This window comes from Helianthus annuus, chromosome 6 (assembly GCF_002127325.2).
Source record: "Helianthus annuus cultivar XRQ/B chromosome 6, HanXRQr2.0-SUNRISE, whole genome shotgun sequence".
Taxonomy (NCBI): domain Eukaryota; kingdom Viridiplantae; phylum Streptophyta; class Magnoliopsida; order Asterales; family Asteraceae; genus Helianthus; species Helianthus annuus.
The window spans coordinates 41,800,072-41,872,160 of record NC_035438.2 but is presented as its reverse complement, the minus strand read 5'-3'; the positions used below and the strand labels follow the sequence as shown (position 1 = coordinate 41,872,160).

At 38.2% G+C, this 72,089-nt stretch overlaps 4 protein-coding genes and 2 non-coding genes across 8 annotated transcripts; 1 reads left to right on the top strand and 5 right to left on the bottom strand.

The window, feature by feature from the left end:
- The first annotated feature begins 2,220 nt into the window (after positions 1 to 2,220).
- LOC110890242 lies at positions 2,221 to 3,915 on the top strand. The gene is made up of 3 exons (XM_022137835.2): positions 2,221 to 2,399; positions 2,622 to 3,119; positions 3,206 to 3,915. Exons 1-3 carry the CDS (start codon positions 2,312 to 2,314, stop codon positions 3,721 to 3,723), a joined length of 1,104 nt encoding a protein of 367 aa, XP_021993527.1. The 5' UTR covers positions 2,221 to 2,311; the 3' UTR covers positions 3,724 to 3,915.
- Positions 3,916 to 5,981: 2,066 nt separating this feature from the next.
- LOC110890243 lies at positions 5,982 to 7,238 on the bottom strand. Of its 2 annotated transcripts, none has more exons than XM_022137837.2 (2): positions 7,117 to 7,238; positions 5,982 to 6,456 (listed from the first exon to the last, which is right to left on the bottom strand). In XM_022137837.2, exon 2 carries the CDS (start codon positions 6,440 to 6,442, stop codon positions 6,200 to 6,202), a length of 243 nt encoding a protein of 80 aa, XP_021993529.1. In that variant the 5' UTR covers positions 6,443 to 6,456; positions 7,117 to 7,238; the 3' UTR covers positions 5,982 to 6,199. The 2 variants fall into 2 exon arrangements, with proteins under 2 accessions (XP_021993529.1, XP_035830442.1); XM_035974549.1 differs by lacking the exon at positions 7,117 to 7,238 and adding an exon at positions 6,945 to 7,002.
- A 7,341-nt stretch (positions 7,239 to 14,579) lies between these two features.
- On the bottom strand, positions 14,580 to 14,686 carry LOC118479997. Its single transcript, XR_004861637.1, has one exon. It is a non-coding gene; the product is annotated as a small nucleolar RNA R71 (small nucleolar RNA).
- A 6,036-nt stretch (positions 14,687 to 20,722) lies between these two features.
- LOC118479996 lies at positions 20,723 to 20,829 on the bottom strand. Its single transcript, XR_004861636.1, has one exon. It is a non-coding gene; the product is annotated as a small nucleolar RNA R71 (small nucleolar RNA).
- Positions 20,830 to 31,369: 10,540 nt separating this feature from the next.
- LOC110922407 (40S ribosomal protein S2-2) lies at positions 31,370 to 38,369 on the bottom strand. 2 transcript variants are annotated; one of them, XM_022166725.2, is made up of 2 exons: positions 37,644 to 38,369; positions 31,370 to 31,699 (listed from the first exon to the last, which is right to left on the bottom strand). In XM_022166725.2, the coding sequence occupies exons 1-2, from the start codon at positions 38,298 to 38,300 to the stop codon at positions 31,535 to 31,537; spliced, it is 822 nt and encodes a 273-aa protein (XP_022022417.1). In that variant the 5' UTR covers positions 38,301 to 38,369; the 3' UTR covers positions 31,370 to 31,534. The 2 variants fall into 2 exon arrangements, with proteins under 2 accessions (XP_022022417.1, XP_022022409.1); XM_022166717.2 differs by lacking the exon at positions 31,370 to 31,699 and adding an exon at positions 36,776 to 37,097.
- Positions 38,370 to 45,869: 7,500 nt separating this feature from the next.
- Positions 45,870 to 52,497, bottom strand: LOC110922397 (polygalacturonase). Its single transcript, XM_022166709.2, has 9 exons — positions 52,241 to 52,497; positions 51,980 to 52,111; positions 51,270 to 51,437; positions 51,144 to 51,164; positions 50,858 to 51,065; positions 49,218 to 49,299; positions 48,837 to 48,945; positions 46,482 to 46,598; positions 45,870 to 46,207 (listed from the first exon to the last, which is right to left on the bottom strand). The coding sequence occupies exons 1-9, from the start codon at positions 52,391 to 52,393 to the stop codon at positions 45,908 to 45,910; spliced, it is 1,290 nt and encodes a 429-aa protein (XP_022022401.1). The 5' UTR covers positions 52,394 to 52,497; the 3' UTR covers positions 45,870 to 45,907.
- Positions 52,498 to 72,089: the final 19,592 nt, after the last annotated feature.

Sequence of the window (72,089 nt, the reverse complement as noted above, 5' to 3'; positions counted from 1 at the left end):
AAGTATAGGGATGAGATTGGTACACTACTCGTATCTGTACCCGTACCGGTTTCGAAAATACTGGTACTGAATTTCAACAAAACTGGGTACGGTACCCGCTTTGGTACCACTTTGTTTTTATTTTAGTTTTTAAGCACTTGTACAGGTACTAAAGAGGTAAAATTATCACGAGTACCAATATGATACGGTACCAAATAGGTAAAAAATACGAGTACGATAAATATCATAATATGAAATAAAACATAATATAATAAACTTTTAAAGTTCTATATAAAATTCGGCTACCAGTACTCTTTTTTACTCGTACTCGTACCCATACCAATACCGAAAATACCGAATACCAGAATTAATAAAATTGGATAACAATGCTTGTATCGAGTACCTAAAATCGGTACGGGTATTTGGGAAAGAATGCCCATCCCTACCCGCGTACATCGATTCCTATCTTTATTCAATTAATAATACTTCTTTAATTATTTATTAGTATATTATTCAACGCTCACAAAAAAATATGTGAGATAAATATATGGAGTAAATAGTAATTTCATTTACGGATTCACTATTCAACCCATATATTTCCCTGTTTTTTTTTTTTTTTTTTTTTTAAATTCAGATGGAATGTAAAAATTGAGGAAAACAATCACTTTTTCCTTAAATTATATGGTTTGTGACGGTACAGAGATTCAAATGTGAATGTGTGGATAACTATTTTTCAGAATGGTAAAAAACTAAAAATGTGGCTAAAAAAATCACATCAAACAACCATACATATACATAATTACTACTAACGAAAGTTGTAAACTATTTGTAACATATTAATGATGGGTAAATTGTAGTAGCTACAGTTAAAAGAGTAAAAACAACAAATTACAAAATCCTAACACCTATGCAAAAACCTATATGCTACTGTTTAAATTACTCTTAAAATATATTACTCTTAAATCCATGGATGTTTAGGATTATTACAATTACACTTTTTTTATCACTTATTGTATTTAAATTGCTTAAATTAGTATGTTTCATTTATTCGTATTGCTTAAATTAGTATGTTTCATGTTTCATTTATTCGTATTGCTTAAATTAGTATGTTTCATTTATTCGTATATTAACAAGTAGACAGTGGCGGAGCTTGACCAAAAGTTTCGAGGGGACGGAAAGTCATGTGACCCAATTTATATATTGTATCAATATTTAGGCAAAATAATTGGGGGACAATCCTATATAATTTTAAAATTTTCGGACGAAAAATAGAAAATTTTACACTTCTAACTGAAACATTCAGGGGAGCGGGTGCCCCCCCCCCTACCCTATACACTAAGCTTCGCCATTACAAGTAGAACAACTAATGAATTATTTAGTTAATTACCAATTTATAAATATAATAATAGGTTTAAGCCTAAAATTGTAAGCCCAAGATATTATCTTTTAATCTTTAAAAAAATTAACTTTCACTTAATTCTTGATATTATACATATACATGCTTAGGGGAAGATTAACATACAATAGCCTCTTAACGTGCAACGGTGCGTGAGTGAATTACTCATGTTCATTTTAAAAAAACACACGTTATGATACATAATTACGCACGTTATTTGTATAATTACGTATGGGTTAGGTTTTACGTACAATATTTGTATAATTACACATGGGGTTGGGTTAACTCTAATTACGAAACACACATTACTTTTTCACTCGTGCACCGTCGCACAGGCCGAGTTGTATTTAAAACTTTCACTACATACTTGTATGTATTATTATATTGCATTGTATTATACCGGCTAATTCATCCTGTCCTCTATGCCGACAATAGATATTAAAAACTCTTAATCTAGAATTTTGCTTTACACCCTGAAATAGGTTGGAAGGTCCCATTATAGTTAATAATATACACTCAAAAGCATATTTTATGTGTCTAGTTATATTTATGGCAGATCCAATTATCATCACGTGAAATAAACATAAAAGTAATGCAAATTTTGAAACTTGCAAAGTGATCCCCGTTTTTCAATCATCAAGAAGATTAAAATTAAAATATAAAAATAGTAAGGGTCGTGAATACACAAGGAATCTAATAAACTTGAGTGAGAGCAAATCACGGTCGCCAATGCCCTTTGTGGGTCCAAAAGCATACAATCCAACACATTCATCGCCTGATTTGGTGCTCTTTTAACATGGTATCCCTTCCTTGATGTTTCCTATAATGTTGCATAAATACCCTTCATGATACCTATGTACTTGTGTGTCCCGTAGGATTCAAAACCTACAAATTCGCCTATCGCAATCTACTCACCATAGCGGATCGTCTAAAAAGATGGCACATCTCCTCTTTCTTTGTGTTCTCTTCTCTACATTGTTATATTCGCAAGCCGCAGCTCCTGCTAGACCTGCGTATTTTGACGGTAAAGTGGTCTAATGTGTATTTGAGTTGGTTTTAACATCTTAGATCTATCTTATCGTGGGCCCACACTCTTTTAACAATCATGTATACTATAGTGCTATAAAAACTAAATACCATGATCCAAAAAAAAAAAAAAAAAAAAAAAAAAAAAAAAAACCTTTTAGGTACCAAACATGATTTCTAGTTTATCTTTCTTACATTGTTTCAAATTTTTGTGTAATAGGGTTGCTCGCGAATGGCAACTTCGAAGAAGGGCCAAAACCTTCAAACCTCAAGAAAACTGTAATCATAGGAAAGTACTCGTTACCTAAATGGGTAATATCTGGCATGGTAGAGTACGTTTCTGGTGGGCCCCAACCAGATGGGTTCTACTTTGCGATCCCACGTGGGGCCCATGCAGCAAGACTTGGCAATGAAGCCACCATATCCCAAGCTATTAACTTGAAGCCAGGTAAGGTGTACTCCCTCACATTTGCCGCCACACGGACTTGTGCTCAAGATGAAGTCCTAAGGGTCTCGGCCGCTAATCGCTCAAGTGACCTTCCCATTCAAACTTTGTATAGTAGTGATGGAGGGGACACTTATGCTTTTGCTTTTGTGGCTACTTCAAGGAAGACAGTGGTCACTTTTCATAACCCGGGGGTTCAAGAGGACCCCGCTTGCGGACCTCTCTTGGATGCCATTGCAATCAAGGAGATGCCTCCTCTAAGATACGCCGCAGGTAAAACACCATTACAATATATAAACAAGATACGATTGATTGTTATCTATGAGTTTCTTGATGAATTGGTTGATTCTAACATGTAGGAAACTTGGTGAAAAATGGCGGTTTTGAGATCGGTCCTCATGTGTTCAAGAACTACTCAACTGGAGTCCTACTGTTGCCCAAAATACATGACATAATATCCCCACTCCCTGGATGGATCGTCGAATCACTCAAACCAGCAAAATACGTAGACTCCAAACACTTCTCGGTGCCAACAGGCCTCGCAGCTATTGAGTTAGTAGGAGGGAGAGAAACCGCAATTGCGCAAATCATCCGGACTGTGCCCAACAAGGCCTATAGCCTATCTTTCACCATTGGAGATGGGAAGAACGACTGCCACGGGTCGATGATGGTGGAGGCTTTTGCAGCAAAAGAAACAGTGAAAGTAAAGCATGAATCTACAGGAAAGGGCGCGTTTACGCCAGCAAACCTCAAGTTCATTGCTACATCCACGAGGACAAGACTCACATTTTACAGTGCCTTTTACCACACTAAGTTAAATGACTACGGTCATTTTTGTGGTCCGGTTTTGGACGATGTCAAGGTTTGGCATGTCTAGAAGCACATGATGAACGCAACTAATAGATTAAAACGACCCGGATTGGATCTTGTATACGGTTTTTATATGATATTTTATTAGAGTGTAACAATCGGATCCAGCCGTAAGATAGTCATTTATGTATTATTAAGGGTCATTAATTAAGAAGATTGTTGTGTATCATAATGAATAAAATGTGTGATTTTAGTGTTACAAACTGTTTACTGTAACTGGATTTACAAAATGAGAACATCAAGAGTTTATCTTAAGTTAAACAGGGTGTAAAGTATATGCTTGGATAAATTAAACCGGATCTCATACCCTGTATATGACACAGATATGAAATATAACTTACTGAAATCTGACTAATCAGCTTTGGCATTTTACACCAAGTCAGTTTTTAAGTTTAATCTATGATTGGTAAACTTATAGCTTTGGTGAAAGCTGACCGCTATAAATGGCAACAGTTATGTATAGATTACTGTAGGCTCTAATCTCCTTTAGCACTAACTATACTTGGAAAAACATGCTGGCCAGGGTAACGGGTCAGAACGAATTATCAAAAAATGGTCATTTAAGTTTGGGTCAGAATGGGTTTTGAAAGAAGTAGATACGGATCCAACAGGTCGTTGTAAATAATTAGTCAAGATTTATCTCGTGACCCCTCCACCTTCTTCTAAGGCCTTGAGGTATACTTTAAGTTTAACGCTCCTCAACTCCCCCTAAGTGTCGTCATATCACCCACTTTTCCCCATTTCACTTCAAAATAGTTTAATCCCATTAACCTCACCTAACCTTATTTTTTAAGTAGTTTTTGGTGGCAGATGACAACTATGTTTAATCTGGTTACAAGTAATTTGTTTATTTATACGGTTGACATGCAACAACTATGAATAAATGATCATATAGGCGTTCTTCACATAGGAACTTCATCAAACAACTGAAGGCATGAATAAAACTTGCACACTAGATCTTCCAATATAATAAACCTAATTGTGTATAAGATACCAGCAAGCAGAGCGAATGACAAGTGATGAGTTGTTCTTTGGAGTTGTAGGGCAAAAATAGACGAAATCCACTTTGACCCGCCACCATTTTTAATTGCCCAAACTGACGTCCTGACCCGGTCTCTTAATTTCAGTTTACCCATTTACACCTCTTAAGAATAATACTTAACTTAAATCCTTATATTTAAAGTCCATAAGAACCCAAACTTGAGTGTTTGGACAAAGATTGCAACGCCTAGCACTGTTCAACTTAAGATTGTTTACTAAGGTAGCTATTGAAATGATCAGTGGAGAATCAATATGACATTCCAAAACTAACCTTTCAAGGCGATGACCCTATCAATGCTAATGAATTAAGCTTTAACAAAAACAGTTATTTGAAAACCACTGTTCATATAATGGGCATGAACGACAGTCAGTATAACTGCTTTTCCAACAGTTAAAATTTGTTGTATTTCATATGGTAAAATCATAGTTGTTAAAATCGCCGCTTACGCGGTTACGCCTAGGCCCGTTTCCCAGGTGAGGCAAGGCAATTGCACTTTAAACTTAAACAATTGCACTTTAAATCTCCAGGTGATGGTTCAAGCGCACGTTCTGGCGAGATTCCTAGATTCCAAAGAGTTTTCAGCCAAATTCTTTAAATTCCGGCAAGATTCCATACAAATTTCTACTTTTATCCAAGTAAAAGTACTTTTATACACTAATATTTTAGAACTTTTGGTACTAAATAGATTATATTAAATGTTATATATTAGCTTTTGTTTATTCTAATTGAACAGGTAGTATCATTTCTCTAACACATAATACGTTTTTAATTTTTTTTTCATCGTGCGCTTTTTTTTCTCAGGCCTTGCTTCTTTTTTTTTTTTTTGTGCTCTGCGTCTAGGCCCTAGGCAAGACCTATGCACCTTGAGTGAGCCTAGCGCCTTTAATAACTATGAGTGAAACTAAAGAAATCAACACCACCATGGGCAACAAGCAAGTACCATACATGAATCACAAGGATCCAGAACTGATAACCATTCTTGCAGGAACATTGTCCCCACTAGAAAGGTGAGTTAAGAGCCTTGGATGTCAAGCACAACTTGCCATCAAAAACTGCATTCATGCCAACAGATTTAAGGTATTTCAAGTACTCCCTATTCTTTCGAGACCGCAAGATAGAAGTATGTTAAGTGATTAAAACATATTAGAAAACACGAATCATGGTTGATGGCCAACAATCATTATGTTGATTATTGCAAAACGAAAGCACAGAAACCATAACAATTTTCCACATCAAAACCCAACATTTTCAAAAATTAAACACGCAACAGAAGACGAAATGTTCGATAGAAACAAGAGCAAAATAACAAACCAGCAGCATAAGGTCGAGTCTACAAAACAGTCATCCATGAAAGTTACGGAAACATAAACAAAACGACAACCTTCACCTGAGGCTTAAAGTTGGATTATTAGAAACAGGGTTGCAGACTTACAGTGTTTGTCTAGGATTCAGCTTTGGACTTGACAATGAAATTCTGGCGACTGATGGGATTCATGACAACTGGAGGACCAGCGGTGCGAGGCCACGCCTGAAACTTCTTGTCAGTCTCTTCCCACCACTCCTTGTTGGAAACTGTAGAGGGGGTTGTGCCTCCAAAAATCTTCTTGTCTGCAATAACATAATCGCAGGCGAAGGCTAGTGCAAATGATCCGGCTAAAGCACCAACAATCTTGGCTCCTGTCATTTGTTTAAACTGATCTGCAAGCAAGAGAAATCAACTGGTGTCAGTTGCACAACTTGTAACAGTGGTAAGTTTGACAAAATATATATATTTTGTTGTATGAATATTGAATACACATGTAGTCAACTACATTTTACTATGATACCTTAAGCACGGATTAGGTTTAATAATCAAACTAACTACTATTATTATACAGAATAAAGTGGAAATCCAACAAGATAAGCAAAGAACATAACATGCACTTTCAGGATTAATGTCTATGTGTGTGTGTGTGTGTGACTGCACATATTCACAGTTGCTTCAACAATATCTGGATTTACAATCCATAATACTACTCCCTGTATCCAGATTTAGTAGCTTCCAACTTTGAAATCAGATATGAATTTGAACAACTTTTTTTTATTTTATCTTTTGCAAAATTGATAAGGATAACTAATTTCTAGAAATACAAAGGAAGATGGAGATGAGTAATCAACATAACATTTTAATTCGCAAAAGTGAAGACCTAATTTCAATAGGTAAACTATTAGCAAACAAGTTAGGGCTTGTATAGCTAGGTTTTCTCAATCAAACTTGGAATCTGAGACCTAATTTAATGAAAATTAATGTAGGCGAAAATATGAGAGGTTGTAGGATGAAAGAAATCGATCTCTGAAATAATTACTAGGAGGGTATACCTGTGGATACGCTACTTGACTGACGACGTTAACCGAGAGGATGAAAGACCACCGATACAAAGTATGGTTTTAAATAGTGGGTTGTGTGTATATTTGAGGGGACGACCTCTATAATTTTTTAATATTAAAAGTGGCTGTGAGTGGAGAAAGGTAATGATAAAACTATAAAAAACATTATTTAATTGAAAAGGAAAGAGAAACTTTAGTGTTTTTTAATGTAATTTATGATGAAAATATGATGGAATGGATGTGAATGCTCTAAACACCAAATGCAAAAGTTTTTTTTTTTTTTATGGATTATAGCAAACTAATGTAATTTAGGATGAAAATATGATGGAATGGATATGAATGCTCTAAACACCAAATGCAAAAGTTTTTTTTTATGGATTATGGCAAACAATTACTTTTAAGAGCACTCACATCCATCCCATCAATTTATGTGCGTAGAGTTTTTATAATATAAGGGTGTACGGGGCACTAGCGGGGAGGGGTATCGGTGACCCCATTCCCCGATCGGGAACACCGCCGCCATCACCGCAGGGACCCAAATCGGGGAGGGGAATCGGGGTTGGTTCACCGCTTGAATGTGCACATGGATCGAGGAACGGTCATCTTTCAAACGGTCAAATTTAAAAAAAAAAATCAATTTTTAAACAAATATAAATAACCAACTTCACTAATTTTTTACAACACCTACCACTCTCAAACTTTTACCACACCCACCACTCTCAAACTTTTATACTCTCAAACCGAGCAATGGAGAACCAACCCCGCGAAGCCAAGAAAAAAACTAAGGGACGGGGCTCGCAATCGTCTCGTGGTGGTTCGAGCGGTGCAAGTGCACAACCACAACCACAACCCCCTTTCGGATATACTTCACAACCCCTTTTTTTTCCAACAACCTTCACACCCCTCCTTTTACAACACCCAACCACCCAACCTTCAACCCAATTTCGGCTATTTTCAAAATTTGTTATCAATGGATCCTCCTCAATCCCGCGCCTTCGACCCGTATGGTTTTCGTTCCCCACAAGTTCCATCTACACGAGGAAATGTTGAACGTCCTCTACCTATTTACGACGACGAGGACGAGAAGGTGGTGCCCGAAACTCAAAATTTGGGCGACTATGAAGATGACACCGGCGACGATGAATATAATGTGGATGAAGACGCCGGCAACGAAGAAGATGACGCTCGGGATAAAAAGGGAAAAATGGAGAGCCAAAAATGGACAAAGGTCCAAGAAGAGGCGTTGGCGAAGGCATGGGTACATTGCTCTACCAACAAAAAGAAGGGCAATCAACAAAACCGCGATAGTTTTTGGCGTAAGATTTTAGATCATTTTAACGCCACCGTTGGTGGAAGTAACCGGACCGTGCATCAAGTACGGTCTAAATGGGGCCCGATGATGACGAAAATAAACTTTTTCAACGGCCTATACCAACAAGCGGTAAAAATTATATTTTTTAACGTTGTATATTTTTTAATTTTGTTTACTAAGTTCATATTTTTTTAACACTTATTATTTTATAATATGTAGGATCGCACACGAGGAAGCGGATGTAGCAATCTCAACGTGATGAAAGTCGCTTTAAAGGAATTTAAAGAGAGATATCCGAACGGTTTTCAACATGTTGAGGCATGGGAGGTCGTTCGAAAACACGACAAATGGGCCCAAGTCCCATTGTTGGGTGAGGAAAGGGAAGGTTCGGCACAAAAAAGAAAGCTCGTTGGCGTGGACCCTTCCATACCCGATATGAACGAAGACCCCTCGCCACAAAGAACACAATGGCAAGACAAGCGTCAAGCGACATCGTCCGAGGGCTTGGCCGAGTTGGCAGCACAATTCAAAGAGTACACCGCCATGAAAGAAGCGAAGCACGCGATGGAATTGGAGGCGATTGAATTGAGGAAGAAAAGAGAGTCGGAGGCTCGCGAACTTATATCGGAACAACGCGAGACGATGAAAAACTACAATTACGATCGAGATATGAAAACATTCCTCAAGCCGCACGACGATGCTCCGCCGGAAATGTTGTCGTTCATCCTCCCCCGAAAGCGCGACATCGCTAACAAGTACGGGTGGCCGTGCAATTTCTAAAATTTTTATTTTCTAGTTTTAATGTAATTTTTATTTTCTAGTTTGAATGTACTTTTAATTTTCTAGTTTGAATTTAATTTTTATTTTTATTTTCTACTTTGAAATGTCTTTTGTTAAATTTTATTTAATTTTTATTAATATTTTTTTATTTTATAAACATGCATAATTACAACAAATAAAAAAAAACAAAAAAAAATATAAAAGCAAGTCCCCTAAGAGAGGAGTGCCGCCATCAAATTAGGGTGTGAGGGGAGTTTAAGAGGGGAGTTGACGTGGCATAACCTAATTGGGTGTGCGTAAGAGAGGGGACTCCCCTACGAGGGGAGTGCCCCTCTCACCCTAAAGAGTATAAAAAGTGGTTGTGAGTGGAGGAGAGAGAAAATGTTAGTGTTCATCTGTATATTTGGGGGGACACTGATCACCCCCTATAATCTTTTAATATATTTTGAAAATGGTTGTGAGTGGAGGAGAGATAAAATGTAATGATAAAGGTATAAAAAATATTATTTAATTGAAAAGGGGAGAGAAAATGTAGTGTTTTTTAATGTAATTTGGGGTGAAAATATGACGGAATGGATGTGAATGCTCTAAGAGTAACTCTTCTATTTATAAATATACAAACAAACGAATATTGAAATCATGCCATCTATTCCAATTTAAATCATGAAATTTAGACCTCGTCCTTAGCCAAAGAAACGATGATTCTTTAACCTTTTCTACCGTTCTAAAAAAGACAAGTTTTTATTATGAAATACCTTGTCGTTTCTCGCCTTCTAAAATTCCCAAAAGGTGGTGAGGCACACCACCCCAAGCGTTTTTTTCCAATGCTTCGAATTGTTTAAGCTTCAACTAACAGACTTACCGGAACGACTGAAAGTGAAGGTTGAAGATTGATGAAATGGTCTAGCATGCCTTTGACCGAGGATACCGAACCTAGATATAGCATTTTAAGCCAAACAAAGACATTCCACCATATAGAACGGCCGATAATGCATGTAATGATAAGATGATCCCCGTCTTCGTCCACCATCCCACAGCTAACACAAGACGTATGCGGAATCTGAACACCCCGAGAAGCAAGAGCCTTCAAAGTGGGAGACTTATTCAGAGAAGTTGTCCACCCAAAGTAAATAACTTTAGTCGGCGCCTTATTATTCCAATAAATACGACTTTCAGCATTAATCTTTAATCCGGAACTCAAAGAGAAGCATCTAAGAATATGGTTGAGAGTTTTAATATTGGAATCCGACCATTCCACCATGAAAATTACATCATCCGCATAACAAAGATGAGACAAAGAGGGACCATTCCTCAGGAGGTTGATCTCCTTGAAAAGACTTTTCTTCGCTATAGACATAACCACCCCTTTAGTGCTGGCTTGTGACGCCTTGGATTTTGGCCCACCCATGTTCCGACTCTATAACTCTTGGCTTGATAAACCCGACCTTTGGAAAGTTATAGCTTATGTATTCTTCTTAGAGTCAAGAGTAACCTCCTTCCGGTAGACATTTCTACCTAACTTGTGTGGTATTATCTCACATGGTGTTGTGATATATAAATGGAAGTGTAAGGGTGTATTTGGTTTGCGTAACTCAACAGAATTTTTTTAGAATTGAAATATGGTTTTCATTTTCAACGTGTTTGAAATACGAAGGCTAGCTTCGTTTAAGTAATGGTAAGAGTCCCTTCATATTTTAATCAAAAGTTTGTTTATGATTGTGAATTTTTTTACTAGTCGATCGAGTACACGTCCTTTTATAGGTTACTAAAATTGACACAATTACGGATGCGATCAAATGGCTCAAAAACTATATGATTAATTAAAAGCTTCAAATTGAACCTAGTGGTTAAAAGAGACCTATAAGGTGTCTTTTATACTATATGAAAACCAAAGCTCTAATACCAATTGATGCAGTTATGGAAGCGATCATGTTGTCTAGTGTAGAGGACAAACACGGCAATTGGGGTTTTGAATTGTATTTAGTTCATCAAGAAATTAGGGTTACAAGAATGGTGATTATATAGGACACCACTTTACATACTAGCCCCTACACTATCTATTATTCTCATTTCTGACACTCCCCCTCAAGTTGAGTAGTGGGGTCACCAATACTCAACTTGCTCAAACAGCTACTAAACGCGTTTCCGTTGACTGCCTTTGTGAGTATATCTGCGAGTTGATCTTTTGACGAAACAAGAGGGAGTTCTATGATTCTTGCTTCCAACTTTTCTTTGATGAAATGTCGATCTACCTCCACGTGTTTTGTTCGATCATGTTGAACTGGATTTTCTGAGATTTGTATTGCAGCTGTATTGTCACACATGACTTTACTAGGAGCCTTTTGGGAAAAACCAATGTCTTCTAGCAGCTTCCTGATCCACAGAACTTCGCTTAACCCTCGAGCTATACCTCTAAATTCCGCTTCTGCGCTCGATAGAGCAACTACTTTCTGTTTCTTACTCCTCCAGGTAACGAGGTTCCCACCAACCAAGGAAAAATATCCTGATGTCGATCTTCGGTTTCCCTTATCCCCTGCCCAGTCTGCGTCAGTGTAGAGTTCAACATTTAAATGTCCATTTGTTTTGAACAACACTCCATGGCCTGCCGTTCCCTTGAGATATCTTAAAATTCTCTGAGCAGCTTCCATGTGGGCAACTTGAGGTTGATGCATGAACTGACTCACCACTCCAACAGCATAAGCTATGTCAGGGCGAGTGTGAGAGAGATAAATTAACTTGCCCACAAGCCGTTGATACCTTTCTTTGTCTGCAAATTTGATGTGTGTAAAATGCAACATATAAAACACATCAATTAAGGCATAAAACTAACCCTTTTTAAGTACTAATGTTGGAAACAGAGTGTTTTTGTCTTCCTTTTGTATTTTCAGGATGAAATGAGCTCAAAATCACAAAAGAAGCAAAAAGACCACTAATTCTACCATAAATACGAGAAAAGGAACAAAAGTAGACTGCCCGGACCCTCAACGGCACCTCCCAAAGCAAAAAGGAAGAAACAGAGTCTGAACACGCCCCGTGTCCAGCGAACACGGGGGCGTGCCCAGGAAGCAGCAGAAAAGACAAACCAGTAGAAGCTTCCATTGCCCACCACGGGGCCGTGTCCAGCGAGCACGGGGGCGTGGTGAAAGTACAGCAGGCGCATTAATTGTAATTCGCAATTACAATTAATGAGGAGAGAGAGTGTCAGGCGGGCACGGGGCCGTGTCCAGCGGACACGGGGCCGTGTCCAGCCTTCTGTTCAGCCTATAAATAGAGGAGCTTGGCTTCATTCTCTCTCATCCCTTGGCACACCACCTCTCTCACACTTCATCCACCACCCACCACCACCATAACACCATCATCCACCACCATCATCCATTGTCCATCATAGAGTGTGTGAGTCGTCTCGGGATCCAAGATTGATCGTAAGAGTTCTTGACAATCAAGGCCATGTTTGCCTAAGTCTCTTACATCACTTGGTGAAGACAAGTGTTTAGTATAATACTTTTTATTTTTAATCTTTTGCACTTTTTATTTGGTTTTGTATTAATGACTTTAATAACTAGTTACTTATGTTGAAGGTGATCTTTCCTTATCGTTTGTCCGTGGTGTCTTGGCGTTATTTTACTGTCTATATAAAATAAAAGATTTTCACCATTCATATCTCCACGGTCTATATGGAGGTATGTTGGCTACCTGGTCGGGGGTTAAGGGAACGGTTTGGTAAGGGTCTTGCCCTTGTTCAGCGTTTAGAGGTCCTGCTTGGGACCTGGGTCAAATTTAGTAGGATCTCCTTCAATGCCCATAGGTATTGGATGGCGGGGATCCAAACTCTTTGATCCCCTCATAAGTTAACTACTATTAATACTATAACCCGGCTATTTAGGACTGTATCCCTGCTGACTCAGACTACTTAGCCGAGGGTAACGTCACCGCCAGAAGCGGGGCCTACCATAATTTGCATTAATAACTTAATTCATTATCTTTCAATAATCCGACCCTTTAGGATTGTATCCTTGCTGACTCAAACTACTGGGTTGAGGGTAACGTCGCCTTCAAAAGAGGGGTCTACTACAATAACTAAGATAATCTCTTAAACAAGTGCAAAAGTGCGAAAATAATCAAAGGTTATACTAATACACGTGTCGGAACCAAGTGATTCATCTTGTCTATCTGTTTTTATTTTATTTTTATTTTCAGCATTTTAATTAGTTTTTATTTTTCTTAGTTTAAAACATTTTTCTAACTTTTTGATTTGATTAGACGTTGAGGATAAACCGGTATTAAAAGCTCTTGTGTCCTTGGACGACCTCGGTATCTTACCAACACTATACTACGTCCACGATGGGTGCACTTGCCCATATGTGTGTTTAGTGTTAGTGAATATCGTGTTTTATAAATTTAAAACTTGGCTAAAAGTGTAAAAAGGGCTTAAATACTCATCAAAATAATATTACACTACACACGCATCAAGTTTTTGGCGCCGCTGCCGGGGACACAAGGATTTTAAGAAAGTTAGGAATCAACGGCCTAATCATATTTTTATTTTTCTTTAATTTTTTAGGATTTTTTTTTATTTTTTTAGCTTCTGCAGAGCTCAGCACGGGGCCGTGCCTGGTCGGACACGGGCCGTGCTCAGCAAAGTTACTGGTAGTTTTTGTTTTTCAAGTTACAAAAGGCTGACCACGGGGCCGTGCCGGTGCAACACGGGGCCGTGTCCAACCTCCAGTAACTGGGATCTGGAAAACAATCACTGTATTTCCGACCACGGGGCCGTGTTCGCTCAACACGGGGCCGTGGTGAACCTTCTGACCGACATTCCTTTTTGTTTTTATTGCAGGACTTGGAACCCGACACCATCCTCACATAGTGTATGAGCTCCAGTTCCAATAAAGACATAAAAGAACCGCTAGAAGAACCCGAACGCTTTCTCAGAAAAAGGTTAAAAGCCAAAAACCAAGAGAAGGTTTCGGGTGATCCACCCCCAATGGCGGACCAACGTACCCTTATGGATTATCTACGGCCCACCGTAGGTAATCTAGGCGCCGCTATCAATGCTCCGAATGTCGAAGCCAATAACTTCGAGCTCCGACCGCATTTGATACAAATGCTCCAAAACTCCGCAACCTTCCACGGGCTTGCGGACGAGGATCCTCATCTACATATAACTAATTTCTTAGAAATATGTGATACCTTTCGGATCAATGGAGCATCAAACGACGCCATACGCCTCCGTATGTTTCCGTTCTCACTAAAAGACCGAGCGAAAGCTTAGCTCAACACCCTCCCAGCTGGATCGGTAAACACCTGGGATGAACTAGCCCAAAAGTTTCTATATAAGTATTTCCCTCCTTCTAAAACTGCTAAATTAATGGCTGAAATTAATACATACTCACAAGAGGACGGGGAATCCTTATATGAAACATGGGAAAGGTTCAAGGAGCTATTACGCAAGTGTCCCTATCATGGCCTCGCAATATGGCAACAAGTATCCACTTTCTACAATGGATTGTTGCCACACACTAGGCAGACACTTGATTCTAGCTCCGGGGGACTTTTAGGTAATCGACGCCCACACGAAATATATTATCAAATTGAGGAAATTGCTCAAACCAATTTTCAATGGCACACTCCCCGGGGAAATAAGTCTATCGCCCCGGGCGCCCATAAGGTCGACGAAAGCACCTCTTTACAAGCCCAAATCGAGGCCCTTTCTTCAAAAATAAAAAAACTAGAAATGACAAAAACAGTCTCGGTTATGGCTTGTGAAGGGTGTGGTGGGTCACATGAAAATTGGAGTTGCATGAAAGAAACGGACGATCAACAAGAAATGGTAAACTACATTGATAATAGACCTAGGCCGTCGGGTCCTCCAACGGGAACTTACAACCAAGGATGGCGAAACCACCCAAACCTTGGTTGGAGGGAAACCGGCAATAGTAGTAACCAACAAACCCAACGAACAAACTTTCAGCAATCAAGAAATGAGTCACAAAATTTCACTCAACAACAAGGTGGACGAGAAAGGCTCGAAGATACTATATCTCGCCTCGTCTCCGACACTGATAAGAAAAACTCGGAAAGATTTCTACAATTAGAATCTAATTTTAGGAATCAACAAGCTAGCATTCAAAACATAGAAAAACAAATAAATCAACTAGCACAAAATTTTTCCGAGAGACCGCAAGGCGCATTACCTAGCAATACCGAAACAAACCCAAAGGCGCAAGTTCACCTCATCACACTACGAAACCGCACCGTAGGGCCTGCAGAAGTACCTCAACCAACGGAAGAAACAATGCCAACACATCTGCAGGAAAAGAACTCTCCCCCATCACCAGAACCTACCAAGGCTCCTCGAGTTCCATACCCCGGTAGGTTAATTCGTCAAAAAACCAATGAGCAATTCGCAAAATTCGAAAGTTTGTTAAAACAATTGCATGTCAATATTCCTTTTATCGAAGTCCTAACCCAAATGCCCAAATACTCTAAATTTATGAGGGACTTCCTTACACATAAAAAGAAAATTGAAAATTTGCAATTAGTTAATTTAGGCGAAGACTGCTCTGCCCTCGTACTCAATAAACTACCCCAAAAGAAAATCGATCCCGGAAGTTTCACGATTCCATGTTCAATAGGGGAATCACCCGTTCGCAATGCCTTGGCCGACTTAGGGGCTAGCATTAACCTCATGCCCTCATCAATGTTCAAAAGGCTTGGCTTGGGAACCACGAGCCCTACAAAAATAAGCATACAACTCGCTGATCGATCTGTCAAATTCCCACAAGGTGTCATCAAAAATGTCTTGGTAAGGGTAAGCAAATTCGTTTATCCCGTTGACTTTGTCATACTCGACATGGAGGAAGACACCGAGGTCCCCCTTATCCTAGGGAGACCCTTCCTTGCCACAGCACAAGCAGTGGTAGACATGAATGAAAGGACACTGACTTTGAGGTATGGGGACGATGAGGTGAAGTTCGGAGTTGGGAAGAAAATAGAGGACGACGACCCAGTCAATTACATGAAGGTTATTGATTCAAGCTTGGATGCCGCTCTCCGACGGTGTAACTTGGGAAGCAAGGCACTCCACTCAGAAGAGATATAACCAGAAATCGGGTCTAGCCAAGGACCCTTATAAACGTGGCGCACCACGGAGGCATTCCGCGGATCTATCCTTAGTTTAGTTTAGTTTAATCTTTTAATTTTTGCAGAATAAAACACACTCATGGTGGTAATGGATGAAAAAGGGAACGAGAAAAAATGGAACCATGCATGAAGAACAGAGCAACCCGACAAAAATCTCCATCACAGGAGGCTCAACACGGGCCGTGCCCAACCAACACGGCCCCGTGCTGAGCCCCTGCAGAAAAATCACCCAGTTCAGGTAACTGGACACGGGCCGTGTTCAGCGGACACGCCCCCGTGTCCAGGCTTCTGTTTCAATTCTGAAATTTTTGTTACTGGCACTTGACCACGGGGCCGTGCCCGGTGAACACGGGGCCGTGTCCAGAGTGCCAGTAACATAAATATTTGCATTTTAACACACTTTTATACATTTTAATCAACCAAAAATATTGTTTTTGGACACATTGAGGACAATGTGTAATTTAAGTGTGGGGGGGATGCTAAAACCTTGAAATTTTGCAAAATCCTAAACACAAGCCTTACACAAAACTCTATTGGAACCGCTAAACACCCCAAATTTTTTCAAAAACTTTTTCATTTTTTATTTACTTGTCTTAGTTTAAGTTGGGAAGAACAAGTTCTAAAAAGGTTATATTTTTACAAGTTTACAACCGATAGCGTCGTGATAAAAAAGGAACCAACATAAGAAAATTATGAAACGGCATAACAAGTCTAGTTTAAAATTCGATTATATATGCTTGGTCACATTTAAAAACCCATTCCCACAAAAGTGAGTTTTGAGCCTTTATTGAGCATAAAAATACACATATTTAGATTAAATGCTCATTTTTCGTTTCTTGTGTGAATAGCCGCTCGGTCCTTACAACTCTAGAACTTGCCACGACGATACATTCCCGGTCCTTACCAACTTAAACCCAAGTAAGTAAATGATGGAGGCATTAGGACTAACCATTTTTCTTTTAAAACCATTATTTTTCATTTTTTTTACCTACCCAAAATCCCCTAGAAAACCCCTTTTGAGCCTAAACCTTTCATTTCATTACCCCAAAAAACCATTTTTACCCACCAAAAACTTTTTTCATTTTTTCACCCTTTATTTTAGTAACAAGCTCGGTTTTTCGTCAACTTGCCCTTTCATGTGACATCAAAAAAAAAAAAAAACAAAAATAATGATGATGAAGTCAAAAAAAAAAAAAAAAAACAAAAAAAAAACAAACAAAAGCTATAAAAAGCTTGTTTGGAGAAATACTTCAAAAATAATAAGTCACTAAAAACATGGTATTTTACGAAAACCGACGCTTGCTACGATTTTCGCCTTTTTACTAACCACTAACCAACCACCCACCTTTAAACCCAAGCCTTCACCCAAAAAGTCCTCTTGATATTTACAAAGGTAAAAAGTTAAAAAGGAGGAGGATTGATTGCTTGGCAAGCCTATGGAAATACGTAAGTTCCGTGCCGCTCTCGAGTGATTCACTAAAATATACACCTTCGGCCGAGTGTTGAGTGATCTCCTGTGAGGTATGTGAACTTGTATATAAATGGAATTTTAATAAAGCATGTTATGCCCAACTAAGTAGTTTATCTTATGAAAAGTTCAAAATAAATCATAACGAATAGGATTGTAAATAAATAAAAATAAAGCCTATAAAAACCTTGGATTCCCGATACTCTAGGACAAACTAAAAACTTCTCTTCTACCTATTCCATTTGGGAGTGTAAGCCACATTTAAAGAGTTTTGCTTGAGGACAAGCAAAAGTTCAAGTGTGGGGGTATTTGATGTGTGTAAAATGCAACATATAAAACACATCAATTAAGGCATAAAACTAACCCTTTTTAAGTAATAATGTTGGAAAAAGAGTGTTTTTGTCTTCCTTTTGTATTTTCAGGATGAAATGAGCTCAAAATCACAAAAGAAGCAAAAAGACCACTAATTCTACCATAAATACAAGAAAAGGAACAAAAGTAGACTGCCCGGACCCTCAACGGCACCTCCCAAAGCAAAAAGGAAGAAACAGAGTCTGAACACGCCCCGTGTCCAGCGAACACGGGGGGCGTGCCCAGGAAGCAGCAGAAAAGACAAACCAGTAGAAGCTTCCATTGCCCACCACGGGGCCGTGTCCAGCGAGCACGGGGGCGTGGTGAAAGTACAGCAGGCGCATTAATTGTAATTCGCAATTACAATTAATGAGGAGAGAGAGTGTCAGGCGGGCACGGGGCCGTGTCCAGCGGACACGGGGCCGTGTCCAGCCTTCTGTTCAGCCTATAAATAGAGGAGCTTGGCTTCATTCTCTCTCATCCCTTGGCACACCACCTCTCTCACACTTCATCCACCACCCACCACCACCATAACACCATCATCCACCACCATCATCCATTGTCCATCATAGAGTGTGTGAGTCGTCTCGGGATCCAAGATTGATCGTAAGAGTTCTTGACAATCAAGGCCATGTTTGCCTAAGTCTCTTACATCACTTGGTGAAGACAAGTGTTTAGTATAATACTTTTTATTTTTAATCTTTTGCACTTTTTATTTGGTTTTGTATTAATGACTTTAATAACTAGTTACTTATGTTGAAGGTGATCTTTCCTTATCGTTTGTCCGTGGTGTCTTGGCGTTATTTTACTGTCTATATAAAATAAAAGATTTTCACCATTCATATCTCCACGGTCTATATGGAGGTATGTTGGCTACCTGGTCGGGGGTTAAGGGAACGGTTTGGTAAGGGTCTTGCCCTTGTTCAGCGTTTAGAGGTCCTGCTTGGGACCTGGGTCAAATTTAGTAGGATCTCCTTCAATGCCCATAGGTATTATGGCGGGGATCCAAACTCTTTGATCCCCTCATAAGTTAACTACTATTAATACTATAACCCGGCTATTTAGGACTGTATCCCTGCTGACTCAGACTACTTAGCCGAGGGTAACGTCACCGCCAGAAGCGGGGCCTACCATAATTTGCATTAATAACTTAATTCATTATCTTTCAATAATCCGACCCTTTAGGATTGTATCCTTGCTGACTCAAACTACTGGGTTGAGGGTAACGTCGCCTTCAAAAGAGGGGTCTACTACAATAACTAAGATAATCTCTTAAACAAGTGCAAAAGTGCGAAAATAATCAAAGGTTATACTAATACACGTGTCGGAACCAAGTGATTCATCTTGTCTATCTGTTTTTATTTTATTTTTATTTTCAGCATTTTAATTAGTTTTTATTTTTCTTAGTTTAAAACATTTTTCTAACTTTTTGATTTGATTAGACGTTGAGGATAAACCGGTATTAAAAGCTCTTGTGTCCTTGGACGACCTCGGTATCTTACCAACACTATACTACGTCCACGATGGGTGCACTTGCCCATATGTGTGTTTAGTGTTAGTGAATATCGTGTTTTATAAATTTAAAACTTGGCTAAAAGTGTAAAAAGGGCTTAAATACTCATCAAAATAATATTACACTACACACGCATCAAGTTTTTGGCGCCGCTGCCGGGGACACAAGGATTTTAAGAAAGTTAGGAATCAACGGCCTAATCATATTTTTATTTTTCTTTAATTTTTTAGGATTTTTTTTTATTTTTTAGCTTCTGCAGAGCTCAGCACGGGGCCGTGCCTGGTCGGACACGGGCCGTGCTCAGCAAAGTTACTGGTAGTTTTTGTTTTTCAAGTTACAAAAGGCTGACCACGGGGCCGTGCCGGTGCAACACGGGGCCGTGTCCAACCTCCAGTAACTGGGATCTGGAAAACAATCACTGTATTTCCGACCACGGGGCCGTGTTCGCTCAACACGGGGCCGTGGTGAACCTTCTGACCGACATTCCTTTTTGTTTTTATTGCAGGACTTGGAACCCGACACCATCCTCACATAGTGTATGAGCTCCAGTTCCAATAAAGACATAAAAGAACCGCTAGAAGAACCCGAACGCTTTCTCAGAAAAAGGTTAAAAGCCAAAAACCAAGAGAAGGTTTCGGGTGATCCACCCCCAATGGCGGACCAACGTACCCTTATGGATTATCTACGGCCCACCGTAGGTAATCTAGGCGCCGCTATCAATGCTCCGAATGTCGAAGCCAATAACTTCGAGCTCCGACCGCATTTGATACAAATGCTCCAAAACTCCGCAACCTTCCACGGGCTTGCGGACGAGGATCCTCATCTACATATAACTAATTTCTTAGAAATATGTGATACCTTTCGGATCAATGGAGCATCAAACGACGCCATACGCCTCCGTATGTTTCCGTTCTCACTAAAAGACCGAGCGAAAGCTTAGCTCAACACCCTCCCAGCTGGATCGGTAAACACCTGGGATGAACTAGCCCAAAAGTTTCTATATAAGTATTTCCCTCCTTCTAAAACTGCTAAATTAATGGCTGAAATTAATACATACTCACAAGAGGACGGGGAATCCTTATATGAAACATGGGAAAGGTTCAAGGAGCTATTACGCAAGTGTCCCTATCATGGCCTCGCAATATGGCAACAAGTATCCACTTTCTACAATGGATTGTTGCCACACACTAGGCAGACACTTGATTCTAGCTCCGGGGGACTTTTAGGTAATCGACGCCCACACGAAATATATTATCAAATTGAGGAAATTGCTCAAACCAATTTTCAATGGCACACTCCCCGGGGAAATAAGTCTATCGCCCCGGGCGCCCATAAGGTCGACGAAAGCACCTCTTTACAAGCCCAAATCGAGGCCCTTTCTTCAAAAATAAAAAAACTAGAAATGACAAAAACAGTCTCGGTTATGGCTTGTGAAGGGTGTGGTGGGTCACATGAAAATTGGAGTTGCATGAAAGAAACGGACGATCAACAAGAAATGGTAAACTACATTGATAATAGACCTAGGCCGTCGGGTCCTCCAACGGGAACTTACAACCAAGGATGGCGAAACCACCCAAACCTTGGTTGGAGGGAAACCGGCAATAGTAGTAACCAACAAACCCAACGAACAAACTTTCAGCAATCAAGAAATGAGTCACAAAATTTCACTCAACAACAAGGTGGACGAGAAAGGCTCGAAGATACTATATCTCGCCTCGTCTCCGACACTGATAAGAAAAACTCGGAAAGATTTCTACAATTAGAATCTAATTTTAGGAATCAACAAGCTAGCATTCAAAACATAGAAAAACAAATAAATCAACTAGCACAAAATTTTTCCGAGAGACCGCAAGGCGCATTACCTAGCAATACCGAAACAAACCCAAAGGCGCAAGTTCACCTCATCACACTACGAAACCGCACCGTAGGGCCTGCAGAAGTACCTCAACCAACGGAAGAAACAATGCCAACACATCTGCAGGAAAAGAACTCTCCCCCATCACCAGAACCTACCAAGGCTCCTCGAGTTCCATACCCCGGTAGGTTAATTCGTCAAAAAACCAATGAGCAATTCGCAAAATTCGAAAGTTTGTTAAAACAATTGCATGTCAATATTCCTTTTATCGAAGTCCTAACCCAAATGCCCAAATACTCTAAATTTATGAGGGACTTCCTTACACATAAAAAGAAAATTGAAAATTTGCAATTAGTTAATTTAGGCGAAGACTGCTCTGCCCTCGTACTCAATAAACTACCCCAAAAGAAAATCGATCCCGGAAGTTTCACGATTCCATGTTCAATAGGGGAATCACCCGTTCGCAATGCCTTGGCCGACTTAGGGGCTAGCATTAACCTCATGCCCTCATCAATGTTCAAAAGGCTTGGCTTGGGAACCACGAGCCCTACAAAAATAAGCATACAACTCGCTGATCGATCTGTCAAATTCCCACAAGGTGTCATCAAAAATGTCTTGGTAAGGGTAAGCAAATTCGTTTATCCCGTTGACTTTGTCATACTCGACATGGAGGAAGACACCGAGGTCCCCCTTATCCTAGGGAGACCCTTCCTTGCCACAGCACAAGCAGTGGTAGACATGAATGAAAGGACACTGACTTTGAGGTATGGGGACGATGAGGTGAAGTTCGGAGTTGGGAAGAAAATAGAGGACGACGACCCAGTCAATTACATGAAGGTTATTGATTCAAGCTTGGATGCCGCTCTCCGACGGTGTAACTTGGGAAGCAAGGCACTCCACTCAGAAGAGATATAACCAGAAATCGGGTCTAGCCAAGGACCCTTATAAACGTGGCGCACCACGGAGGCATTCCGCGGATCTATCCTTAGTTTAGTTTAGTTTAATCTTTTAATTTTTGCAGAATAAAACACACTCATGGTGGTAATGGATGAAAAAGGGAACGAGAAAAAATGGAACCATGCATGAAGAACAGAGCAACCCGACAAAAATCTCCATCACAGGAGGCTCAACACGGGCCGTGCCCAACCAACACGGCCCCGTGCTGAGCCCCTGCAGAAAAATCACCCAGTTCAGGTAACTGGACACGGGCCGTGTTCAGCGGACACGCCCCCGTGTCCAGGCTTCTGTTTCAATTCTGAAATTTTTGTTACTGGCACTTGACCACGGGGCCGTGCCCGGTGAACACGGGGCCGTGTCCAGAGTGCCAGTAACATAAATATTTGCATTTTAACACACTTTTATACATTTTAATCAACCAAAAATATTGTTTTTGGACACATTGAGGACAATGTGTAATTTAAGTGTGGGGGGGATGCTAAAACCTTGAAATTTTGCAAAATCCTAAACACAAGCCTTACACAAAACTCTATTGGAACCGCTAAACACCCCAAATTTTTTCAAAAACTTTTTCATTTTTTATTTACTTGTCTTAGTTTAAGTTGGGAAGAACAAGTTCTAAAAAGGTTATATTTTTACAAGTTTACAACCGATAGCGTCGTGATAAAAAAGGAACCAACATAAGAAAATTATGAAACGGCATAACAAGTCTAGTTTAAAATTCGATTATATATGCTTGGTCACATTTAAAAACCCATTCCCACAAAAGTGAGTTTTGAGCCTTTATTGAGCATAAAAATACACATATTTAGATTAAATGCTCATTTTTCGTTTCTTGTGTGAATAGCCGCTCGGTCCTTACAACTCTAGAACTTGCCACGACGATACATTCCCGGTCCTTACCAACTTAAACCCAAGTAAGTAAATGATGGAGGCATTAGGACTAACCATTTTTCTTTTAAAACCATTATTTTTCATTTTTTTTACCTACCCAAAATCCCCTAGAAAACCCCTTTTGAGCCTAAACCTTTCATTTCATTACCCCAAAAAACCATTTTTACCCACCAAAAACTTTTTTCATTTTTTCACCCTTTATTTTAGTAACAAGCTCGGTTTTTCGTCAACTTGCCCTTTCATGTGACATCAAAAAAAAAAAAAAACAAAAATAATGATGATGAAGTCAAAAAAAAAAAAAAAAAAACAAAAAAAAAACAAACAAAAGCTATAAAAAGCTTGTTTGGAGAAATACTTCAAAAATAATAAGTCACTAAAAACAAGGTATTTTACGAAAACCGACGCTTGCTACGATTTTCGCCTTTTTACTAACCACTAACCAACCACCCACCTTTAAACCCAAGCCTTCACCCAAAAAGTCCTCTTGATATTTACAAAGGTAAAAAGTTAAAAAGGAGGAGGATTGATTGCTTGGCAAGCCTATGGAAATACGTAAGTTCCGTGCCGCTCTCGAGTGATTCACTAAAATATACACCTTCGGCCGAGTGTTGAGTGATCTCCTGTGAGGTATGTGAACTTGTATATAAATGGAATTTTAATAAAGCATGTTATGCCCAACTAAGTAGTTTATCTTATGAAAAGTTCAAAATAAATCATAACGAATAGGATTGTAAATAAATAAAAATAAAGCCTATAAAAACCTTGGATTCCCGATACTCTAGGACAAACTAAAAACTTCTCTTCTACCTATTCCATTTGGGAGTGTAAGCCACATTTAAAGAGTTTTGCTTGAGGACAAGCAAAAGTTCAAGTGTGGGGGTATTTGATGTGTGTAAAATGCAACATATAAAACACATCAATTAAGGCATAAAACTAACCCTTTTTAAGTAATAATGTTGGAAAAAGAGTGTTTTTGTCTTCCTTTTGTATTTTCAGGATGAAATGAGCTCAAAATCACAAAAGAAACAAAAAGACCACTAATTCTACCATAAATACAAGAAAAGGAACAAAAGTAGACTGCCCGGACCCTCAACGGCACCTCCCAAAGCAAAAAGGAAGAAACAGAGTCTGAACACGCCCCGTGTCCAGCGAACACGGGGGCGTGCCCAGGAAGCAGCAGAAAAGACAAACCAGTAGAAGCTTCCATTGCCCACCACGGGGCCGTGTCCAGCGAGCACGGGGGCGTGGTGAAAGTACAGCAGGCGCATTAATTGTAATTCGCAATTACAATTAATGAGGAGAGAGAGTGTCAGGCGGGCACGGGGCCGTGTCCAGCGGACACGGGGCCGTGTCCAGCCTTCTGTTCAGCCTATAAATAGAGGAGCTTGGCTTCATTCTCTCTCATCCCTTGGCACACCACCTCTCTCACACTTCATCCACCACCCACCACCACCATAACACCATCATCCACCACCATCATCCATTGTCCATCATAGAGTGTGTGAGTCGTCTCGGGATCCAAGATTGATCGTAAGAGTTCTTGACAATCAAGGCCATGTTTGCCTAAGTCTCTTACATCACTTGGTGAAGACAAGTGTTTAGTATAATACTTTTTATTTTTAATCTTTTGCACTTTTTATTTGGTTTTGTATTAATGACTTTAATAACTAGTTACTTATGTTGAAGGTGATCTTTCCTTATCGTTTGTCCGTGGTGTCTTGGCGTTATTTTACTGTCTATATAAAATAAAAGATTTTCACCATTCATATCTCCACGGTCTATATGGAGGTATGTTGGCTACCTGGTCGGGGGTTAAGGGAACGGTTTGGTAAGGGTCTTGCCCTTGTTCAGCGTTTAGAGGTCCTGCTTGGGACCTGGGTCAAATTTAGTAGGATCTCCTTCAATGCCCATAGGTATTGGATGGCGGGGATCCAAACTCTTTGATCCCCTCATAAGTTAACTACTATTAATACTATAACCCGGCTATTTATGACTGTATCCCTGCTGACTCAGACTACTTAGCCGAGGGTAACGTCACCGCCAGAAGCGGGGCCTACCATAATTTGCATTAATAACTTAATTCATTATCTTTCAATAATCTGACCCTTTAGGATTGTATCCTTGCTGACTCAAACTACTGGGTTGAGGGTAACGTCGCCTTCAAAAGAGGGGCCTACTACAATAACTAAGATAATCTCTTAAACAAGTGCAAAAGTGCGAAAATAATCAAAGGTTATACTAATACACGTGTCGGAACCAAGTGATTCATCTTGTCTATCTGTTTTTATTTTATTTTTATTTTCAGCATTTTAGTTAGTTTTTATTTTTCTTAGTTTAAAACATTTTTCTAACTTTTTGATTTGATTAGACGTTGAGGATAAACCGGTATTAAAAGCTCTTGTGTCCTTGGACGACCTCGGTATCTTACCAATACTATACTACGTCCACGATGGGTGCACTTGCCCATATGTGTGTTTAGTGTTAGTGAATATCGTGTTTTATAAATTTAAAACTTGGCTAAAAGTGTAAAAAGGGCTTAAATACTCATCAAAATAATATTACACTACACACGCATGAAAATTCTCCATTGAGTTCCATGTGAAGATTGTGATTCACTACCATTGGAGTATTTGCTGGTTTACAATCAATCAACCCAGTTTCTGCTAGGAGATCAAGGACATACTTCTTTTGGCAGATGAAAATCCCCTGTTTAGACCTGAGAACTTCTATTCCGAGGAAATACTTAAGATTCCCAAGGTCTTTCATTTCAAACTTTGAAAACAGATTCCTTTTCAGCCGTGCTATTTCTTCTGTATCATCTCCGGTAATAATCATGTCGTCTACATATATGATCAAGCAAGTTACAAGGCCGTTTCTTCTCTTGAGGAACAAAGTATGATCAGCGTTACTTTGGTTATACCCATACTCTTTCATGGCCAACGTGAACTTCCCAAACCATGCCCGAGGAGACTGTTTTAGCCCATAAAGAGATTTTTTCAACCGACAAACTTCCCCTTCTTTAAAACCCCCTGAAAAACCTGGAGGTGCTTCCATGTAGACTTCTTCTGTTAGGTCTCCATGGAGAAAGGCGTTTGTAACATCAAACTGGTGGAGAGGCCACTCCTTATTGGCTGCTACGGAGAAGAGAACTCTAATGGTATCCATTTTTGCAACCGGAGAAAAAGTCTCAGAGTAATCGATCCCATACGTCTGAGTGTAACCCTTGGCTACAAGCCGAGCTTTGTATCGCCCAATGGAACCATCTGGTTTATATTTAATCGAATACACCCACCTGCATCCAACTGTTTTCTTTCCTTTAGGAAGAATGCACTTCTCCCATGTGTTGTTTTTCATGAGAGCACATATCTCCACTTCCATTGCTTCTTCCCAGTTCTTCTTACCTTGAGCTTCCTTTACGGAATTAGGTATTTGTTCAGTGTATAGGGAAGTAACAAACGCTTTCACACTGTTAGATAAGTTCCCGTTGACCATATTAGCTACAGGATATCTTGAATTTCTGGTCTCCCTCTCTGGGGAGTACCGTTTTGGAGGAACCCCTCTATTGGCTCTAGGCGGAAGAGAGTATCTTCCGGTTGTCTCTGATGCACCTGGTGGTTCAACATGTTCAACCACTACTGACTCATTTTCAACCTGATTTTCAACCTGCTCAACATTTAGGTCAACATGTTCTGTATTTATCGGTTCTATGTTTTCCCCTGTTGTCTCATAGTTATAAGACGTAGGACTTTCAGGGTTCTCAGTATTTCTTACCTCAGGCATCATGTTGGATGGACTTTCTTCAGTGGTACTGTGCTCCGCGGATTGTGTGTCTGTGTTTGAAGGACTCGCAGTACTGTGATAGTTTTCTGTTGTGACTTCTTCAGATGAGGGAATTTGGATTAACCAGCTCAGAGTGTCTATACTGTCACTCTCCCCCTGACCACTGAGTTGGGTGTTATAAAAGTATTTTGTTTCAAGGAAGTCAACATTCATTGTGGTGAACATTTGACGAGTTGTTAGATTATAACATCGGTAACCTATTTGATCGATCCCATAGCCGACAAATACACATTTTTCAGCACATGGGCCAAGTTTGTTTCGATTGGTTTTGGGTATATGAACAAAAGCAGTACACCCGAAGATTCGAGGTTCGAGTGTAAGAGGATGAGGAATACTGGCAGACTTAGACAGACAATCTAAGGGAGTCTTAAATTTAAGAGCTTTTGTGGGAAGCCGATTCAGCAGATACACGGAAGTTGCAACTGCCTCCGGCCAAAAAGATTTTGGGACCTGAGATTCAATCAAAAGCGCACGAGTCATTTCAAGGATAATACGGTTTTTCCGTTCGGAAACACCGTTTTGTTCGGGGGTATGAGCACAAGAGGTTTGATGAATTAATCCTCTGGTTTTAAAGAATTGTTTCATAGATGTATTGACAAATTCCACCCATTGTCGGATCGAAGGATTTGAATTTGAGTTCGAAATTGAGTTTGAATCATAGCATAAAACATGACAAATTTTTCGTACACTTCGGCTTTATTTTTTAAAAAATATACCCATGTCATGCGAGTGCAATCGTCCACGAATAGTATAAAATACCGAAGACCCTGTCCCCCCATCACAGGAGCAGGACCCCACACATCGGAATGGATAAGTGAGAAAGGTGAGGCCACTTTCGTATTGCTAGGTTTGAACGATTGTCGATGGCTTTTAGCGCGAAGACAGGTTTCACACTCTGTTTTCCCATTTGAAGGGAAGAGTTTTGGAAACAAGAGGTGCGAATAACCATGGGATGGATGTCCCAAACGTCTATGCCATAACCAGGCTTCCCGGTTATCAGTTCCATGAGCCAACATCACAGTACCCTGTTGAGTCACTTCATCCACATAGTATAATCCTTGGCGCTCAGTACCACGTCCAATAATCACACCCGTCCTGATATCCTGTAGGATACAGAAAGTAGGGTGCATTAGTACCGTGCAATTTAACTCTTTGGTAATATGACTGATTGACAGTAATTTGTGTGATAAGGACGGAACATAGAGACAATTTGACAATTTCATAGTTGGTGAAATTTCAATTACTCCTCCTCCTTTCACTTGCATCGTTCCGTTGTTTGCTGTATGGATTTTAGTTTTTTGAGGTTGGCTCATTGAGCGTATGTCCAATGATTCAAACGTCATGGTGTCAGTAGCACCAGAATCAAATATCCAAGAGTTGTTTTTTCCACGATTGATTGCCATTTTTCCTTTTTTTTTTTAAACACTGTCCAAGGTTTAAGTCGCCGGAAATGTAACAATTACGCCGGCAACCTACAAAGGTTGACTGACCATCGAATTTACCAAATTCGCTAGGCAACTTGAACTCGCGTTCAAGATTTAATTCGCTAGGCAACCAAATTCGCTGAACAACGTTCAAAAACTTAAGTTCGAAATAACTTCACTAAGTGACGAAGCTATCTCACGCGGCGAATTTATCGAAATTCACCGGTGACTTGAACTCGCGTTCAAGATTTAAACAAACCCGCAAATAATAATTCCGCTAGTAACAACTCCGCTACCCACAGCGTATTTATCACGAAAGGAATTCTTCCAATATTTAAGGAAACCTTGAAAAAGGAAACGTTGACCGGAATTTATCAATATTTAAGGGAAACCTTGAAAAAGTTTGGTAATCTTGAAAAAGGAAACTTTCAAAAGGAATAGATGAAGGAAACTTTATGCAGCGAATTTATTCAAAAGGAAACTTTCAAGATTTAAGGAAATCTTGAAAACACGGAATTTATGCAGCGAATTTATTCACAGCACCGCGAACCTCCAAAAATCACGGCGACCGGAATAGATGAAGGATCTGTTGCAGATTTGGTCGGAACTGATCTGCCGGAACTGATATTGTAACAGAGCCGGAACTAATCTGCTGGTTTGGTATTTCGTGTTGAACAGGTTTTGGTCGGAACTGAATTAGGTACGGCTGAAGGTTGCTCGGAATTAGGTACGGCTCGGAATTTGGTCGGAACAGGTTTTGCAAAGATCAATAGTTTGTTGTTGGTTTTTCTGGTCTGAGATTGAAAAAAAAAGTAGGATAACTTGTAGATTGGCTTGATTTGATTTCCAGAGGAAGATCGATTGCCGGTGATGAGCAAATCGGTTTCACGAATCGGAAACCTGCTCTGATACCATGTTGTCTAGTGTAGAGGACAAACACGGCAATTGGGGTTTTGAATTGTATTTAGTTCATCAAGAAATTAGGGTTACAAGAATGGTGATTATATAGGACACCACTTTACATACTAGCCCCTACACTATCTATTATTCTCATTTCTGACAGATCAAATGACTCAAAAGTTTAATGACTACTCAAAGTCTCCAAACAAACCAACAGGTTCAAGATCAAAGTTCTTATCATTTTAATTCAATCAATACCTGAGTAAACAATAAGCCTAGATCACATTTTATTGTTAGTAATTACAAGTCAATAGGAAACAAAATAAAAGATTAAAATTCAAATTAAACAACTAAAAAAAGATAATTTTAAATTCAAACATGTAGATAATATTGCATCAAAAATTGTCAATAATGTCAAGTCATATTGGTATAACGGTAAAAGATTGTTGATGAATCAAATTAATGTACTAAAACATGATGTTAGACCAAGGCTTACAACCCCCAATTCCTACCAAAAGGAAGTATCACTATCAATATTAGAGGATGAGAGAAAAAGTATAAACATATTTTCGATAATTGGTACAAATGTATAATATGGTAATATAAAAAATATTCAGCTTGATTAATCAGTTACGTATATGAAGTAGTATGTAGCACATGACAGGGAATTGGACGGACTATATACAAGAGATAAGGGTGGACGAGGCGCCCCCTACCCAACCCGTTCCATCCCTTACCTTACCATCCTCCTATTGTGACACCTCATCTTCTTTCCACACTGGTTCAGGAACTCAAAGGGCTAGCGACGGTGTTGCCTGTTGCTTGTTCATCTCCTTCCTTTCACTTTGGTTCACCAACTAGAGATTGAATGGAGAATGGGCCCGTGGAACCCGTCCAATCCATAGCATGAACACAAAGGCTCCCCATCCACCCTAAGACAAAGAAGCGACAAGACCTTACGGAAATGAAGGTCTCAAAGAAGGAAGGGGTAGTAGGGGGAGAGCCCATGGGGTAACGTCTGTCGAGGGAAAAACGTACTGTAAGCAGGGGCGGACCTGTAGTGTAAACGGGCGTAGCCCGGGCTACGGCTCAAGTTTTTACGAGTAGTGTAAAAAAAGAAAAATTTTTCCGATTTTTATACACAGGACACCCCTGAACAAGTACGAGGACACCCCTAAAAAATTTTGGGATACCCCTGAGTTGAAGGTCTAGTTCCGCCACTGACTGTAAGCATCCTTTGACGATATGTCATATGTAAAGATTCTTTCATCACTTTTGGAAAACAAAATACTATAAATTTACATCATGGAGTACCTGAAAAGCTGGTTTGCAGCTTAGTGTTATTCTGTGAACGATGTTCTACACATTAGTGTTACAGCGTGAAATCGTCTAAACCTAAGTGACACACTACAGCTAATACCTTCTACAATTTCGTAAGGCTTGTAATTTTTGTCTGAAATAAGTTTTTGAAGATTGGCTAATCAATTAGAACAAATATGTAGAAGATCATTGGTAGCCAAGTTTACATGATGCTTATTTAGCAGGGAACAAAGGTTTACGAGTACAGTAAGGTTAACCAGTGTTTATAAGATCCGAGCTAATTATAAAAAACTGTTCGGCGTCTAATTACATGTTACATCAACGTTTAACTTACTTTGTTACTGCCTACTCGATGACCCTTAAGAATCAAATGCTACAAACTAATCAGTAGATCATATCAATATTAACAAACGCAGATTTCACTAAACTCGTTATTCAAAACGCTAGCAAGAAAGAAAATAGGGTCTTAAGACCAATAACCAATTTTAACATAAAAAGCAGTATTGAAAACAACCATAACATTAAAAGATGAAGGTCTTACCATGTCACTAGACATAAAAGAGTATCACTCAAAACCATTAAACAGTTTGAAACAACTGAATACCTATAACAAAACATCCAAAAAACATAACATACTCTCTTTCAGAATGCCTTAAGCGGGAATATCAGCAACATCTTCAACATAAGTGATTGCCTTTGTGGTGGGCTTGGCAAGCAAATCAGTGTACTCTTGGAATGGAGATCTGCTGAACCTTGTCTCCCTCCAGAAGTCAGGAGTAAGGAACCCATAGGTCTTCAACAAGCAGTCAAAAGTAGCCTGCCAAACAACACATAATCACAACTCAAATGATCAAAACCCAAAATGTAAATATGTCTCAAAAACTTGGTTATCATTCCCCATACTTGCAATTAAAATAACACATGATCACAAATAGCTGTTAAAAGAAAAACTCATTCAACAAAAAACAAGAAAAACTCAAACCTAGTTTCTTTAAAAAAGAAAATAATACCTTAAAAACATACAACTCGCATAACACAAAGAGAATAACAAAATACAATTAACACAAACAATGCATGAAAAGAAGCTAAATAAACAGAAAAAACACCAAAATAGCTTAAACATAAATAACAATTTAAAGAATTCAGCATTAGCAGCAAAAAAAAACTTTAGCAACAACTTGTTAACAAATCAAGTATCTATCCATTACTGTTTACTAATTACAAGTATATATTAATATAAACCTACAGATGTAAAAACATATAAATTCAGTATCAATCACAAAAATTAACACATCAAACCATCATATATCAAACAATAATCACCAAAAACATGTCCACAAATTAAACAAACAGCAAAGAGATCAATTCATGCATCAATAACTTCCAAACAACAGCAGCATACAAACAATAACCAATTTTCAATAAATTCAAAAAACAAAAAACATGTCACATTCTTCTACCTTCTTATTGGTAAAATTCTTAATGGTTCCATTAAGAGGTAGCCTCTTAATGACCATTCAAAGGCTACCAAACAGCCCCTAAGACTTATTAGTTTTTTTCCAAGTCATAAGTCAGAGAAATTCTAACTTATCATTTTCTTCTTCTCAACCGTTATTCAAACAATAACAAAATAACTTGTTAACCTTTTATAAGTCATTAAGTAAGTTAAAAATAGCTCCAAAATAAGCTAACCCAACGCCCACTATAGCAAACAATTACTTTTAACCGGGAAGGGCGCCACACCGCCTTGGGCAAGAGTAATTGTAACGGCAAAGGAATTGCATTCCAAACCAACAATTTTAAATGAAACTTCTCAATGATAGACGTCCAATACTTAACCTTTTTCATGTTTGCCCCAATAGGATGAAAATGGCAAATCCCAGATCTTGCATCTTAGATTAGAAGCCGTATTTCTAACATCCACGTTTTCCACCCCAGTGCCAAAAATAGAACTTTTAGACAAATTAATTTTTAATCCGGAACTCTAAGAGAAGCATCTAAGCATATGGTTGAGAGTTTTAATATTGAAATCCGACCATTCCACCATGAAAATTACGCCATCCGCATAACAAAGATGAGACAAAGAACGACCATTCCTCAGGAGGTTGATCTCCTTGAAAAGGCTTGTCTTCTCCGCTATAGACATAACCACCCCTTTAGTGCTGTCGGCTTGTGACGCCTTGGATTTTGGCCCGCCCACGTTCCGACTCTATAACTCTTGGCTTGATAAACCCGACCTTTGGTGAAGGGGTATGGTCCCAAAAAGCCGCGCAGACCATTCAGGTCGCGCGCTGGACCATACTCCTTACTCAGAAAACTGATTAACCCACAGATCTCGCGCGGTCTACAGGTGAGACCTGAACTCCGCGCGAGACCTAAACAAGAGGTTACATCAGCTTCACACTTAGTATCCTGAATAAAGAGCCCTCAACTCCTTCAACCTTGCGCGGGCTAGTTACGTAAACAAGAAGGGTCGCGCAAGAGCTACGGCGCAGGGCCACATCAGAAAGTACCAAAGGTACAAGTGGCAAAAGAACGGGCCAATCAGCGTCCGCCAGGCTGTGCTCTATCGTGCTCCACGACTAACAGTTGTGCATGAGACAAAAAGTACACAAGGACGCCTACGTGGCACCAATTAGGGGGCAGCGACAACTGCCCCATGATCTCCACTCACTTGCTAATGGCAGAAGGACAGCAAGGCCGACAACCCGGACACATGGCTCCAATCAAGGTGCGCCAGCACCGAAGAGCTTCTAGAAACCACTAACGATCGATACCGGTGAGACAAAGAGGATATTCCTTGTTGTCGCCTTCCGGCCCATCAGCCCATCTCCTTCTACACCACTCCGGCTATAAATATGGACATCCATACTCAGGTAAAACATTTCGTTCCCTCTACTCTCACTCTTAACACACATTTAATTTCCTCAAAGCAGTTACTTATTCTCACGCCGGGGTCTGGTTAAAAGGGAAACCCCCATATTCCCCTCTTAACGAGCTAACGGTGTTGCTGTTTTGCAGGAAGATTGGATCACATTGGAGCTCAGGAAAGTTTAAGAAGATTAAATTGATTAACCCTCATGTTTGTAATATAAACCACCTAATTAACCTAAAATTAGTTAGGTGTTTCTTCATTTGGGAAGTTACGGCTTTTTAGAGTCAAGAGTAACCTCCTTCCGGTAGACATTTCTACGTAACTTGTGTGGTATTATCTCACATGGTGTTGTGATATAAATGGAAGTGTAAGGGTGTTTTTTTAATGGCTAATGTTACTCTCCCAAACTCTTATATATTTATAAATAAATCACCCTTGTTTGGAATTGAACAGGGTGAGCGGGGCGTTCACGGTGAATGCATGCGGGGAGGGTTTGCCGCATGAGGGAAGGGTGCCGCCATCTCTTTTCACCGCATGAAGGGGATTAAAATCGGTGGATGTTCACCGATTGTGGGAAGAGAGGAAGAGGGTGGCCAACTAACTTTTCAACCAATAATATGTTTTTCTTTTTTAAATGGTTTTCCCTCACCTCATAGGGGTGCACCCTTTACGTTTTTGGACAAGCGGGAAGTTATAGAGGGGAAATGACATGGCAACGTATGATTGGGTTAAAAAAAGTTTCCCCTCACCTCATTAGGGGGGTGCCCCCTTCACCCTAAGACCACCCACTAAGAGGCAAAAGCCTCTACCAAATGAGCTAGCCCCAGTTGGCGTGTAAGGGTGTATTTGGTTTGCGTAACTCAAAAGAATTTTTTAGAAATGAAATATGGTTTTCATTTTTAACGTATTTGAAGTACGAAGGCTTGCGCGTTTGGTTGGAATGAAATTTGAAATCCAATTCCTTCAAGTTCCGACTGGTAATGCAATTACATTATCCTTTTTTTTTTCATAAGCAATTGCTTTAATTGATCTCGAAATGGTTTAATCTAGTAGACTAAAAGAGGGAGAATAAAGGAGCTCATAAAGACAATTTAGACTTTCTAGCTAGGAAAATGATCATTCCGGTTTAACTTGCTAACATTCCTCCAATCCTTGGACACACACATGAACTAATCCAATCCTTGCAACATATAAGCCACTTCGTTTAAGTAAAGGTAAGAGTCCATCTTTTAATCAAAAGTTTGGTTATGATCGTGAATTTTTTTACTAGTCGATCGAGTACACGTGTCCTTTTATAGGTTACTAAAATTGACACACTTACGGATGCGATCAAATGGCTCAAAAACTATACGATTAGTTAAAAGCTTCAAATTGAACCTAGTGGTTAAAATATATAAGGTTTCTTTTAAACTATATGAAAACCAAAGTTCTGATACCAACGGATGCAGTTATGAAAGCGATCAAATAACTCAAAAGTTTAATGACTACTCAAAGTCTCCAAACAAACCAATAGGTTCAAGAACAAAGTTCTTATCATTTTAATTCAATCAATACCTGAGTAAACAATAAACCTAGATCACATTTTATTGTTAGGAATTACAAGTCAAATAGGAAACAAAATAAAAGATTACAATTCAAATAAACAAATAAAAAAAGATAATTTTAAATTCAAACATGTAGATAATACTGCATCAAAATATTGTCAATAATGTCAAGTCATATTGGTATAATGGTAAAAGATTGTTGATGAATCAAATTAATGTACTAAAACATGATGTTAGACCAAGGCTTACAACCCAATTCCTACCAAAGGGAGTATCACTATGAATATTAGAGGAAGAGAGATAAAAGTGTAAACATATTTTCGATAATTGGTATAAATGTATAAATGTATAATATGGTAATATAAAACATATTCAGCTTGTTTAATCACTTATGTATATGAAGTATAGATAAGATTTGATTTTTTTAAGTATGTAGCACATGAGTTATTAAGAAAATGTCAAAAATGACAGCAAATTGGACGGGACTATATACAAGAGATAAGGGTTGACAAGGCGCCCCCTGCCCAACCCGTTCCATCCCTTACCTTACCATCCACTCCTATTGTGACACCTCATCTTCTTTCCACACTAGTTCAGGAACTCAAAGGGCTAGCGACAGTGTTGCCTGTTGCTTGTTCATCTCTTTCCTTTTACTTTGGTTCACCAACTCTCATAAAAAGAATGTTGCCAAAGGGTCATCATGCCTCACCAAGCTCTGGTTCACCAACTAGAGATTGAATCCATCACATGTGACGAATGGATAATGGGCCCGTGGAACCCGTCCAATCCATATCATGAACACAAGGGCTCCCCATCAACCCTAAGACAAAGAAGCAACAAGACCTTACGAAAATGAAGGTCTCAGAGAAGGAAGAGGTAGGGGGAGAGCGAGAGCCCATGGGGTAACGTGTGTCGAGGGAAAAACATACTTTAAGCATCCTTTGGGCTTCGACGATATGTAAAGATTCTTTTATCACTTTTGGAAAACAAAATGCTATAAATTTACGCCATGGAGTACCTGCAAAGCTGGTTTGCACCTTAGTGTTATTCTGTGAACGATCTTCTACACAGTAGTGTTACAGCGTGGAATCACTGGTAACTTTTGAAGATTGGCTAATCAATTGGAACAAATACGTTGAAGATGATTGGTAGCTAAGTTTACACACGATGCTTATTTAGCAGGGAACAAAGGTTTACGATTAAAGGTTAACCGGTGTTTATAAGATCCGAGCTACTTATAAAAAACTCTCCAGCGTTTAAATACATGTTACATCAAAATACAAGGCTCTCACAGATCATTTAGATGTTACATTGTTACTGCCTACTCGGTGACCCTTTAGAATCAAATGCTACAAACTAGTCGACTTAATCAAATGCAGATTGAAAACAAATGCAGATTTCACTAAACTCTTATTCAACACGCTAGCAAGAAAGAAAATAGGGTGTTAAGACCAATAACCAATTTGAACATAAAAAGCAGTATTGAAAACAACCATAACATTAAAAGATGAATGTCTTACCATGTCACTAGACATAAAAGAGTATCACTCAAAACCATTAAACAGTTCAAAACAACTGAATACCTATAACAAAACATCCAAAAAACATAACATACTCTCTTTCAGAATGCCTTAAGCGGGAATATCAGCAACATCTTCAACATAGGTGATTGCCTTTGTGGTGGGCTTGGCAAGCAAATCAGTGTACTCTTGGAATGGAGATCTGCTGAACCTTGTCTCCCTCCAGAAGTCTGGGGTGAGGAATCCATACGTCTTCAACAAACAGTCAAAAGTAGCCTGCCAAACCACAAATAATCAACTCAAATTATCAAAACCCAAAATGTAAATATGTCCCAAAAACTAGGTAATCATTCCCACTCATACTTGCAATTAAAAAAACACAAATAGCTGTTCAAATAAAAACTCATTCAACAGAAAACAAGAAAAACTCAATATAAGTTTCTTTATTCAAGAAAATACAACCTTAAAACATCACTTACATAACACAAAGAAAATAACAAAATTGAATTTTAAACAGAAAAATTCAACACAACGGAAACTGATTCAAATTATATGCATAAGGAACACAGCACCGTTGTAATTTATAAACAGATCAAATATCTATCTATCTATTACTGTTTACTAATTAAAAGTATATATAAATATAACCCTAACGATATAAAAACATTTAAATTTTGTATCAATCACAGAAATTAACACATCAAACCATCAAATATCAAACAATAATCACCATAAACATGTACCCAAACAACAGCAGCATACAAACAATAACCAATTTGCAATAAATTCAAAGAACAAAAAAATTAATAATAATAAACAAACCTTGACAAAGTTTCCAAGAGTCTTAGTAGACCCCCTAGACGACGTAAACACATCATCAATCCCAGCAAACTGCAACACCTTCTTCGGCACTCTCGCCGCCACAATCCCAGCACCACGAGGAGCGGGTACCAGCCTAACCGTAACCGAACCACACTTCCCAGTCACCTTTGTCGGCACCGTATGCACCTTTCCAATCTTATTCCCCCAGTACCCCCTTCTCACCGGAATCACCGACAACTTCGCCAGAATAATCGCCCCCCTAATCGCCGTCGCCACTTCCTTCGCACACTTCACCCCAAGACCCACATGCCCGTTCCCATCCCCCACAACAACAAACGCCTTGAACCGAGTTCTCTGCCCGGCCCGGGTTTGTTTCTGAACCGGCATGATTTTCATCACCTCATCTTTCAACGATGGAAGGATTTGGTCAACGATCTGGTGTTCTTTCACGGGGAGTGAATGAAGATAGATTTCTTCGAGTTTGGTGATTTTGCCGTCTTTTACGAGACGGCCGAGCTTGGTGACGGGGACCCATTTTTCTTCTTCAGCGTCGCGTCTGCCGGCGCGACGGCGGCCACGGCCGCGGTCGCCACCACGACCGCCTCTGCCGCCGAAGCCTCTGCCGAATCCGCCGCGTTCTCCGCCTCTCTCAGCCATGATTTTGGTTTGCAGAAGGTAGAGGATAGTGAAATGAGAGTGAACGGCTGTGAAACCCTAATGTGGGGGTATGGTGGTTTATATGTTGGTGAGAGAGGCTAGGGTTTGGTTGTCGGGCTTCATTTGGGTTGGGCTTTTGAGTTGGCCCAGTTGATGTTTTGTGAGAAGATGTAGATAACGAAGCTTGTACGATTACTATTCATGTGATTTAGTTTTTTATTATCTTTTTAGAAAAAAAAAAAAAAAAGTGTTTATAATCGGTTTGGACAAGATTATTTGATATAAGAGTGTAGTGTAACTTCAGTTTTCATTGAAGAACCTAATTTTATAAGATGATTATAAAAAGGTCTTATAGATAGTTAGATTATCCGTAGTGTATGCTGAAAGGTGATTTCCTTTGTTTTTACGTTAGAGGTGTATAAATCGGTTTTTTTCATCCAAAACAAAAACCAGTTTTTTATAACCGGTTTCGGTAACTAACCGATTTTTTAAACCCAAAACAGTAACTGGTCTAACTGGTTTTGGTCGGTTTTTAACCAGTTTGTGTCAAAGAAACAGGTTTTTAAAACCGGATTCGATTTTTTAAATCGGTTTCAAAGATTAAGCATACTAACCGGTCTACAAACCACCGGTTCGGTTTGGTTTGAAACCCGTTGTACACCTCTACTCTACGTCAGTATGGCTAACTTTGTCTTTTCATGGAATTTTCTCGCCTCTGTTACAAAACCCGCATTTCCAATCCTACTACACGAGCATACACTCCAAGATGTACTTGATTCAGTTTATATCTTACATGATTCTTATTTATGTGATTTAATTGTTATGTTTTTTTTTTTTTTGAGAAAATTTGATGTTTTTAAGTGTTTTATAAATGGTTTATACAAACATTAAAAAGATTATTTGTTAGACATGTAATGTAACTTCAATTTTCGTAAGTGACCCTAAAAAGCATGTAATGCTTATAAGATGATCATAAGAAATTTCTACAGCTAGTTAGATCATCTATAGCATTACTGAATTAAAGAGCAACCTCCATCTCTTCCACGATGGCATGACTAGCGCTCTCTCTTATTTATGAGCTTTCTTCCCTTCTCACAAACCCGCTATCCCAAGCCTTTTACACGAGCATACACTCAAAAGGGGCTAAGTGCTCCAACCAAAAAGTTGATATCTGTAACACCCCGTGTTTTCGAATGTCAAAGTCAAAGTCAAAGTCCAAGTCAACTTTGACTTTCTTTGACTATAATTAGTCGATTTTATGTTTTATTTGTATTATGTGGAGTAAGTGTTGTAATCAAGAAAGAATCGAAGTAATCGAATGTTTGATCGACGCGAACCGACTTACGACTGTGAATAGTAGGAAGTAACAATGCGATAAAGTCAATCAATCAGTAATCAAACCGATCTAACCATCATCGAACTCGAATCTCGAACTATGCGATTTTGGTGTTACATTACTTGTGTGTGTGTCTTATGTGTTACCTGTGCGTGCTTACTTTATGTTTTGTGTGGTGATTAATCGAATCAATCGAAACTCGAATCGAAGGATTTATCGACGATTTATCGAAGGATTCTCTAAGATCGCTGTGCCGCTTACCGCTCTTACCCATAAAGACAGGTCTTTTGTTTGGGGAACTGAACAAGAATCTGCTTTTCGAGCCCTTAAGCGCAAGCTCTGCAATGCTCCTGTTCTCACATTGCCAGACGGAAACAACGATTTCATTGTCTATTGTGATGCTTCCAACCTTGGTCTTGGCTGTGTTCTCATGCAACGAGACAAGGTTATAGCTTACGCATCTCGTCAGCTCAAAATCCATGAGAAGAACTATACAACCCATGATCTCGAGCTAGGCGCAGTTGTTTTTGCATTGAAGATTTGGCGACACTACCTGTATGGTACCAAGTGTACGGTCTTCACCGATCACAGGAGTTTACAACACATCTTTAATCAGAAAGAACTTAATATGCGTCAACGCCGATGGGTAGAACTTCTTAACGATTACGACTGTGAGATTCGTTATCACCTGGGCAAGGCAAATGTTGTAGCCGACGCACTCAGCAGACGGAGTTATTTGCTCAGTATTCGCAATACCCAAGCCCAGCACAACGTCGAAGCTCTCATTCGCGAAGCCCAGCATGCCTGTTTTAACGAACGCACTCTTAAGAGGGAGAGAATCTACCACGATGGAGCTCAGCTTGTAAGCAAAGCAGATGGGATTTTCTACTATCTGGACCGAATTTGGATCCCTAAGCGGACCGATTTGCGAAAGATTATAATGAATGAAGCCCACAAATCCCGGTATTCTATTCATTCCGGTGCCGATAAAATGTACCAGGATCTTCGTTACAAGTACTGGTGGCCGGGTATGAAACGAGATATTGCCCTCTATGTTGGAAGTTGCCTGACTTGTGCAAGAGTTAAGGCTGAACATCAACGACCTTTCGGCTTACTTGAACAACCTCCAATCCCCATATGGAAGTGGGATAGTATAGCTTTGGATTTCATAACCAAACTTCCGCCCACGCCATCAGGTCACGACAGCATTTGGGTTATAGTTGATCGTTTGACCAAATCAGCCCACTTTTTGCCAATACGGGAAGACTACAAGGTAGAACGACTAGCCCGAATCTACACCGACGAGATCGTTTGTAATCATGGTACGCCTTGTGACATCATTTCCGACCGTGACGTTCGGTTTACTTCGCGATTGTGGGAAACGTTTCAAGCGGCCCTTGGTACGTCGCTTAACCTGAGTACTGCATTCCATCCTCAAACTGACGGACAGACTGAAAGAACGATCCGTACTCTTGAAGACATGCTCCGCGCGTGTGTCATAGACTTCGGAGGTAGTTGGATAAAACACCTTCCGTTAGTCAAATTCTCGTACAACAACAGCTATCATGCCAGCATACAAATGGCACTATTCGAGGCTTTATATGGAAGAAGATGTCGTTCGCCTATTGTATGGCACGAGATCGGTCATTCGCAATTAACCGGTCCCGAGTTACTACAAGAAACGACTGATAAAATCCTCCAGATTCGAGACAACTTGGCAAAGGCCAGGGATAGACAGAAAAGTTACACCGATAGGAGACGCAAGCCCCTTGAATTTGACGTTGGCAACTACGTACTCCTAAAGGTATCACCTTGGAAGGGTGTAGTTAGATTCGGCAAGAAAGGGAAACTAGCGCCTCGATATGTTGGACCTTTTAAGATTCTGGAAAGAATCGGAAAAGTCGCATACAGACTCGAACTACCAGAGGAACTTAGTAACGTCCACCCAACTTTCCATGTGTTGAACCTCCGAAAATGCCTAGCTGATCATGATCTGATTGTACCCCTCGACGATCTTCAGGTCAACGAAACGCTACACTTCGGGGAAAAGCCTGTCGAAATCATGGATCGCCAAACCAAGCAACTCAGGCGCTCGCGCATCCCTATCGTGAAAGTCCGATGGGAAGGCAAACGAGGCGCGGAGTTCACTTGGGAACTCGAAAGCGACATGAAGGCCAAGTACCCGCAGTTGTTCCAATGAAGATCTGAAGCGTCAAATTGGTAATTCACGGTGCCGTACAGCTTCGAGCCTAATTTCGGGACGGAATTCCCTAAACAAGGGGAGGCTGTAACACCCCGTGTTTTCGAATGTCAAAGTCAAAGTCAAAGTCCAAGTCAACTTTGACTTTCTTTGACTATAATTAGTCGATTTTATGTTTTATTTGTATTATGTGGAGTAAGTGTTGTAATCAAGAAAGAATCAAAGTAATCGAATGTTTGATCGACGCGAACCGACTTACGACTGTGAATAGTAGGAAGTAACAATGCGATAAAGTTAATCAATCAGTAATCAAACCAATCTAACCATCATCGAACTCGAATCTCGAACTATGCGATTTTGGTGTTACATTACTTGTGTGTGTGCCTTATGTGTTACCTGTGCGTGCTTACTTTATGTTTTGTCTGGTGATTAATCGAATCAATCGAAACTCGAATCGAAACTCGAAACTCAAGTCAAATGCAATCGAAATCGAATTACGATGAATGGTAACGTAAGGATAGGGTGAAATATAGATGATTGTATGTTAGATATAGTAATTGGGACTGAAAGTAATTTGAATAGGAAACTCTATCGTATTCGTATCATCTTCAATCAAAATCGAAATATAAAAAATCGTCGCACCAGACACTCGAACCAGGCTGTTAATAGATCAGGCTGTCAGCCGATCGAACAGCCCAGCCGATCGGACAGACTGTCCGATCGAGCAGGCTGTCCGGTCGGGATGCCTGGCCGATCGGCTAGCCCTTTCCTCTTTTGGAACCTATAAATAGGGCTGTCATTGCCATTCTTTCCACTTTTGGAAACTCTCTGACCGACCAGCTCGTGCTCCTCACCTTTTCTCAGATTTCTTCCGATCCCGGTAAGTTTTCATCCTAAATCTTGTACTTCCTTAATCAAAACATGCTCCTACACCTTCCTATCTTTCAAATCTTGATTTCTAACCGTGAAATCATCAAGATTCAAGCATTCTAGGATGATGTCATCATGGGGTTCTTCAAGAACATCATGTTTTGGCCTTAATCCACCAAGAATAGTTCGGATCTAACCGATTTCCACATAAACAAGCTAAGATCTATCAAAGATCTAAACATTTACATGATGTGAAGGATTGAAAGAAGGATTTTCAACTTTCTTTCAACTTTTTTACACTCAATGCTTTCAAACCGGTAGAAACGGAGCTTGAGCCAACTCACTAATCATTCTAATGATTGTATGGTTCAAGATTCGGGTTCTATCCACGATTTTCACCGACTTCGAGTTAGACGTTAAACCGCCGTTCCAAACCGTTCACTGGTCGGACTTGGGTGTTACATACGTTACTTATATCAAAACATAATCGATCACACTACTCAACTGTTTGGACGCTAACCAATATGCATGTATTACGTGACTAAATGAATGCTTGTTGATTGTGTTTACACGTGGAATGCTGTCTACCTGCCTTAACGACGTAGTACTATAGTTTGGACTCAGCACCCGTTTACACGGGGGTTGTTAAGGACAATTACTTGCATGGATTATGGTGGTAATCATGTATTGCGAACCGTCTCGGACGGTCAACCCGCAGTCATTGGTATCGATAGGTCCATGTCGATAATTAACATGCTTTGTTTTCCTCTGTGTACGTGCTGGTTATGCGTAAACTATTCAAACTCTATATGCTATTATCAAACTTGTATGCTCACCTTTACATTATATGTATTGACTTTATTTTAACGTATGTGACAGGTGTTTAAGATGTTTGCTTGCTAGGAAAGCGAGGCTAGAATAAAGCTCTAGAGGCCCCCAACAAATAGTTGTCTGTCAGGAAAAAGCAACTAGAGCATAGTTGTCTGTAGATCTTGTCAGGCTGGGTCTTTAGGAGCATTTGAACAATATTTATTTGTCTTATTTAAATTTGAGTTGTCGGAACAGAATATTTGACTGGTTGTTATCTATAATAATTTGTTTGTTATTTGGGACACGGTATGGGACGTGTTATGTAAACTGAATAGTGATGATAATTGTTACGGAAACTTCTGGACAATCTGTTTCGCTCAGTGCCATGCCCCGATGATTCCGCCATCGGTTGGGGTGTGACAATATCCATAGTAATATACGGGCGTAGTATAGATTACAAACAATTTTCTCTAACAAGTCAAACCAATTATTTGATGAAATTGAAGCCTTGAATGTAGATTGTCAACATGATATTCATAGTGGGTTGTTTGTTACTAAAACATGGTTGTCTATTCGTCTAGATAACTTTTTGTATGTATTGTTATGCGAAAGATAAATTATAGTGTAGTTTGCTGATTTGGCAGATGTAAGTTGGGCTTCATATTTTGCAGCTTTCAACTAACTGCAAACTAACTAAATCATTTAGTTGACTAACAGTCTTTGAGTTTGGCTAAGCACCTCACTAGCATATTTAAAACGTGACTAACTGACTGCTAGGCATTGTTGTAAAACGATATCTCGGAGGTAGGGTGTTGAGGCCCGATTACTCTTCGTCTAGGCCGAGTACTCCCTGAGTACCCTCCGTCGCCGAGAACATACCGAGTACTATCAACTCTGACTAGGGAGCACCTAACGACTTTTACGACCATGTATTAGGTAACTATTGTAACACCCTCCATCTCATTGGAAGGCCAAGTGCATATATTTACAACTTGAATGATAGTAACGGCCAAAAAAGAGAAAATGTAGCCATGAACTCGAGTCGACTTGAAAAGAATATGTAAAATGGACTTGTAGCTAAGGCCGTAAGTCCAAAGAAGACTTAGGGGCTATTTGTCAACTTCTGAATGGTTAAGTGTTGAACCAGAAAGAAGTCAAAACCATTAAGTGTTGAACTAGCAACAGGTCTGAACCATTAAGAGTCAATAAATGCTTAACCATTCAGAGGCAAATGCCTAACTAAAGGCCTGTTTATTTACCTCTTAATAAGGCTCTTAATGGTTCAGACCTCTTACTGGTTCAACATTTAATGGTCCAGATTGTTTATTTCGCGAGCAGATAACTGAATGGTTTAGACATTTATCTCTTAATGGTTAAATATTATACAGAGTCTGAATGGTTAAGAGCTCTAATCTGAATTGGTCAGACATTTGCCTCTAAATGGTTAAGAATTATACCGGCTCTTAATGGTTTAGACCTCCTACTGTTTCAGCACTTAATGGTTTAGACATCTTATTGATTCAGCACTTAACCATTCAGAAGTTGTCAAACAACCCCTAATTCAGATTAGAAGTCTTAACCATTCAGACTCGGTATAATGTTTAACCATTCAGAGGAAAATTTCTGAACCATTCAGACATCTGCTTGCGAAACAAACAGTCTGAACCATTAAGTGTTGAAACAGTAAGAGGTCTGAATCATTAAGAGCCTCGTTAAGAGCTAAACAAATAGCCCCTTAAAGAATCTATCTACATGCTTAAAAAATTTGGGTCATAAGCTACAAGTTATATCCCTACATTTGTTATTTTTTGACAACTATCTAGCTCATAAAGAGGCACGGCAGATGTGTGAACTGGACGAATTACAATAATATGGGTTGTATCAATAGTTATATAGTTTTTATTTTTAGCTATTACTTTCCTTAGACAAATTGTCATTCTACGGGTTATATTTAAATTTGTATTTTAGTAGACGAGCGGAGTACTGTATTGTAACAAGTTACATTACTAAATATGTAGCCGTAACGTTGTCACAGCATAATGAAGGTGGACTAATAATAAGGATGCGTAACTCATTAAGCACATACATAATCCAGCGAAGCTCATCAACAACATGTGCAAGAGCACGATACGTCACTTTGGTACTAGAACTATATGTTGTTTATGAAACTCCAACTAATCAAGTTGGGCAAAGATCGCACAAGAGCAAGTACCAGTCCAGTCGGCAATATCTAAATAAGCATAAATTGCAAGACTTAAAACTTGTGAATAATTTACTCATTAATCTTGATACCCTGAGATTTAAATGAGATGAAAAAAGAAACATAATGTTTATATTATTTACATGTGAGACATAAACAGAAGTGTTTCAACTAATCATATGGCTAATAAACTAAGTATTGAAATAATTTCTAGAAACTTTCTCTAGATACAAATAACTTATCATTAACGTTGATTGCTCTTGAACAAGATTTTCCGAGCATCGAGGAATAACTGTTCCAACATAAGTTACCTTGACATTGTTGCAAATGGCCTTAGCATCACCATCGTCCTCTTGAGTGAGGTTTATACCTTTCAACACAACACCTTCACATGGATAGTTTTTGCTGCACTTAAATATTACTGCATCTTTACTTGCACTAGTTCCGCTAATATTTTCGTATGTCACATATTTTATTTGAACCGCAGACTTCTGTAAATCATATTTTTAGTTAAACCAAGGCCTTAAAAAGAAAATAACAAGTGTTGGAACAATTAAATGTAACACATAGAGCCAATCAGCCCATACCTAATCTTACATGGTTTGATAACGAGTTCTATTTTTATTAAATATTGTATTTCATCATGTTATGTTATTCTATGATAAGTTTTCCTATCATGGTAGGTTATTTAATGGTATGTTTGTTGATAAACACAAGTGCCACTGTACATTGTTAAAAAAACCGATTGCATAATAAAGTCATGACCTGTTCTTTGCAAGGTTTAGCTTGATCACAATAATACTGATCTATAATGATTGGGTTTGTCACATTCTTCATGTTGATATTTTGAAACGTAATATTGCTTGCGTTTCCTGAACCTCCCTGCAATCAACGTAGCAAAAAAGACATATGATTTACCTCATCAGATGTGCTTTTTTTTCGTGTGTGATAAGAACAGAATTGATAGAGATAGAAATATGCTAGATTTTATTAGGAACCTGATGATAAAGGTCCGATTCGAGAGGGGCAAGATCTCCTATTACAAGAACAGTTAAAACAAGAATAACTTTGATGAAAATAATGAATACTAGCCTCTTATTTATACCACCAGATTCCTAAATTAAGTTTAGTATCTACTCCCTAATTTCCCGGTGACCATTAAGTAAATTGAATTGAGTGATTTCAGCAATTAATTTGACCGAGTGGATTCAGTCAACTTCCAAAAATAGAATTCAGCTGATGTTACTTGTTTGGATTCTTATCAATGTTTCTTGTCCGAAGAAATGACTTGCCCTCAAGTCAGATTGATGAAAACCAAGTTGTCCCACCATGTGATTGTTCCTGGAATGGTTTGATAATGAGGTGGTGAAGCGTTGCCGAATTAGAAACCCCTGATGACAATCCCTAAAGCTTATAAACTTGACCTGCGATAGTAAAAGCCAAAAACATTTCCTTCCAATTGGCCTGAAGAGTGTTGAGAGTAGCTGGCCATTGTATTACAAGCATCACGTCATATACCCCCCCCCCAAGGAAAACGGGTAAAATCTTGTGTGATTTGTAGATCACCGATTTTCAACACCACATTCTTGCAAATCTGGTGACAGGCCACAACCTGTCCGTTACCGATCCGCACACCAAATAGGGTCAATAATTCTGTTAGGAGATGCATCTTTTTAACTAAGGAATCTGCAACAAAATTATGGGTGGATCCACTATCAATTAAAATTAGCACATTATATGAGTTTATGGTACCATTAAGGGCTAGAGTGGGTGTCTGTGACTTTCCTAGTATAGCGTGAAGGCTGATTGAAGCCATATCTTCTTGATCTTTTAGAAAGTTTTCACCTTTTGTTACAATGTGACCCTCAGGTGTAGTAGCAACCTCTAACAGTTGAAAAGTGCATGTTTTGCAACGGTGACCGGGCGCATATTTATCCCATCACTAAAGCATTCCTCTTTATTGAACCGAGACTGTTTTTCAGCATCTGAAATGCAAGGCAACGAGTTTTGGCGAAGGGGTAACAAGAGCTTTTGAGTTGCTATTGGAGGTTTGTTTTCCACAACCTCAATGGAACTCTTTCCTGTTCGCGATTGTCCCAGTTTGGTTTCATATTCCAAAGCGAGACTCACAGCCTTGTAAATTGTACGAGGCTTATGGATGCGAACATCTGATTTCAATTCTTCCTTGAGCCTGTTCAAGAACACCTCGAGAAGACAATGATCCGACCAATCAGACACCCGTTCGGATCTCTTAGCAAACTCCTGGCGGTACTCTTGAACACTACCCATCTGCTTGATGTTACAAAAAAACTCGTCCGGGTTTTGGAATTGAACCGACCCCAAAATATTTTTTAAGGAGTGGACGAGGTCTTCCTAAAAAGTAATGGAGTGGTTCGTCGAGAGCCAAGAGTAAAAGTCCAACGCTTCCCCGTCAAGATGCATAAAGGCTGCGTCGACTTTGGCATCATCATCAATATCGTAAAACCGGAAATACTTTTTTGCTTTGAGAATCCAACCATGTGGATCCCTATTGAGGAAAGAGGGAATTATGATCTTGGTAGAAGAGCGGTGGTAGTGATGGTTTCTTCGGTAAGAATCACCCTCTCTATATCGGTCTGATCCTCTGCTTGATTTATCTCGCTGGAATTTTAGGGCTACAACATCTTCTCTAAGGAAATCAAGTGACTCTAACTTGGCAGCATTCCATGCTAATTGAGTAGCCATGAAATCAGGATTAGAAGAATTGGGATCAATGTTACTCCGGGTTTGCGGTGCCATCCAAGTTTCCCAACAACAGAACCACATGATAGAAACATAATTGATACAGATAGAAATAGGCTAGATTTTATAAGGAACAAGATGATTTAGGCCCGATTCGAGAGAGGCAAGATCTCCTATTACAAGAACAATAAAAACATGAATAACTTTGATGAAAATAATGAAAGACCATTAAGTAAACCGATTTGATGATTTCGGCAATTGATTTGACCGAGTGGATTCATCCAACTTCCAAAAATAGAATTCAGCTGTTGTTACTTGTTAGAATTCTTATTAGTGTATTTGGTGAAAACAACTAATAGAAAATAAAAAAAGGTTTATTGAGTATGTGTCGTAATTTACCTGCCAAGTCTTGATTCTAACACCATTTGTGGTTCCAGTAAGTTCAGCCCCATCAACTTTGACATTCGAGACATGAGCTTCTGAGTTCTTAGACCCAAGGCTCCCAATACTGAATCAATCACCAACCACAATACATGTAAGACTAAAAAAACAATTAAAAACGAAATATGTTATATAGATAAAAACTCAGTGTTTAGAACCTTGATCATAATTTATATACCAGATTTTGTAACCACGCTTAATTTATATAAAAGAAAATGATAGATCCCTATGACATTTACAAACTTAGAAAGATGTATAAAAGGATTTTGTGAGTCAATTCAAAAAATCAACCAAAAGATGTGTGCTTCTATGAGTATTTGAAAAAGATATGTAACATACCTAATCCCATGACCTGGTCCGCATGTTATACCAGTGGCTTGGACATTCTTTGACCCGTTCACAATCGATATACAATCGTCCCCTTCATTCGAAACAAAAAAAATATAAACATCATAAATGTATATCTCTAGCTAAATGGTTGTAATTAAGATTCTAGTTAGGGACCAAGTGATTTGGTGTATAATTTAAAATATTTCCTAGCTCACTGAAAATAATTTCTCAACAAATAGCATTGAGTACACTCCCTTTTTAGAGAAAACGTAGGTAATGAAGAAGATGAAAAAATTATTTGAATTATTAATTAGATTTCCTTTCATGCTACTCTAGTATGTTCAAACAAGAAAAAAACATAACAACGAACTAACTGACCGTTATAGCCATGAGAAGGGTCATATCTCATTCCGTTGGACTTGGAGAAGGGTTGCACAATAAGGACCAGGTTTTGTAGGGGTCGTTGAAATCTACACTGCATACTCACTCGAGAATGTTTAAACGTGTGAGAATGCTTAGTGGATTCTCAAAACAACTTGAAAATTGACTTCCAGCGATAAAAAATCTATGGCGGATAGTTCACACCACAAAAAAATAAATAAAATATTAACTTATATAGAATTGTAATTTTTCATTTATGTGCAACATATATTAACTCCCCCCCCCCCCCCACACACACACACACACACACCCAAAAAAAAAAACATTTGTTTTCAAAACTTTCGTTAGGTAATCCTTGATGCTCAAGGACAGATCAACACGGGACTGTGTAGGTCGATTGACTTACATTTGGTCAATTAAAATAATGTAGGGTGATGTATGGCAATTTTAGCACAAGATTTCTTTATCCAACATCAACTAGAACACGTGGTCAATTTACTTACATTTCCATTTAGCTATGAACTTGATCCTTTGTTAATAAGTTCAATTAGTCGGTTTCCACATATTCTTGATTTCATTGTGGCAGATAAGGTGTGTGTGTTTATAACAATATTTATTAAAATTGGATTTCTTTTTGGTTGCTAGAGAGGAGGCTCCCCAGGAGGTCACACGTTCTAGTACCACTGTAGTACTTCTACCTAAGCACACTTAATTTTAGAGTTCGGCTCTCATCTACGACCAATGTGCCCAAAATGCGTTAACATCTGAGGCGGGGAATTCTTTATGGCCCAACATCTCACATATGACAGAACGTAACAAAATGATGTGAAATTTTCTTAAGGTGTTAGGTGAAAAGTTTTCTTTGATAAATAGGTGAAAAATTTTCTTTGATTAATAGGTGAAAAATCCTCTCTTAATCCATTGGTAACTTTTGATTAATTTTTACAGATGCATGTGTTCATTGGAATAATCTTGTACCTAACATTAGCTCTTCAAGATTTGCTACTGGAAGTATGCTCACCCATTAAAATCTCAACATCTGATGGTCAAATAAATACTCCCTGTGTCTATCATATTCTAAAGTTTTAAAGCATTAAATTTAAATCATATAACTAAGTAAAAGAAAAGATGATTTAAATCATGTACACATTGTTATATATCCAAAAGCCTGGTATATTTGTAGCGAATCCAATTAATGTAATATGCTAGTCAAGATCTATTAGAAAACTTGAAAAAATAATTGTAGAAGTACATAATAGAAAAAGAACCTGTTCCTATAACGGAGTCAGATATCCTGATGTTCTGGGTGTGTGTGACATGAATTCCATCCGTGTTGGGGCTATTCTCCAGCGCAGTCACCTGAATCTTTGAAACTTGTACGTTTTCACAACGGTCGAACGTAACATGGATTTTTTGCGCGTTTTGAACCGTGAGGTTATTCAACATCAAAGATTTGCACTTGTAGAACGTTAGAGCCTACCAATGACCACATGTTTGATGATATTGTTTCATGTTTTTATTTTCATAATTTGTAATTATATAAAACGAACGTACCGTTGGGGCATCCTTACATGGCTACAAGAATTTGTTCACCATACAAAACAAAACTTTGTTAGTTAATAACGTAATAAAATTTTTGGATCCGTCACTGAGGATAGAAAGATAATAATTACTACTTACAAGCGTTTTATTGACTTTGCAAGATTTACTCCACCAAATGTCCCCATTGCCGTCAATGACGCCACCTCCTTTGACCACGAGGTTATCGACTCCTTCCACTCTAAGCCAATTCTTTTCATTCTTCTTATACTTGGATTCTTGTTTGGATGCCAAAATTGTTCCTGAAATCTGCAAATATTCATCATGTTATTGTCTTCGAAAATGAAATATGTTGCAATAATAGTTGTGATACATCGAGCAACACACATGATAAAACTAATTACGAAAACATAGAATTTTCAACGCGAACAATAGACACCCAAGTGACTGGTGACTGATACTATTAGATCATCCGTAATGGTTAATATCCCTAAAGGGGCATTTTCGGCACATCAGCATCATAACGGCCCCTTAGAAAAATGTGTAATGGTTAACGCCCCTCTTAATGCTCTTTCTATCATTACTTTCCGATTTTTTTCTCCTTATTTATCGTTATACTAGAAACGCCCATTCCCCTTCATGTTCCTATAATGCGCATTACGCATAGTCTTAAATAAGTGTAGCAACTTGACGCCCTTGTATACAAATACCAAAGCTTGGTATGAGAGATATGTTTAGAAATGATTGCATTATTAAACTTACATATTTATCAGGTTTAAGAGTTAATCAATATACATTAAATATCATTCACTAATATTGTTTAGTTCTCTCTTAGAATTCTATCACCTGACCTGCATGGTTAACGAAGCTCGGCAGGGACCTTCAAACCGAATTGGTGTTACAAGGTACTTCTTATTCTTAGCCACACTAAATATTGCTGCTGTTGTGGAGGAACATGCTTCCTTCCATGCCTTCTTGAATGCCTAAAACAACCCATGTACATATAATTATACAAAAACACATACATATGCATCCGATAATCAAATTTTATGGGAGATATGAGTAAGAAAGCGTAGCACATCGATCTGGAAAACATAACTATGTGTACATACGTTTGTATCGTCTTTTTTGCCATCGCCTTTAGCGCCAAAAGAATCAACATCAAATGGAAGTGCAAGTAAACTGCTAGAAAAACCAGGATCTTGAAACATGTAAAGTAGGGCTTTTCTTATACAACAAGTATACACTCTTGAAAGAGGAGACATGTAGTCATGAACATCTTCATGGTAGCTAAAAGAGTAACATGAGACACAGTAAAAGAAAAGGACGATGACAAATGAGAGACGTGAGATGTGTTTTTGTGAAGCCATTGTATTTGAAATAAATATTAATCATGTAGTTCTCAATTTATTTATTTATAGAACAAAAGGTGTTTGGCGATGTGGCATGGTGTTCTTTTATTCCTGCTCATTTGTAGTTTATTTTTTGTTATATTTGGTCTTTCATGCCATCTCATATTCAGTGGTGGAGCTTGAACGAAAGCTCGGTGGGGGCCGAACTCTTAAAAATCCAATATTTTACACTACAGAAACAAATTTCAGAAATTTTCAGTAAAATTAACACTATGAGTGAAAAAGCAGTGCCCCAATAAAGCTCCACCCTTGCTCATATTGTTCGTTTTTCAACAAGAAGCTCATGTTTCTTTGTTTTTTATTACCAGGCGTCACCCTTCAATAGATTACCTCTACGGCTCTACCCGAACATGCTTAAATGTGCAGTTCTCTACTTCTCTCATACATAATCAATAAGTTGCGTCAGGCGTGTTGGAGATATTTGAGATAAGCATACGATCTTATAACTCAATATCTCTCTTGTAAACATAACCAAACAATTGAGATTTAGATAAGGTGTTTAAAATCTTTTTTCTTTGCTAGTAACAATTGAAAAGTTTAAAATGATGTTTGCTTTATAGCTCTAAAACTAAAAGGAAAATTATTATATGGTAAAGTTGTTTGGTGTATTCATTAGAATAATAATCAATGACAAGGAAAAGGATTATACTAGAACACAAAGGGGATAATTCTGGTAAATTAAATAGTTATATGTTAATATAACTTTAAAGAACTACGATATTTACATAAAAAATTTTGTAAAAAAAATATACTAAGATAATTAAATTATTTTATTTTTTTGAACGGCCAACAAAATCAATCCTGAGCACTCTCGGGGCACCTACTGGACAAACGGAGTACTCCAAGAGTAACCCGAATCCACCACCAATTCCGGGGAAAACCCGGTAACCCACCCGCCCATAGGCACGACGGTGAAATTACCGCTAAAACCCGTTTGACTCAAGTATCTAACTTAGATTTTCCTGGATTTTCTATCATTGCTCATCAATTAAATTATTAAGTTATGACATCAATTAACCGTTTTCATCTAGATAGATGGGCATTATCACTTTTACTTATTATTGCTATTATATGGTAGTTATATTATTTTGACTTTGTTTTATTGTTTTGACTTTTAGTATTAAAACAAACCACTTCGATTTTCAAATATTGACAAACATGTTTAGAGAAGAAATCTTCCTATACTAATAAACAAAAACCTTTTTTGACACGCGTCACTTTCTCATGCCTTCTTACATTATTTTTCTATTTATCTATGTTAAATAACAATAATAATTTTAAACTAAAAATTAGATAAGAATAAATATTTGTTTTTCTATAAATAATTTTAAACAAAAATTTAGATAAGGATACACCTTTTTTATAAAAGACTTTCATTTACTATATAAAAGATAAATAACAATAATAATAATATTAATAATAACAACAACAATAATTGTTTTAAATAATAATTTTTTAAGAAAAAAAATTAAAAAGTATTATATTCCAACAAACGAAAACATACGTATGTACCTTAATTGAGAAAAATCCAACATTTTGCGGTTTTTTTTTTTTTTTACTATAGTTTTCATTAAGTGGCTTTTATATTAAGCAAAATCAACAACCATCTTTTATATTATTAAAATCTTCCTATTCTTCCTATACTAATAAACAAAAATCATGCTTTCTCCACGTGATATTATTTGGAATCCTTTATTAGAATTAGATTAGATTATATTGCATTATTATTTTTCTTTCGCTAGAATTAAATAATTCTAGGTCCAGGGCATATGCTTTTATCAAACTATAAGTGTTTTTAGATGCATCACTATAATGGTTTGGACTCACCGTTATAGTCGCACAATTCTTTCAAGTGTCAAATTTAGACAAATTAGTTTCTCCTTTGTAATGTTAGACGTGGTGTTATAATTGGTTTGTACCCATCATTCATCGCACATTGCATCAACATTTAGAAAGAACATCATTTTAAAAAATATAACAATTCTATACTCCATTCAAAGAGAATTTATTTCTTACGGTATAATTCATAAAAAAAATATGAAATACATAAAAATGTGGGGATTGATCTTCACCTTTTTGTACCATAAACTCTCTTGAATACAAAATTGAGACGAGTGTTTTATCTATCAAAATAAATAAACAAGCATGAAGGTCCTTAAAACTAACTAAAATAATTGTATCTCATAATTTGAATGCATCATGACAATATTATTCAACTCATGTAATACATCTGTTTTTAAGCTAATAGTAAATATAAAAAACAAAGTAAAATGTTATAATAAGTAAATAGTAAATCAAAGTTAATTTTTTAAAGATAAAATATGACGACTGTATGTATTAATATATGACATTATATTTTGTTAAATACGTTCAATACACGGGTTTTTTTTTAAGATAGATCGTTTTTATTATTTATTATCTAAATTTATACTTATACAACCCGTGTAATACACGGGGTTTTAACCTAGTATATGTTTATTACAAGATATAAGTAATGGCACAAATACACACAAAACAACCTGTGTAAATTAAACCTTCAATCGATCATTGTTTTGAGTCATTCAGTTTTTATGATTCATATTTTTTCTTTTTAACTTTTACGAAGATCACTTATTCAATACAAGTTATGTTTTATCTGATCTCATTATTTTACATGAGTATTGTTAGAGTATAGCGCACTTTTTAACGTAATAAATTCAGACAATTCGGGAAAAAAAGTGCATAAATCATCTGCTTCATAACTAAATGAATAATAATAATAATAACAATAATAATAATAATAATATCTATACTATATAATAAAAGAAATATGTTTTTGGACACTTGTCATTCTCTCATTTAATTGGTTAAAATTATTAATAATACTAATAATAATAATATTTAATCTAAATTAATACAAATTTTTATTATTAATAATATTTAATCAAATCTAAAATCTAATCTAATACAAATTTTTATTATCAATAATATTTAATCAAATCTTTTCTACACGTCATTTATAAAGTTATTTAATAGAACATGATTAACAATCACCGATAATAATAATAATAATAATAATAATAATAATAATAATAATAATAATAATAATAATAATAATAATAATAATAACATAAACAAATCAAACATGTCACGACCTCATCAGCATAAACACAACTCTCCACATGAAACATGTCACATTCTATAAACCCAAGGGTTAGAATTGTCTTAGTAAAAATTAATTATTTTAACCTTCATATTTTATCTTAAAAGGTTAAATCCACTCAACTTAAATCAGTATAAGCTAAGCATTCTTAGATGTATCAGGTGAGAGATAAAATTATGCTTTATGAGAAATATAGTCTTTTAGAATTCGATTAATTAATTTGTTCAACAATCACTATTATCTTTATCATTCAGTACGGTTAACCGATTTATCATCATACAACCTCCCACCTATTCAATCATATGATTTTTCAATCTTATATTAACTAAATAAATAAAGATTAATATTCAATCTTATCCTACTTTAAATATAAAAAAAATCCATTAGTTCAGATTAATATTCAATCTTATCCTACTTTAAATATAAAAAAAATTCGTTAGTTTTTTTAAATATTTTTTTTATTATTTGGTATATAAAATCATATTTATTCAACCCATGTAATACACGGGGTTTTTAAAAATATAACTCTTTTTTATTATTTGGTAAACAATATTACATTTATTTAACCCGTGTAATACAATGATTTTAAAAATATATTTTTTTTTTATTATTTGGTGTATAATATTACATTAATTCAACCCGTACAATACATATGGTTCTTATAGATATAACTTATTTTATTATTTAATATATAAAATTATATTTATTTAACCCGTGCAATAAAGGAGGCTTTTAAAAAGATAATGTTTTATTATTTAGTATATAAAATTCATTTATTCAACCCGTGTAATACACGAGGTTATAACCTAGTAATAATAATAATAATAATAATAATAACAATAATAATAATAATAATAATAATAATAATAATTTAAAGAGGTATTAAATTAATTGTTGCTGGAAGAACCACATTTAGAACCATAGATGAACATTGGTTCAACTGATCATCTGACGTAATCAATTCGTTTCATAATTACTTGTAAATTTACGTATTAAAAAAATATAATGTTGGATTGATATTGTTTAATGCATGACATCTATGTTTCATATTCCTTTGGATTGAAGCTCCAATAAACCTATCCATCATATATCGAACTAACGAAATCGAAAAGCACCTTTCGTGCTCACTCTATTTCATTCTTGTGTCAAAATTGACAACACTTACACAACACTTCTAGTTAACGTTTTCACTCTACATGGTTTCGATTCTTGTCTCTGATCATTTAAGACAAAAACCTTTCGACTTCAGGAGTCGTGAATAACTTGATAACTTTATATTATTGTGAAAGATGAAGACGTGTTAATATCATCATACAATTATTCGTCTAAGAAACGATCTACCACCTTTGACGACAACGACATGACAAAGAGCAACTATTAAGGGAGCTTTAGACAAGATAAAGCTCTATATAACAATGATCACAATGTTTGAATCTTGTTTTCAGATTGATTGATGGTCTCGATCAAATAAACTTACACTTTCATGGATACAGGATCCGGGCAATCGTGTGTAATATAAACTTTTTTTTCTATATTTATAAGTGTATAAATACACACTACTTTTTTTCTATATTTATAAAAGGTGTGCATTTAGAGTTTTAACTTGTCACGACAAATTTTCTATTAATTAGGAAACATGTAGCTTATACTTTTGCATACTTTGAAATGTGTTGATACATGAAATTGTGTATACAGTATACACAATTAATGACAATAATTTTAGTATTTATGATAAGAGACGATGGCCGTTCTATTCTATCATATTTTTCTACTTACTATTAATTAAGGTTTAAAAAATACACTAAATCTTGATTACAATAACGTCGACAATTGTATATGTTTAGTCATTAGGTAAAGTTGACTTACCAATGGGTTGGTGGTCTATTGGCAAAACCAAAGCCTTTAAACATCTAGGTTTGAAAGGGGGTGAGGAAGGGGGCATAGCCGTTCTAACGTTTTTGGAGGCCCTAAACGAATTACAAAGTCAGAGCCCTATTGAATTGGTATAAAGGAATTGAGATTGAGATTTAAGATATTGAATAACCATATCGGTGATTTTTCCTAATCTTGGCCCTTTTTTCGCTCAATCCGCGATCAGTTTCACATTGGTTACTCAAAAGACGCCGCAAGAAACGAGGGTTGATGTGTTGTGTGAGTGGACAATGCAGACTCCTAGTGTAAATTCTAAATCTTGGGCCTAGAAACGTTATTTAAATGGCAAAAAACAAGTCTAATATATGAAAGGAAATGAAATTGGAGGCCCTTGTTTTTTGTGGCCCTAGGCCTTAGCCTAGATTGATAAGCCTTACGGGCCGGCCCTGGAAGGGGGTTCTTGGGTTCAAGTTCCACAGACAACAGAGATTAAAAGAAATTCATCGTTCAAAAAAAAAAAGTTGGGTAAAGTCGAGTTACCTTTAAACAAAGACTTTTTAAGCACAACCAATTCACGCTATTATTTTTCCTCTCTAATCAATCAGCTCATCCTCTAGTTCCATTAAACTCTCAACAAAAGCTACCAAAAAAGAAAAAAAAAACCAATATCTCATGATCCAAATTTGGTCAGGTCACCATTACAAGCTATAATTCACTTCCCATCGACCCATCCTATACAATACATGCACAAACATTAAACGGATGGTTTTATGATGTGTGCATGTTTGAAGTTGATCGATGTAATTTATATACACGTTATTGCATATTAACTAACTAACTAACCATTGGGTGTCAGCCCAATGGCCACCAGCCCGCATTCTAACCCGGAGGTGGCGGGTTCGAGTCTTGCTCGTTCCCAATGCCCCTACGGTAGCAGATTTACCCCCAGACTCAGGCTTGCTGGGTGGCGGTCTGCGAGGTGGGATCACCTTGGCGGTTGGGAGGACCGTGGAATATCCCCCCCCCCCCCCCTAGAATAAGCGAAAAAGAGGCACTTTAGTGATCAAAGAAAATAAATAGAAAGATGGGCCAAATTGCATTGAAAAGAATACATGGGCTGTAATTGCAATGAAAAAAATTAAATAGGCTTAACTAATTCATCGACCCATTAAACTATTGGAGATAGCAGCCTCCATTGAGAATTAGGGTGGTGGGCCGTGGGAGTGCATTGCGGGGTATACAGGTGTACAAATCCGGTTTTTTTGCCAAACCAAACCCAATCAGTTTGGTCAATTTGATCAAATCCACTTCGAGGATAAACCGGGCAATGGTCAAACAAATAAAATATTGACCAAAGTAAAAGTTTACATGATGATTAGTTTACATTTTATTTATCGAAATCCGATTCAGTAAATAATAGTCAATTAATATAGCGAGTTAATCAATAAAACACAGCGAAAAAATAATCGAGTGATCAACAATAAACGAAACCAGACAGGATCTGGTTATATGCAAATACGAGCACAGTGATAAGAATATCTAACTACCGATGAGAAAGATATATCTCGGTTAATAACTAACCGGTTGAGACACCGAGGTTCAACGAACACGCGCTAGTGAACTAACGAAACACAAGTATTAGCCGGGATAGCGGCGGCGGTAGCCGGCAACAGCGGCATGGCGGCGGTAGCCGGCGACGGCGGAGTGGTGACGACGGAGAGGCGGCGACGGAGCGGCATCGTCAGAGCGGGTGTGAGTGTCTTGAAAGTTCATGTGCAATCTCTCTAACCCGTTTCTCCAATTTCATGCTCTCATTTATATAGAAGTAGGTTACAACCCCGTGTATTACACAGGCTGGACCATTTAAATTTACATAAGCTATTAGTGTATAGAGAAAAATGCCCGAATAGTCCCTGTGGTTTCGCCTTTTTTCACCTATAGTCCCCAACTTTCTAAATTACCTGAATAGTCCCCAAGTTTTCATTTTTTGTTCCCGGATAGTCCCTGGGTCTAACTTCAGTTTGTTTTCTCTGTTAAGAGGGTGAGAAATGACAAAAATACCCTTTTCTTAAAAGGCCAAACCATAGGGACTATCCGGGCATCTTCTTCATTTTTATTTATAAAACCCCACCACCACACTTCATCTTCAACCTCCACCCACCATCACCTTCCTCCACCCTCCACCATCACCGCCACCCTCAGAGTTCCGACAGCCGTGACTCCGTCGGTAAGAACATTTGTTCTTTCTTTTCTCTTTGATTTCTGAACGGTAAACAAGTTCCACACTAAAAAATTCTTCTTATTTTTTTCCCTCAATGCAGGATGGGTTTATTATGAAAACCCTTCGTTTTCTCAGCTGCACGAAAAAGTTCACACCTTTTGCCCAAAAACACACACACACTCTCTCTCTCTCTCTCTAAAACCTCAGACGCTTAAACGAAAACTATCGCCGCTGCTTCAACGCCGGAGCAAGTCTTACGACTCCGTTGACTTGAAATACACCGGTAACGGATCTTATCATGCGATTTATAACATCAGTGATGTTCTCAATCTTTGATTTTGTTTTCTATGCTAAATCTGCATCTATTTTTCATTATATTCAACGATGAATTTTTATTCGGTCTATTGATCTCTGATTTTGAGTGAACTGGTTACATTTTGTTTTGAATTTAGTGTATTTTATTTACAGCTTTGCATTGAGGAATTTAGGTATATAACAATTGAGGAATTTAGGTATTTTTTTCTGAACTCCGGTCTGGCCCTCGCGGAAACAAGCTCAGTGCAGGTTTGATTTTTGTTTGTTTCATGGGCACGGGTCTAACTCCGGTGACTCGGTTTTTATGTTTTCAGTTTTGGTTCAAATCATCAATAATCACAGGAAAAAAAATAAGTAGAATTTTTGAGTGTGGAACTTGTTTACTGTTCAGAAATCATAGAGAAAAGAAAGAACAGATGTTCTTACCGACGTAGTCACGGCTGCCGGAACTCTGAGGGTGGCGGTGATGGTGGAGGGTGGAGGAGGGTGATGTGGGTGGAGGTTGAAGATGAAGTGTGGTGGTGGGGTTTTATAAATAAAAATGAAGAAGATGCCCGGATAGTCCCTAAGGTTTGGCCTTTTAAGAAAAGGGTATTTTTATCATTTCACACCCTCTTAACAGAGAAAACAAACTGAAGTTAGACCCAGGGACTATCCGGGAACAAAAAATGAAAACTTGGGGACTATTCAGGTAATTTTAGAAAGTTGGGGACTATAGGTGAAAAAAAGCGAAACCACAGGGACTATCCGGGCATTTTTCTCTAGTGTATATAAATAAAACAAATACAAAAGAATTACATATTACATAAACTCACGACAAAGTAAAATTACAATTATAATACGCATACATACAATAAATTTCATAAATCTCAAAATATTTTCTTCTAAACAACATTTGATGTTTCCTTTGTCTCTCTACGTGCTCTATTTAACATTAGTAATTTTTTTCTGTCTCTACCCTTTACTGTTGATGGTGTTAGATACAACTATCTATGGGTAAATCATAAGATTGGACTTAATAATAACAAATATATTTAATAGTTAATTTATTGATCTTTGGATTGATTGAAAGATGCATGCAAGAAAAGAGACATACCTGACATCAAACCTATACCTTTAAGGACCAATGAGTCCAGCATCATGAATTTTTGCTATGTAGTTACTCATCACCAAAGGTTCAGAAAAGTATAATATTTTTCTCGGCTCAATATCCTGAAAATGTTCTCAAGAATCACAAACATGTATTGCAAAATTAACCAACTACAAAACTGTAGGGGTGGCTTTTCCACCCCCATTTACTTATATACGGGGCTTCATCTTTGACACATCAAACAGAATAACAACAAAAAATATAGCTTAAAAAGGTCGCAATGTCGTATAACACCTTCAAAATCATTCAAATCAAAAGTTTAATCATTTTAAAATAACTAAAGAAACATATATTTAAGATGAAATCGAACACCAGTTAAAATAAAAACTACCATTGTAACAGAAACTCACATTCGAGAGGAGGAACGTAAACGCTAGAGTTTAAATAAAGAAAATAACCCTTTCCCCTTTGAACCTCCCAGCCAATATAATCAGCATGGTTCAAGCATGGTTCCCAGATCCAATACGGGTTTCGTTGAGATGGTTGCTTTCTCAATTAACCCTACCACAACGGTCGTCCTCTTCCTGTGAAATGCCTCCTGTTCCATTGTTGATTAAGAATCAAAATCAAAACACTGCAAAACCGATCACAATTTGGTTACAAATATTAAAAAAAAAACACAAGTAGACATCAAATAGCTAGATTTATAAGATAATTCAAAATTTTCATAAATGATAAGATAGCTCCTTCAAACAAAGAGTTTAGTTAATATCATCAACAGGATGGTAGTTTTGAATTTGATTAACCTTAGTTTCGGGAGTCTTTCAAACACATTTAACATAGCGTGTCGTATAGACATGTCTTCACTAACCTATTCTCTAACTTTATTCGTCCGCACAAAATTGACTAAACGGGTCAAACAAAAGGAACAACAAAATTATTCATCTGCACCCACCCTCGCACTTTGATGGCGCACTTTGCACTTCGCACGCTCGCATCGCCGCGAGCCGCTTGAGAGCCGCCTTTGTATTTTTGACCACGTGCGCGTGGTGGATCATAGGGGTTGCAAGGACCAAGTGGTTGAAGTGGCATGCGGGTTCGAAGCGCGTGACGTGGCAGTGACTGTGTGGCGTGCTCGTATAGGCTCACAGGTGACGTGGCGCACGCGCGCATGGCAGTGAGCCAAAAGGACGCAGCGCGCATGAGCGTGCAGACCTGCACGCGTAAGGACGCGCGCGCGCGTAGAAGCTTCCAACATTTAATGACGAAGCAGTTTCAGTTCTGCATTCGAAACTGACGAGTCAAACGGTTTTAACAGCGAATTAAATGACGTATTAAATTGCATTGAAGACGTTTAATGCAAAATAAACCTCTCCTTAATTCCTTTTGACTGTTTCGACTTAGGAGCTATATAAATACAGCTCCATACCCAGCTGCAGAGAACACCAGAAACACAACAACAAATTCAACTTTCTCTCTACAACTTTCTGATCTTCTCCTGCTCTCTTCAAGGTAGTCTTCGGGTTGTAGGTCAACTCCGGCAGTACGCTGCTTCGGCTGTTGTATCCTGGGAAACAAAACGAGTACTCCTGGGAGACTCGGAATTTGTTTTAAGGGAAGCGTGTTGAACACGTGCCTTAGTCATCGGATTTTCTGCTTCTACTCCAATTCTTGTATTTGTTTATTTCAGTTGTAATAGTATTTTTATTTTCCAGCTTTCTTTGTATTGTAACCAGTAATAATATTTGTTTATTTTTATTTATTTACGCGAACGGTTCCTACAATCTTAAAACAAATTTTAAAACACCGTTCATGTAATCAAAACCATTCTGTTTTGTGATTCAAACCACTTTTGTTTCACTCAGTTTGTGTTTTAAAAACAGATTTTTTTTGGTTTTCATCTTCAAAGGAGCGATTTTGGTTGAAAACTATTTTGGTTACATAAAATTACTAAAAACTTTCTGTCTTGGTCTTCAAAGTTGGGCTTAGAAGCCAAACAGTAAGTTCTAATATTTAAAAGTTTTCTGTTTTTGGTCTTCAAAGTTGGACTTAGAAGCCGAAACAGTAAATTTGTGGTAAAATTAAAATTTAAGTGTTTATTTCTGTTTTTGAGTAAAACAGATTTTTTTTACTAAATTTTAAATTTTAATTTTTCAGCATGTCGAACGAAAACGTCAACGTTAACAACACGAATGTTGTGATGGGAACCCCCCTGAACGCCACCACTGTGGGAGCGTCCACAGTGGCTAATCACGCTGAACGACCTGAGAAGTTCTCGGGTCTACACTTCAAGAGGTGGCAGAAGAAGATGTTCTTCTACCTGACCACCGTGAACCTTGCGAGGTTCTTGACGGAAACCGCTCCCCAACCTGTGGAAGGGGAGACCGAAGCACAAAGACAGTGCGTGGAAGCATTCGGATTTCATATGTCGTGGCTATGTGTTAAACGGCCTGTCGGATGCGTTGTATAATGTGTACTACAACGTCAAGACTTCCAAAGATCTTTGGGATGCCTTGGACAAGAAGTACAAAATGGAGGATGCTGGCACAAAGAAATTTGTGGTAGCCTGTTTATTGGAATTCAAAATGGTTGATTCTAAAACAGTTACGAATCAAGTCCAAGAATTGCAAATTATACTACATGACATCTTTGCGGAAGGCATGACACGTAGCGAGACATTCCAAGTGGCAGCGATGATTGAAAAGTTACCTCCTGGTTCGGTGGATTTTAAGAATTATCTTAAACACAAACGAAAGGAGATGACTATAGAGGATCTTATTGTTCGTCTTCGGATTGATAAGGACAATAGAATTGTCCAAAAGCAGCCATGCGCAAACTTCTGCTAGCGCAAATTTGGTTGAGCATGGGCAATCCTCTAAGGGTAATAAGGGTAAAGGGAAAAAGGACAAAGAGAAAGCAAAGGCTAGCAAACTTGGACCGAAGAAAGGGGTTGTGAAAAAGAAACCTCAAACGTTCCAAGGGACTTGTTACAACTGTCACGAGCCGGGGCATCGGGCTAACCAATGCAAGAAACCAAAGCGTGAGCGCGCGCACATGGTGGATGAAGACGGAATGTCTTTGGTGGCAATGATTTTAGACAAAACCGCAATGTTGGATGAGGTCAATGTTGTGACCAACACTCCAAAAGGATGGTGGGTTGATACGGGAGCGACCCGTCATGTGTGCCCAGACAGGAGCCTCTTTACCGCCTTCAAAGAGCTTGCGGGAGATGAGAAGCTGTACATGGGAAATGCAGCCACCGCGGACATCAAGGGTGAAGGAATGGTGATTTTGAAGTGGACTTCAGGGAATGAGCTCACTTTAAGCAACGTGTTATATGTCCCAGACTTGCGCAAGAGCTTAGTCTCGGGATGGTTGCTTAATAAGTTTGGATTTCGTTTAGTATTTGAGAGCGATCAATTTGTACTTACTAAACGAGGAATGTATGTAGGCAAGGGCTATGCCTAAAATGGTATGTTCAAATTGAATGTAATGGCTGTCAAAAAGAACATGAATAAAATTGCTACTACTTCTACTTATATGCTTGAGTTTTCTGATTCGAATAAATGGCATGGTAGATTAGGTCACATAAATTTTAATTCTATACGCTGTTTAATCAATTTAAATTGTATACCAACAGTCCATATTGATTCACATTATAAATGCAAAACATGTGTAGAATCCAAACTTACAAGATCATCATCGAAATCGGTTGAACGAATAACCGAACCCCTTGATTTAATTCACACCGATATTTGTGATTTAAAAGCGGTACCCACAAGAGGTGGAAATAAGTACTTCATCACGTTTATTAATGATAGTACTAAATATTGCTATGTATATTTACTAAAAAGTAAAGATGAAGCAATAAGTAAATTTATCTTGTATAAAAATGAAGTTGAGAATCAACTTCAAAAGAAGATAAAAGCTTTGCGAAGCGATCGAGGAGGCGAATATGTTGCACCTTTTGCCGATTTATGCGCAAAAAGTGGCATTGTACATGAGTGTACACCTCCTTATTCTCCACAATCAAATGGTGTGGCGGAACGAAAGAACCGTACATTGAAAGAAATGATGAACACCATATTGATAAGTTCTGGGGTGAGCCAGGAAATGTGGGGGGAAGCCATTCTCTCGGCTAATTATCTTTTGAACAAGATACCACTCAAAAAGAGAGACGAAACTCCATATGAGTTATGGAAAAGGAAGAAGTCTTCATACAAATACTTGAAAGTGTGGGGGTGCCTAGCAAAGGTGATTGTACCACCTCCTAAGGCTCTTAGGATAGGACCCAAAACTATTGATTGCATATTTATTGGGTATGCGCATCAAAGTAGTGCACATTGATTTCTTGTACATAAGTCCAAGAATCCTCATGTACACGTCAACACTATCATGGAGGTGAATCCTAACGTTGTGTCTTACTTTGAAAATGTGTTTCCTTTGAGAAGACAAACACATGCAATGTCATCAACACCTAATTTTGAAGTAGGTGAAAGCTCATCTACACCAGTTGATGAGGTAGTTCATGATAAGACACATGAACGACCTGAGGTTGAAGAAAGTGATCGTAGGCGAAGTAAAAGGCCAAGGGTTGAAAAATCCTTCGGTCCAGACTTCGTTAACTATATGGTTGAGGGCGAGCCCAATACATATCGCGAAGCGGTTTCCTCTTCAGAAGGACCTCAATGGAAAGAAGCAATAAGGAATGAAATTGATTCTATATTGCAAAATCATACTTAGGAGTTAGTAGCTCTTCCACCTGGTTGCAACCACTTGGATATCGTTGGATATTCAAAAGGAAGATGAAAACTGATGGAAGTATTGATAAATACAAGGCTAGGTTGGTGATTAAAGGATTTAGACAAAAGGAAGGTCTAGATTACTTTGATACCAACTCGCCTGTGACGCGCATAACCTCGATTAGATTGGTTCTTGCTATAGCGGCTTTAAGAAATTTGGAAGTTCACCAAATAGACGTTAAAACCGCATTTCTAAATGGCGATTTAGAAGAAGAGATTTACATGGAGCAACCTGAAGGTTTCTCTGCCCCAGGTCAAGAGGGTAAAGTATGTAAACTCGTCAAGTCTTTGTATGGCTTGAAGCAAGCACCAAAACAATGGCACCAAAAGTTTGATCATGTCATGATTAACAATGGTTTCAAAATAAATGAGTGCGACAAATGTGTTTATTTCAAAGACACAAATGAAGGTTATGTGATCTTATGCCTTTATGTAGACGATATGCTTATCATTGGGAGTAATGATAAAATTATCAAAGCTACTAAAAGCATGTTGAAAGCGAGATTTGACATGAAAGACACAGGTTTAACGGATGTGATTCTTGGAGTAAAGATCATAAGAACCCAAGATGGTCTTGTGTTAAGTCATTCTCACTATGTGGATGAAATTCTTGAAAAATTCAACTCAGGAGATACGAGTGTAGCTCGAACTCTAGCTGATACCTCCCAACATCTCAAGAAAAATAAAGGAGATGGAGTTACTCAGTTAGAGTATTCAAGAATTATTGGCAGTCTAATGTATCTAATGACATGTACTAGACCCGACTTAGCTTACGCGGTGAGTAGGCTAAGTAAATACACCAGCAATCCGTGCGCGGATTATTGGAAAGCTATCACGAGGGTGCTTAGATACATAAGATACACAAGAGATTATGGACTGCATTATACCCGACAACCAGCAGTGATCGAAGGATACACTGATGCAAACTGGATATCGGATAATAAAGATTCCAAATCAACAAGTGGTTACGTGTTTACACTTGGAGGAGCTGCTATTGCTTGGAACTCTTCTAAGCAAACGGTCATAGCAAGATCCACAATGGAATCTGAATTTATCGCCTTGGATAAGTCAGGCGAGGAGGCGGAATGGCTACGTCAATTCGTGGAATATATTCCAAGATGGCCAAAGCCTTTGCCAGCTATATGTGTATATTGTGATAGCCAATCAGCGATTGGTAGAGCTCAAAGCTTGATGTACAATGACAGATCAAGGCATATGCGACGTAGACATAACACGGCACGACAACTACTCTCAACGGGTGTTATCACAATTGATTATGTGAGATCAAATGATAACATTGCAGACCCGTTTACAAAAAGGCTTAAGCAGAGAGTTAGTAGAAACGTCGTCAAGAGGAATGGGACTAAAGCCCATGATAAATGGGAATATGAGGGAAACCTAACTTAGTTGACCGGAGATCCCAAGATCTAAGTTCAATAGGAAAACTTAATCATATTACCAAAACGGAGTCACTGTGGGGGAGTACCCCAAACTAAATAAAAGGGATTTATATATCCTTCCTAGTCCATTCCAATCAATGACATGAAGTGAGGTTAAGCATGTTAAGGTTAAGGATTTTGAGTAAATCCAAATTAACCATGATGCTTTTAATGATTCAGAGGAATCACCTATGTTAGAGAGAAGTGGAGTCGCATCGAATGGATTTGTGGGGTGCGCAAATCCTAGAGCTCTTGCAGAAGCAGGCTAGTGTTCCAGGACCATAATAGGACACGACAATGAGGGGTTGGCTAGACCAGGGAGAGTACTGTGTGAAGTGTATTGTCGTTTACACAAATGGGGGTATGTTCAAGGACATCGCGTCTACAAACCGCTAGTAAGCTAAGTATGCTTCACAAACGAAGGTTCAAAGGCAACAACCTACCTATCTTGCAATACTCAACTGTCGAAGTTTATCGTTGAAAAGTGTAAGGAAAAGATCGATTTCCATACATGTGGGGGATTGTTGGAAATTTGATGAAAATAGCATTTTTCATGTGGGGGATTGTTGGAAAAATTGGTGAAAATAGCATTTTTCATAAATATAGGAAAATGTTTTTTTCCTATTTTGGACTAGAAATAAATATAAGAAAATAAGCGGGTTTTATATATTTATTTGTGGGTTTGTGTTCTATGTTGGAAGAGCTTCGCAACAAACTAAACCACGTCCAAAACGGAGCTAAGATAAATGAGATATTGTAACACCCCGAAAATGTAAGACTCTATATTAGAATTATGAAGTGTAAAATAAACGGGAATAAGCTAACTAGGATAAACAACCCGGTTAGTTAGGAGTCTTGTAGTAACACATGAATAAAGTAAAAAGCCTAAACTATAAACCCAATTGAAAGTTGAGGGGCCTAAGTTGTTAAATGAAAAACTAAAATCAGTAAGTTAGTGAAATTAAAAACCAAACACTCCATTTTTGGAGGTCTGGTCGATCAGAACACAAGGGGGGCGACCAAGCTTCTCACCAAAACCCTAACTTCACAAATTCAATCAATTGAAGGCTAATTTCTGTTCCAAATTGAAATCCGAGCTTAGAATCGTGATCCTCATCGCAAGAGGATTGCAAGGTATGTAAAAATTTAATGAAACTCTTAATTTGAAATTCTCATGAATTGGGAAAAAGCTGAAATTCTAGTTGCATGTTTGCCTTATGATGATTTAGGAGCAACTAGGGTGTTTAGGGACAAACACTAGACAAATAGAAGTTGAAATCATATGAAATTTTGATGAATCAATGAACACCATTGTAGGTGATTAATGGGTTATGTGTATTTGGATGAACACTAGGAAATAGATTGTTAATCTAGTGTAATTTGGCAATTTTGAAATGATTTCAGAAATTAGTAGTTAACAATCATGTAAAATGGTTGATTTATGTGAAATTAGGGCTAAATGATAAACTAAAGATGTGATGTTTAACCATGTAAAAATCTGCTCATGAAGTGTTTGTTGAAATGCCTCTATGAAGGCTTAAAAACTGAAATTTCAAGTTTAAACGCATAATCACGATGTTTGGTGTATTATGCGAATTATGATTGAAGAGAGAGTTCTAAACATGTGATAAATGAACTCTATAGGAACGGGCGCAGGAGCGTCAAGCGGGCAATCGGGTGGCGAACCACGTTTGAAAGGTCCACTTTGAAGGTATGTAACTCGACCCGTTACATTAAGTAGATTTTGATAATCATATGATGCGTAATTGAATTTTTAGAATAAGAGTTGTTTGAATTAAAGCGGAGATGACGCTACATTGAATAATAGGTCGAAGTTGGTTAGAACTCGTTGGTAGTCGTTACAAAGGAGGATTCCTTAGACGAGCCAAACGGGTCGAATAATCAAAATAAGGCATGGTTGATGCTTCGGAATATAATGGAGTGATCTTTGATATTGGTTGATTGATAACATATTAGAAATACAAGAATTTAGAATAATAGTATGCTAGAAAAGCGAAACCCGGAATTTGGGGTTGAGTATAAAGAACAATTTAAACAAGATAGGGATTTCCAGGGACTACCGTAAGTTACGGTAGTACCGTAACTTACGGTAGAGGACAGATGCTTACGGTGGTTTGCCCCTGTCTTACGGTAGACCAAAAAGCTTACAGGACCTACCGTAACTTACGGTGACACCATAAGTTACGGTGGAACCAGCAAACTTGTAATTTATTATTCGTAATCAGAAGTTGGTTCTCGTGTTTATATATTATATAATGATGTCAAAACTAATGTTTTAACGGTTTTGACCATAGGTGACGTAGTGGATCTTACGGATGGCGGTCGAGCGAATAATGAAGAACCGAACACTACATTTTGAAGCTTCCGCAATGTTTTAATATTTAGTAGTCCTTGTGTATGGGTTGCAAACACTTGTTAAACTACTTTTGAAATGTTTTAACTTAGTCATTAGTTGACTAAGGTTGACGTACTTATGAACTCCGTTAACGAATGTCATGTTACTTAACCAATATTTTAATAGAAATGGTGTATTTTATTATTAAAATCAAGTGAAAAATTTAAGGGTGTTACAAGTTGGTAATCAGAGCTTAAGGTTGTCAACAAAGTGTTCGGTTCAAGCTTGATCGACCGTCCGGTAAGAATTAACTTATTATGTTAATGAATCATGTCTTATGTAAGGAATGAGAAACGAGTTGATATGCATGGGAAGAGCGTGTTAACACACTCAAACCCGGAAAGTGCATTAAATGTGAACGGTTAAAGCAAGTTGAGAACTTGGCTAAACCGAAACAAACGAAGCCAGGTTATAAATGAAATGTTTAACGTTTAAATGTAAACATTTCAGTTTCAAGATGTCTGATGGGAATGATGATAATCCGGTGCAAACAAACACCGAACAAATGAAAGAAATAATTGCCGACGAGGTAGGAAAGGCAATTGAAGGCAGTCTATCCGGGTTTATAGACAAGGTTCAAAGCACGGTGTTATCGCTCGTAGAAGAACGAGTTAAAAGGTTGGAGGATACTGTCAACCTTATGAAAGACAAAACTGGAGAACGCAAAGGGTGTTCGTACAAGGAATTCATGGCGTGTAAACCGCCAATCTATAACGGGGAGGTTGACCCGATAATTTGTCAAAGATGGATAAGTGATATTGAAGGGGTGTTTGAACGGACCCATTGTGAAGTAGGCGACTTTGTTGCCTATGGAACGGGTCAATTGAGGAACCAAGCTAAAGATTGGTGGGATAACAAAAAGAAGGAAATGGGAGCCGAAGCGGCGAGAGTTATGACTTGGGACGAGTTTAAGGTACAATTCCTTAAACACCACAGTCCCAAAGCGGTTATCAATAGAATCAAAGAAGAATTCATCCAGCTGAGACAAAAGGGTGAAACAATTGATAAGATCACGGGCATCTTCATGGATAAGCTCAGATTTTGTGACGAGTTAGTCACCACTGAAGGACAAAAGATATATTACTATTACAACATGCTGAGTGCTGAGTACCGGGAATTTATGACTCTGTCAAAATACGAAACTCTCACGGAGATTATCAATACCGCCCGGGAACGGGAAATCGAGTTAAAGAAATAAGTGGAAAGAGGTGAGCGAAGGGCACATGATGTGAATCCAAGCCCTACAAAGAAAGCCCGAACGGGAGAATCGGGAAAGAAGGTGGATGTTAAAGGTGGGTCGCCAAGTTGCAAAGTCTGCGAGAAGGGACACAAGGGGGAATGTCGATTCAAAGACAAGCCATGCCCCATATGTAATAAGACGGGGCACACGGCCTCGCTATGCCCGGGAAAAGTATCAGTTTGCTACAATTGCTATCAACCCGGCCACAAAAAGTCCGAATGCCCGGACTTAGTTGGAAAGAGAGATGCTTAGGAGTCTCCAGCAGAAGCCCCCAAAGCGAAGTCTAGGTCCTTCCAACTTACCGCAGCTGAAGCAAAAACAGAACCCGATGTGGTTTCAGGTATATTCACAATTAACTCAATTCCAGCACGTGTATTGTTTGATACGGGTGCGAATAAATCCTTCATTTCGCATGGGTTTATTTGACATCCTTCATTTGTATTGACGAAATTACCTGTGCCCTTAGAAGTTGAAATAGGGGATAACAAAATCTTTATAGTTTGTGATGTTTGTCGAGGCTGCAAATTAAACATCGACGATGAGGAATACTTGATAGACCTAATTCCGATGTCAATGGGGGAATTTCAAGTAGTCGTTGGGATGGATTGGCTAGCCCAACACCACGCAAAAGTTGTGTGTTTTCGTAAAGAGATAAAACTAATATCTCCGAGCGGGAAACCCGTCACCATTTATGGCGAAAAAGGAGGTAACCCCATAGTGTGCTCAATGTTGAAAGGTCACAAGCTTATGAAGCGAGGATGCAAGGCGTTCATGATATACGCGAATGAGCCCGAGAGAGAATCACGGAAGATTGAAGATGTACCTGTAGTACGAGATTTTGGAGATGTGTTTCCGGAGGATTTACCGGGAATACCGCCTGAACGGGAAGTAGAGTTCGGAAACGAATTGATTCCGGGCGCAAAACCCGTAGCCAAAGCTCCGTACCGACTTGCACCGTCGGAATTACAAGAGTTGATGTCCCAAATCTAAGACTTGCTTGATAAGGGGTTCA

Bases quoted from the DNA above. Each gene is read 5' to 3' on its own strand.
- LOC110890242 (XM_022137835.2), top strand. From the start codon at position 2,312: ATGGCACATCTCCTCTTTCTTTGTGTTCTCTTCTCTACATTGTTATAT. The intron at 2,400-2,621 runs GTAAAGTGGTCT...TTTGTGTAATAG, and splicing joins TAGACCTGCGTATTTTGACG to GGTTGCTCGCGAATGGCAAC. The intron at 3,120-3,205 runs GTAAAACACCAT...TCTAACATGTAG, and splicing joins TCCTCTAAGATACGCCGCAG to GAAACTTGGTGAAAAATGGC.
- LOC110890243 (XM_022137837.2), bottom strand. From the start codon at position 6,442: ATGACAGGAGCCAAGATTGTTGGTGCTTTAGCCGGATCATTTGCACTA.
- LOC110922407 (XM_022166725.2), bottom strand. From the start codon at position 38,300: ATGGCTGAGAGAGGCGGAGAACGCGGCGGATTCGGCAGAGGCTTCGGC. The intron at 31,700-37,643 runs GTTTGTTTATTA...GTTGTTTGGCAG, and splicing joins CTCTTGGAAACTTTGTCAAG to GCTACTTTTGACTGCTTGTT.
- LOC110922397 (XM_022166709.2), bottom strand. From the start codon at position 52,393: ATGTCTCCTCTTTCAAGAGTGTATACTTGTTGTATAAGAAAAGCCCTA. The intron at 51,438-51,979 runs GTCAGGTGATAG...GAATATTTGCAG, and splicing joins GAGCTTCGTTAACCATGCAG to ATTTCAGGAACAATTTTGGC. The intron at 51,165-51,269 runs GTAAGTAGTAAT...AAATTCTTGTAG, and splicing joins GCAAAGTCAATAAAACGCTT to CCATGTAAGGATGCCCCAAC.